Source organism: Phragmites australis, chromosome 23 (assembly GCF_958298935.1).
Source record: "Phragmites australis chromosome 23, lpPhrAust1.1, whole genome shotgun sequence".
Lineage (NCBI taxonomy): Eukaryota > Viridiplantae > Streptophyta > Magnoliopsida > Poales > Poaceae > Phragmites > Phragmites australis.
Genome location: NC_084943.1, coordinates 5,004,674 through 5,065,621, shown reverse-complemented (window position 1 = coordinate 5,065,621; position 60,948 = coordinate 5,004,674). Strand labels below are relative to the sequence as shown.

At 41.9% G+C, this 60,948-nt stretch overlaps 3 protein-coding genes, 1 long non-coding RNA gene and 1 pseudogene across 10 annotated transcripts; 2 read left to right on the top strand and 3 right to left on the bottom strand.

Moving 5' to 3' along the window:
* Nucleotides 1–797: 797 nt before the first annotated feature.
* LOC133906575 (adenylate kinase 4-like) lies at nucleotides 798–4,651 on the top strand. The gene is made up of 6 exons (XM_062348518.1): nucleotides 798–992; nucleotides 2,140–2,285; nucleotides 2,379–2,498; nucleotides 2,616–2,783; nucleotides 3,601–3,690; nucleotides 4,140–4,651. The coding sequence occupies exons 1-6, from the start codon at nucleotides 890–892 to the stop codon at nucleotides 4,236–4,238; spliced, it is 726 nt and encodes a 241-aa protein (XP_062204502.1). The 5' UTR covers nucleotides 798–889; the 3' UTR covers nucleotides 4,239–4,651.
* A 593-nt stretch (nucleotides 4,652–5,244) lies between these two features.
* Nucleotides 5,245–10,687, bottom strand: LOC133906623 (probable aspartyl aminopeptidase; annotated as a pseudogene).
* A 7,318-nt stretch (nucleotides 10,688–18,005) lies between these two features.
* LOC133905697 (uncharacterized) lies at nucleotides 18,006–20,435 on the bottom strand. The gene has a single exon (XM_062347458.1). It carries the CDS (start codon nucleotides 20,433–20,435, stop codon nucleotides 18,006–18,008), a length of 2,430 nt encoding a protein of 809 aa, XP_062203442.1.
* Nucleotides 20,436–21,853: 1,418 nt separating this feature from the next.
* Nucleotides 21,854–42,480, top strand: LOC133905945 (fructose-bisphosphate aldolase-lysine N-methyltransferase, chloroplastic-like). 7 transcript variants are annotated; one of them, XM_062347760.1, is made up of 13 exons: nucleotides 21,854–22,313; nucleotides 22,403–22,478; nucleotides 27,921–28,126; nucleotides 28,233–28,319; nucleotides 28,409–28,501; nucleotides 29,221–29,375; nucleotides 29,521–29,605; nucleotides 29,680–29,766; nucleotides 29,842–29,961; nucleotides 41,509–41,610; nucleotides 41,700–41,868; nucleotides 41,970–42,132; nucleotides 42,281–42,480. In XM_062347760.1, exons 1-11 carry the CDS (start codon nucleotides 21,951–21,953, stop codon nucleotides 41,865–41,867), a joined length of 1,542 nt encoding a protein of 513 aa, XP_062203744.1. In that variant the 5' UTR covers nucleotides 21,854–21,950; the 3' UTR covers nucleotide 41,868; nucleotides 41,970–42,132; nucleotides 42,281–42,480. The 7 variants fall into 7 exon arrangements, with proteins under 7 accessions (XP_062203744.1, XP_062203743.1, XP_062203746.1 ...); XM_062347759.1 differs by having other exon boundaries at nucleotides 41,950–42,132; XM_062347762.1 differs by lacking the exons at nucleotides 41,700–41,868; nucleotides 41,970–42,132; nucleotides 42,281–42,480 and adding exons at nucleotides 36,286–36,322; nucleotides 40,360–40,702.
* Nucleotides 42,481–48,326: 5,846 nt separating this feature from the next.
* Nucleotides 48,327–48,779, bottom strand: LOC133905795 (uncharacterized). Its single transcript, XR_009907695.1, has 3 exons — nucleotides 48,761–48,779; nucleotides 48,607–48,673; nucleotides 48,327–48,489 (listed from the first exon to the last, which is right to left on the bottom strand). It is a non-coding gene; the product is annotated as an uncharacterized LOC133905795 (long non-coding RNA).
* Between the last annotated feature and the right edge of the window lie 12,169 nt (nucleotides 48,780–60,948).

The following is a 60,948-nucleotide window of genomic DNA, read 5'->3' as shown; positions in this document are numbered from 1 at the left end:
ATAGAAATATGACAATTGACATAGAGTATAGTACGATGAAGCATCATAAACTCATCATAGCTTATCATGTTAAGGTGTGGTTTCCAAACCATATGTGACAATACATTAAACCTCGGCTAGCATGTCATACCAACAAACTTGGAGTTCTATTTTTCGGCTAAATTTGCCGCTTTTCTTTTGCGATAATGTTGTAACTCGAGTGTCTGACCTATCGGATGGCCCGCATATTTTTAACATCTGTGTCCTCGTATATCCAAAGTTTAATATTTCAGACATTATGAAAATTTATTATAATAGTTATTTTCATATGTTGCATCTCGAAATCTTTTGCGTACAGATCCGGATAAAAAAATATACATTTAAGTTACTTCCTATATTTTCGCATCTCTAATGTTTCAGATGTGCAAATTTAATATTCCAGACGTTATAGAAATTTATTACCATAGTTATTTTTATATGTTACACCAAATTCTATATCACATAGGTTTTGCATAAAATGCTGCGTGTAACATGACGTGATGTTGCGGTTGGAATTTTTCTCCCGAAATCGGATGCATATAACGAGCTATTTTGATGTTTTTTTTATGTTGCAAACATTTACTTCAGATATTGTAAACGTTATTTTGACAGAAATTTACCATTTTTGCATACAAATTGAACAAAAGAGAAACAAAAAGCGCATGGCAGAAATTTCTGCTCGTATCACAAAAGAAAAAAGAAATGAAGAAATTTGTGCTCGTCCGGTCGTCCCCACCTCACCAGAAAGGAAAACGAAAAGCCCAACAAAACGCCCGACCCGACCGAGCCGATGGAGCCAGCCATCAACAGACCGTGAGCCGCTGCTGCAACGCACGCAGGCGGGTTGAGCTTTCTCGTTGCGGCGGCGGAGATGGCGGCGAACCTGGAGGACGTGCCGTCGCTGGATCTGATGCACGAGCTGCTACGCCGCATGAAGTGCAGCTCCAAGCCCGACAAGCGCCTCATCCTCATCGGTACAACCCTCTCCCCCTACTACACCTCCTCCTCCTCCTCCGCGGGCGCTCATTGGATCCACGCCCACGCGCTTCCTGATGCCACCGGGAGGGAAAGGCCGCGCCTTGCTGGAGTTCTTGCTCGAGATCCGCAGAAAGTTGTCTCCTTACCCCATGAAATCTCGGTTCTTTTTACACTCCTGCGTCTGCCGCGAACAGATTGTGCTTCTTTATGTTGCTTGCGGTGAATGAATTGGTCGGGGATTCCTGAACGGACGGAAAGATGCTACTGATGGAATAGCAAAAGGAAATTAGTCAATTACGCGCCGGTCGAGTAGGGCGGGAATTTCAGGTGGCTGATGTCCTTTTGCTGTTCATTGTTGATGGTTGAAGGGTAGTATCCTTCGTATTTATGTGTTTCTTTTGCACAAAAATAGAGGTGTAGAATTTGTCATATACAAGAAAAGCCTTAATGATTAACAAAAGTAGAAAGAACATATTTGTCGTCAGTTTGGTCTGTTGTGGAAGCTTTTTGCTCATTTTGGGAAGATAAAGGGTGCAGCTTTGTGCATACGAGTAAAGATGGATTGTTTTAAAAAATGCTATTGGAACAGAAACATATGGATGATCTGGCCTTTTTTTTTGTTTGTTTCACTTTTCACCCAAGTTTTCCTGATATTGAACATCAGGTGAACGCTCTGATGTAATTGTATTTTAGTTTTGTTGCTAGCAATGTGCATTTGCATTTTGAAAAGTGATTGGCATTAATGAAATGGCCAAAATCTGTTTCAGTAAAGATGAGTAAATGAAATATAGACTATATCTGCGCTTAGGTGTCTAGCTTTAGATGGTGACCCTGTTTTGTTCCTTTCATGCATGTGGTACTGGTCTTGTTAGTAGTATTGCAACACTGTATTGTCTTGGTCTTTATAGCTATTAAGTGTTGTTTAATTTTGATATATTATTCTGGTAGTTGGAATGAAAGTGTGTATGATTGTGTAGGGAGAGATTTGGTCACAATGCTTTTGTGGAGAGCAAGAAACACAATATAATTCAATACATCTTTTGTTTTCTCATTCAATTCTTGAATTATAATTTCGACTATTTGTTTATATTCTAGAATCCTCCTGGTTTGGAGAATTTTACATTTCTGTTACAAATCTTGTAGGTCCACCTGGCTCTGGAAAGGGAACTCAGTCACCCCTTATTAAAGATGAATATTGCCTATGCCATTTAGCCACTGGTGATATGCTGAGGGCTGCTGTGGCTGCTAAGACTCCTCTAGGGATCAAGGCTAAAGAAGCTATGAATAAGGTAGCGTTTGAAGACAATAACAAAATAGAAAACTACTAACCAACAGAAAGGCGCTTCTTGACTCCCCTGTATGTTGACTTCCAATTTTTTTAGGGAGAGCTTGTTTCAGATGACTTAGTTGTGGGGATTATTGATGAAGCCATGAAAAAACCTTCATGCCAGAAAGGTTTCATTCTTGATGGCTTCCCTAGAATAGTTGCTCAAGCACAGAAGGTCAGATCCTTGATCAATATGCATCAGACTACCTATATTTGATGATTGATTGATTTTGTAGTTATAATTTAGGAGTGTAGTCTTTACCCCTCACTGATTGGTAAAAGTCCGGTGCAGCTTGACGAGATGCTGGCAAAGCAAGGTGCTAATGTTGACAAGGTGTTGAACTTTGCGATTGACGATGCTATATTGGAAGAACGGATTACTGGTCGTTGGATCCACCCAGCTAGCGGAAGGACTTACCATACGAAATTTGCACCTCCAAAGGCTCCAGGAGTAGATGATGTAAGTAAAGTACAGAGGACTTAGTTTGGCTGCTTATGTTATATTTGCGTAATCTTATTTGTACAGCATTCTTATTGTTTCTAGTGTGGAGCAGTTCGTTTTTTTTGCCGTATACCATTGTTCAGCTTGCTTTCCATCAGCTATGCTCTGTTGGTGTAACTTGCATGCTCTTTAAAGATTTAGATTGTTACAGATGAGTCCCAGTCTGTCAGGGTAAATTAGAATGATTGCATTGGTACAATTATGGTAGGCTTAATCTTTATGGCCTGATTTTGCTTGTGAATGCTGGTAATTTTGCTAGAATGATGGTTTTGGTTTGTTTAAACAGTTGAATGTGTCCTCGTATTGTTATAAATTTATGGATGCCAATTCTGTGCATGTAGTGTCTCTTTTCTACATCCTGTTTGTCACAATTTTGCTGTTTACGGATCACTTCTCTCCCTCATGGAAATTGCAATAATGCAAAATTCCTATATATATAGATAAATATCCATAGATATTGACATGTTTTTGCAGCAAGAAGACTATGCATTATTGCAAGCACTTCTAACTTTGGTAGTTTGATTGTATTCAAGGCATATGTTACACCTTTATTGGGCTAGAGTTTATATGATTTTCTAGAAGTAATTGTCATCTGATTGCTTTTTACTTGTTCTGATACCACATATCTTTTTCAATTTGCAATATGGAAATAATTGCCCAGTAAAATAGTTGTGCAGCTGTGATTTTGAATTCTTATACTGAATGTCTTTACAATTAACAATATCTGAGTAATTTTCGTCTGATTGCTTTTTTTTTTGCTTCTCTTGTCACTAAGGTCACCGGAGAGCCATTGATTCAAAGGAGAGATGACACAGCTGAGGTCTTGAAGTCAAGGCTTGAAGCCTTCCACAGACAAACTGAACCTGTACGTTGTTCCTTAAATGAGCTATCTCCCTGTATATTCTTCAGGAGATAATTGTTCAGAAAAAACTTATCTTCTATAGCTAATATAATTTTCTAAACAATGCTTTTATTGTCTAGGAGTAAAATATTTCAATCTCCCATTTCTTCACTGATATTTTTTCTCAATTACTGATATTGTAACTATTACTGCATAAAGCTCTTTTGATGATTTGGTAGGACCTGCAATTTCTTGCGTTTTTGGCTTTTTGCTAGTTTTGATGCTCCATCCATGTATATTTTGTCGCCACATATGCCTTCTGAGTTCTAATGAATTCAACTTCTCCACTTCTGTTCATAGTTCTGAATTTTTGTCATTGTGAGTAGATTGTTTGTTCTCTCGAACCAATAAAGGATGTTGGTGATCTATTAATCAATATTATTCCTAATGTTGGAACAATTGGCCTCCTCCAGGTGATTGACTACTACTCCAAGAAGGGCTTAGTGGCGAATTTACATGCGGAGAAACCACCAAAGGAAGTGACTGCTGAGGTGCAGAAAGCCCTCTCGTGATGAAGCTCCAGCTTAAGCAGGACGTGTACCAAAGTCCCTTGTGTGGGTTCCCTCTAAGTTTATACTGACGCTGACGTCCTGCGGTTTTCATCTTCAATTTTTCGTTTGTGCGAGTGCACCATTTTATCACAGCTTTAACAAGCTCGGGAACAGTCTGAATAATTTTTATTTTGGATGCAGAAAGTTGTTTTTTTGTGTACCAATACTGATGATCACAGCAATTCATCCTTAGCAAAATTCTCCTTGTTCCAGCTCTTACCTCAATGCTTAGGTTATTGAGGGTGACAATCGTTATGAATTTCCTAGTAAGGTCCATAGCTCTCTGCTTCACTAATTATTCTTGTTCTAATGAGCGGAAGCTGTATTTACTCGCCACAAATGAAGTCAAATTAATGTTTCAAGTTGTATGTTTACCCGCGATTATTGCTCGTTGAACTAGAGCTGCATCCATACTTTGTAATAACATACAAATGCATATTAGTTTATACCAATTCTACAGATATTTCATTTAAAATTTCTACACTCAAGATGACCAAATGCATTAAATGTAGTTCTCATAATTTGACTAAAATAATAGGGACCTCCAAAAAGTGTCACGTCATTTAATCGTTTCTCCACCATTTGACAAATAAGGGCCCATTTGGATTGTAAGAGTTTTGTATAAATTTAGAGAATTTAAATTCTTTGGGTTTTTTTCTTAACGATTGCTTGGAACATAGGAATGAACTAGCCAAATTCATATGCAATGTGATTATAAGCCCCCAATTCCATCCTCTGTTCCTACATTTTGAAATCCTGTATGATTCTATAGTACATGTCAACCCACTATGTCAATAATTCAATGATTAACTAGACTATAAATAAGAGCCCTACAACCATGTAAGATAATAGTCATATGGTAGATTCACTAATACAATAGAAAGCCACGAACGGAAAGAATTTCAAACATATGGGGTGAGATAGATAGATGAAATTTAGAACACGATATGGCCAAAATACACACAAATTACACATTCTCCAAAACTTGTTTCTCTTATTCATCAATTTTGTATCAGCTGGGCCTGGGCCATTAGTACGACGTGCAACAAAGCTAACCTATTACATTTCACCACCTTAGTAATCCACCTTGACCTTGCTATCCAATTCAGTGAATTCTTCAAAATAGGCCTTGAAATGCTCATATGAGTGGCTAATATCGTCAACTGCGCACATTTCTCTGATGCTGTGCATCGATAATTGCGGTGCTCCGATATCAACAGTACGAATACCAACACCACTTGCAAGTATTGGCCCAATTGTTGAACCACAAGCCATGTCATTGCGAACAACAAAATCCTGCAAAATTGATCAATGAAAAATATTTCACCAATGTATTAACTAAAAATAAGATTTGATGTATACATAAAGGCAATTAGGAATAATAAAAAATAGCTAAAAAGCAAAGAAAAAAAGATAAAACTTGAAACTTAGAGCATTTCTTAGTTCCACATTAGAAAAGATAATGTTGTGAAATAAATATTTAAAACTACTATATAGTGGTGCTTTCTGTATCAACTAACCTGGATCGGTAGTTGGTGCCTCTCAGCAATTTCTCGAAAAATAAATGCTGTCACAGCATTGGTAGCATATCGTTGATTAGCATTATGCTTAATCACAAGTCCTCTGTGCAATTTTGGTTGGTGGTTCTCCTCATGCTTGTCCTGGAAAAATAAATCACATATGATTCAGAGTTGTATTTAAATTTTGATGTATATATATAAATCATAGATAATTCTTACCATATAATTGGGATGTAAAGCATGTGCCATGTCAGCAGACACCAGAAAGCTCCTTTGAATAGCTTTCTCTAGCAACTACAAAATGAAAGCAGCTTGTCAATTTTTGTTAGAAATTTAGAAAACAATCTGCTACAAAAAATGCAAATAATGTGACATGAAAAGCTTAACTATAGCTTATATTTCCCATCAACATAATTTAAAGTATATCATAACAGAGATAGCTAAGACAATTATTTTAAGAGTAACAAGATCATTTAGATACAAATAGATTTAAAAGCATACTTATGTTATGAACCTAATTTAAAACAGGGTAGACATTCATCTGATATAGGTGCACAGGTAAACATCCATCAGAGATAGGTCGGACGGTGATGACTTGAAGTTAAATGGTGCTAGGCAAAAGAATGGCAATGATTTGAAAGGGTATAGGTCTAAGGCAACCAGCCAAAAAAGAAAAGAAAAAGAGCACGGGTACCCAAAAAAGTGCATGGTAGAACTGTCACTACCGGAGAGACCTTTTCCATTTCATATTTGCTTGATTATAAAAGATACAATGCTATTTCCTTACAAATAATTTGCAACTTAGGAAACAAACAACTGGAGATGACTAGCCATTGTCCAAACTAACCAAATATCCCAAACAAAGGAAACTAACGTACTAGTAGTGCATAACTTATCTGTCATGTAGAAAAAAATGGTTTAATGAAATAAGAAGCTGACAAACCAGATCCAGTGGCCCACTGAAATAAAGAATAACAGTTCTGGCAAGGCAAAAAAATTAGTTAGTACCTTGGAATTTGAAGAGTTTAAAGACCCTGTAATTCTTGATAAAGCATCCAACATGACAGTCGAACCGGCTCCCTGAGCCGAATCAGACCCAACTTCCTCATGATCAAATAGAGCTACCATTCTTACACCGGATTCATGATCAAGAGAGTGTTCAGCAGAAGTTGAGTCGATTAAGGCCTGAAAAGTATTGCAAGAATTAATATATGTAATTTTACTGCAAAAGAAGGCCTTGATTAGTAATTTATTATCAAAAAGAGAATGTTCTCAGCTTTATGGACTTAAAATAGGCTTTATATCAGAATCTTCAGGGTCATATAAGTGTTATGGAACAATTAGTATCATAGAGGCTCGAATGACGATGTCACTTAGTACGTAAGAGTATTGTAACCTTACAAAACCATGCTAGCCCATTCTATAATACTCACGGTTACTATTCTATATAGGTGGGGATTGTGTAGTCGAACCAGTTACAGATAACAGGTGAGAACTTTCTTTCAAAAAGAAAAAAAAAAGAATGAAAAGTGAGAATATGAGTAGATGTGGAAGCATGGTTTACAATCATTCAGATTCAACAATATCCAAGATATCATTCTTCTCCAGAATTTACCATGCTCTAAGTTTCACAAATTGTTGTTTGTTGGGTTCTTTGTGTTCTTTCCTTATTAAATAGAAAAAACTACATATTTTCTGCTTTATAAAAAAGAAACTTCAAAGATAGACTACCTTAAATTGCATAATACTATACGATGCATCTGAAAATTCTTACAAATGGTTATTTGACAAAGTCTAGCATGCAACTTATGTCTTCTTTCCTACATGCAAATCTTGACAGGCAAAATGAATTGCATAAATCGTATCAGAGTGTTGTAAGAAGCTAGCACTCAACTCGAATTTTACAAGATCAGAACAACAGTACTAAGAAGTCACACAAAAAGCACTTTAGTAGTTTCAAATAGTTGAATTCATAACTGGTAGCTGTAGGTAAATGAAATAGCAAGGCAAACCTTCAATGAGCAGAATGACATGCAAAGATTGTCAAGCCTTCCTGAAAAGATGAATTCTTTCATGGCACCCGCTACAATGCTTGGTTGAGTATCACACAGTTGCAATTCAAAGTCACATATCTCATCAGGCTCACAATTGGCCTCTTTAGCAATAAACTATAACAAAAATGACACCAGGAAAAAAAGAAAAAAGTACTTCAAAACCCAAGGGCTCTTGATATTTATTTAATATGTGGGAAAATTTTGGTTCATCAGAACTACAACACGCAAAAAGAAGTACCTGCAACAGTAACGGATGGTGCTTCGTGTTCTTATTATCAGATGACTCCTTTGGGCCATTTTCTCCCACTAATTTCTGCATTTCATTCTGCAAAAAAAGATGTTTTAAATTAAGACATACCTTTTTAAAAGAAAATAAAGCCCACAGATTCTCCATACTTCTATTTTGATATATATTAAGTGCCAATAATGATGTTCACTAATATGCCCAATTTTTGTAGATTATGTAGGTGAACTTTATTAATGATTTGTAGAAATTTATACTGTATATTTCCGCTTAAAACATCTGAACACAAATAATATACAGGAGGTACAAGCACACAGTGCTTCCTACATAGAAAATACAATATGATAACTTCAAAAGGTATACATAGAACTCAACTGATTTGTTGTATGTCAAATATTCAGGATCAGTTCAAGAGTTTATAAAACAAGTTTGTCTTTTCAACTGAAAACCCAAATTCCAGTGGAAACCAATCATGCGCTATTGGCAAACAAATATGCATACTGAAGGGGGGAAAAGGGGAAGATCAGTCAATGTATTCAAATCACCTTGATAGATGTAGCCAGCACTGGAACAATATGATTCTGATTGTTAACCTTGAGACCTTCTGAGGAGATAGTCCTGTACATGATGCAAAAAAGATGAATGCAAATTACTTAGCATTATTGTGAAAGACAACACCTTCAAAAGAAATACAGAGCTTAAATCCTGCAGCATGGGTTGTATCATCACAAGTGACTGCATAATGATACTACGGCTTTTCAGAAGCACTTGTTGGTGACATGGCATAATAAAATAATGAACTAATTAGTTATAGCAATACATATAATTTTGAGACTTCCTGTCACGTCAATATGCGAATGCTAGTTAATTTACAGGTTTTTACATAACAAATACATAAGGTGCAAAAAAAGTTGATGTTTTGTCTACTGCTAGCATTGTCTTTAAATGTAAATAGTTAACACTTATCTATGTCCCTATGTCACTTACAAAATACATAGAGTTAAAAGAACACTCAACAATAACATTAAAAATTGTCAGGTGCAGTATGTATGTCATGTCACAGCTATAGCAAGACCAAGATAATTTCCAAACAAAAGAAAAGACTGAAATATGGTTTCATCACCAGCTCAACACCCTAAATGGGCCCAACAGGCTCAGCAACCATGTTGGATGCCACAATCTGGACATGGACGTGCTACCTACTAGAAGTTGTAACTTATCAAAAGGCATGATAATGCATTCCCTGTTTCAGTTTAAGCAAGCAAATTGCAATTACTGGACTTTCCAGTTGCTAGATCGTGGTGTATTGATGTCTTTTCTTTTGAATGGTAACAAAATACATGAGTTACGGGAAGAAACTGAATTGACAGAGAAAAAAACAAAGTTGTCAAGGTCAGACCTACTTTATAAATTGTTCCCAATTTACCCATTACCACTATGAAGAGGATGGTACATGAAATTTATCACTGATTGATATGCTCTCAAAATATAACCACTGAAAACTCAACATAGGAGAAAACGAACATGGCTTAAAAATAATGAGATATATAACAAATAGAAATTTTCTGACACCAACCTGTCAAGGTGAATAGCCAAAGTAGGGATCCTCATGATCGGTTCTTGCACTCGTACAAGTTTATGTGCATAAGAGACCGTGCCTTCCCTCTTCTCCCGTACAATCACCCTGCCAGCAACAGTAAGGTCACGGTCTAACCATGTGTACCACAAGCCACTGCCATAGGTTTGGACTCCAACCTCAAGATAACCACCTTTGGTTACCTGCAAAACAAGAAGCAAGATTCTGTCACTATTTGATGAAAAAATTATCACATCAACTGCAGAATAATACATAATAACAAACTTATATACCCGAATTATAAATGAATCACTGGTTATACAGACGCATACTATCATATCCAAATTGCAAGACAGAGCGCAATTTACTCTGAAATCGATAAACAAGAGTGGAAAGATCAAACCTTGGAGACGGGCTTGAGTTTGAGGCATGGACTGTCAGTATGTGCACCGATGATGTGGAACCCATTACCCGCAACGTACCTGCAAAAAATCAACACATTAGCCAAGAATCCAAATGACAAAAAGCACTTGAACACATGTACATATAATGTTTTGGGTTTTAATTGAATGAAGTATATGGATTCAAGGACCCCAAAAACTAAAGGTCGGCGGGTGGATATAGCTGGCTCACTTGGCGCCGATGGCGAAGGCGACGATGGTGGAGTGGTTCCTGGTGAAGAAGTACTTGCGACCGGGCTCGAGCCCCGCCCACTCTTCCGCTCCGAGAGCTGCGCGAACCCCGCCGCCTTCAGCCGCCGCTTCGCCTCGTCTTCTCCCGCCGAAAGCAACAGGCAAGCGTTTTAGTCCAGTCCGCGTCGACCAAGGAAGAAAACAAAGAAAGGGAGGCAGAAGCGAAAGGGGCGCGTACCGACGGCGTGGAAGGCGGTGGGCGACGCGTTGAGGAAGTCGACGAGGTCGGAGACGACAGGGGTGACGGCGCCGGCGGAGGCCATGGGCGGCGGCGATGCAGCAAGGGGACTGCTAGAGACGGAAGTGTCGCAGCCGTGCAGTGCCGGATCCTTAAAAAAATTATAAGTGTGTCTATGCACTATATCGTAAGTCGAATAAAATTAAATTTTAAATTAAATAAAATGCAATACACATTATTTAAATAAAAGTACCAATTAATGTTATATTAATATAAATTACAAATCATCAAAAGTAAATTATAACTCAATTTCACACGGAATGGCTCATATTTTAGAAGTGCTTGGTTCTATCGTCAACGCTGACCTTTAAAAATATATTTCGTCTTATAAATACTACAAGACAATCATTTAATAGTTGATGACTCATATAATTTCTCAACTTATTCTTCACAAAATTTATAGTAGAAAATATTCTTTTGACTCTTGTTGTAGCAACTGGTAGGAGCAATACCAATTTAAGAAGCAAATATATCAAATTGTATATTAAATGATTTTGTGTTTGAACAAGCTTAATAGAGAGCTCACCAAAAGTCTTTAGATCATTAAACATACCATTACTTCTTATGTCAATAATAAAGTTATCACGATGGAAAGAAAAATCCTGTCAAATCTATATTTAAACACTCTTTGGGATAAAACTTGGTAAGGTTTATTAGTTACTCCTTATTATAGGAAGCAAATGAGTTAAGAGGATTTAAGGTTGAAATACAAATAAGCAATTGCACATTAATCTTGTCAAACATGTTGAATAAGATGTTAAGAGCAAATGAGTTAAGATGATTAAAAGAATTAAGAACGGAATTCAAACAAATAATTACATGTTAAACTTGTCAAACATGTTATCAAGCTCTTGATGAATAGTATCAATACACAAAAATATATTTCTCTTCTAAAATGATCATCATTTGTTTTGCTTTGAATAAAAACATTGAGATGTTCCAAAAGACTTATATCTACGATTGAGATTAGGAATTTTAATGTGGTACTTTATTCAAAATGATGTGACTTTTTTTAAGAAATTATTCCCATCCACCATCCCTCGTATGCTGCAATCTATTCTTAACCAAATGAACAAGTGACAGCATTAGTAATATCTCATTCCCTCCTTTGTAAAGTTCGACATAAGTCATATGTGTATCTAAGTAAGGCTAGCATTAAGTGTGCCTTGAAAATAAAATTAAATGACTCAATGCTCCACACACACAGTATGTATTTTTCCCTATCATCTTTGTGGGAGGAATTTTTTCCTAGTCCAATGAGTACTTTGCGGATTGTAGAATACAAAGTAATAATATGCAAAATAATTTTATAATGAGAATTCCAATGAGTGTTACTGTGAGGAACCGTCCAAATAATATTCTAATTAATCACCAAGAGGATCATTATTCATAATCAAAATCTCGATGATTAACCAGAATATCATCCTGGTAGTCCCGGCACGTGTTTTGTGTTCAAGATCAAAACACATGCCCTTCCAACATATACATCACAACAAAGGTACATCACAACAAAGCTTAAGAAAAAGCGAGTAATTAACATTATATTACAAGTTATTAAGCATGCAACAAATTATCATAATTTACAGCAAAAGAGAGCTAGAAGGAGACTAAAACCTGCTCAACTCATAACCAACAAAAGAACTAATCAGCGGAAGACTAAAAACTATACAACAAAAGGATATGGAGCCACATGCCCTTAGGCTCCATACCAAAACACTGAGTTCGGAGTAGAGTGTGCTACTCCTGCCCGTCACCCTGATCGGCAGACACAAAGTAGCCAAACACCGCCCCCTTCTCGCCGACCTGTGAAGCTGCATCAACTTAAGCGCAGCATCCTGAGTACGAAGGTACTCGCAAGTCTTACACAATATGGGTATATAATATCCCGACTCCAAAGATTATGCATTGAGCTGTTAGCAAGAATAGTCCATAAGGTTAAGTAAAATATATGCGGTAAGCAACTTAGACATATGTGTGAGTAACTAACTTAACCAACATATATAAAATTACCCTACAACTACCAACTGATCATATGAAATTGAAGCCTCATTAGTATCAATGTATAACAAGTGCCATCTCGACCACCTCCCACATATCCGAACCACAAACCATATATCTGAACCATACAACCGAGCCAACCACGAGAACTCTACGACCGGGTGCAAATAAAACAATAGCATGCTCATGATCGAGAGCGTGACAGTTCGAACTGTTTATACACCCTGCAGGGGGATACTCTTGGACCCACACGACTCGGGGATCATACGGCTTATGCCATCAGCTAAAGTGCACACAAAGGGGTACCCGTGTCAACCTTTCCCAACCAGCCCCAACCGTGTGCGGCATGCATCGCTTGACGCGACGGTACTAGAACTACTCCCAGAGCAAACTAGTACCACTTACAAGCCCGCCCGCTCACACCGTCGATGTTCAGGCCCCACAAAGCCACAGCTGCGAAGGTATTCAGCTTGCCTTACCATTAGATCGGCATGTAGTGAATAAGGTAAGTGCGAAGCCAACTACCCCGACGATCGGCCTTAAACGATGCAAGCGGTCTACAGTGTCCGGATTCCCTTCCAGAACTACCCCGGACTTTCCTTGAGGGCAGATGACACCCCTAAGACCGTCCACATCTCGTCTCATACTCACCACTCAACCAACCAACACCAACAATCCAACACGATAACCATTGTGAAAGTAATTTAACCTATAGCTTGCGAACGATGGGACGTTCCACTGCTCGACTTCTACCGAGGACCTATGCATTGCTAAGCATCTCGCATCACTTTTAAGTTAGACCTTATCCTGAATAAACCCAGGCTACAAGGATATAGATCAACAATAATTCAAGGTAGAGACAATACGATCAACATAGGTTCTACCCATAAAAGCCCGACATCGACTTCATATACATGCAAACCTATACATAAGCATAATTTATCAATATTTAGACTTTATTCAGTTCAACTAACAGGGTTCAATATGATAGATGCTTGCCTTGCTGTTTAGGTGGCTGTCCAAAATTTCCCTCGCTCTCCTGGATCACCGGCTCGACGTTCTCTAAAAAGAATAACGCGTGCAATGCCATGAGTATGGATGAAATGCAACAATGCATGACATAGGATGCACAAAACATGTTAAAAGTGCAAACATGCGAACTAGAACAAAATTAGGACTCAAACTAATTTGAAAAGTTGCTGAAAGTGCGGAACCTCTGGACATATGCGGACTATCCGCACAATTGTGCGGAACATCCGGACATTGCGCAACTTAGGCAAACTCCGGACTATCCGGAGAATTCTCCGGATACTCCGGACATGTGCGGACCCTCCGAACTTTGTCCGGACACTCCGGACATTGACAGGAAATATGTTTTCGCCGATTCGTTGATCGATTCAATTTGAACACTAGACACACTTTACCTAAACATGGTCATACACTATATAAGGGGTTTAGATCCAATTAATTACGCAATGTTAAAGATTGAAACCATTTCGATGACTCATTAAACCTTAACGCGTATTTCATTAACCAACAGGATTCAAACACTCATCTCATGGCTCGTAGTATTTTTAATGTGTAGGTCATGTTAATATAAGGCTAACAAAAGTGGTTTCATAATTTTAGGACATGGCAACAACTAACCGTGACCTAAACAAGCCGAAACACATTTAATTAACTCACTAATTCTCAAAAATATTTTCTGGAGTTTCAACATTTTTAACACGTAGTTCACACTCATACGAAGCTAACTCAACTGGTCTCACATCGTTTGGAGTTCGGATGAATTAATTATGAATTTTACAAGCCTCAATGCGCCTGATGAACAGTAACTAATGAACCCTCCGCACTTTTTTTGCGGCGGAACTTCCGTACAATTTTCCGGAGGTTCCGGACTTTCCAGAACTGCTCCTATTTGAGGGGAAACTTGGCCAAATCGATTTCGATCTTTTTCACTCTATAGGGGGATATGTTTGGGAGAGTTTAGAGAGTCTAGAACTCAACTAACCACCTAGCAACTCAATTTCTAAATCAAATCTCATTTAAATCCTCATTTTGGTCCAAAACCTTAAAAACTCATGAACTTTGCTAAAACTCGAAATCGACCAACCAAACTATGAATTCTTGCCATGGGGAGCCTAAGAGACTTACTCAAGATGCTTGTGGAGTTGGGTGACCACCGGGAAGTGAAGGAAATGGAGGGAAATCGAAGAACTCCGGTGTTTCTCGTGCTTCAACCATGAACACCAAAAGACATCAAATCTGGCTCGAATCTTTCGAGAAAACGAAAATGAATTGGATGAATGAGTAGCTTATGAGCTCTAGAATGCAATGATACCTCATGCATACCTCTAATCCTTCACTTGAGCTCGAATTTGAGAAGAAATAGAGAGAGGAAGTGAGAGCTTGAGTGGGGAGGGGAGAGGAGGAGGAGCAGCTCCTGCTGCACGGTGGGAGTGAGGGAGGAGAGAGAGGGAGCAGGTGGGGGCTGCCCACTTGAGTGGTTGGAGTGGGTGAGGTGTGGGGCCGGGTGGGTCCCACATGTTAGAGAGAAAGAGGTCCGTTTTCATTGCGATTTTAATTCTTTTCTCTCCTGAATTTCTTTCTCTCATCTAATTGATTTCAAACAAAGTGCTCTAGTGCGCCAAAATAATTTACCTCAAAAATAAATATGACGCTAATGATACATGATTAAGCTTAATCACGCGATTATGAAATTTGGGACATAACAGTTACCTAGCCTAGACAATCCTATTTCTTAATTCAACTCTTTTCCATTTTGAATATCACCCAATTCCAGTGCTTATAAATTTCTTGAGGTCTAACATTTCTAATCATTTCATGGTGCTTGCAAGAAACTCCAATAACATCTAGCAAATATGGCACTTGGTTAAAAAAAAAACACTCAAAATTTGCATTACCTCTTACAATGGCAACAAGAACTAGTTAGAGTTGATGTACAAAATAATAGATGTAATAAGTAAAAGGAGACTCATTGTCTTCTATTGCTCTTGCTTCTTGTGATTATACTATTGGCCCTTCGGCATTGTGCATGTTGTCGGTTCTTCAACACAGGAATTTCTTTGTGCTTTTGATTTCCCAAAGAATGATAAAATCTCTCCTTAACCACTTTCCTTATTGCTATTGCAAATTTACAAATATAATCACAAATAATTCAGTATGAACGAGAGGTATGAAACAAATCAACAATTCTGATGAGGAATAGGTAACTAAGTTCTTGTTAGATGGTTTGCAGTTCTGTTCGTCAATTTGCTGAAGTTGTATGTCCATTTTTAGAGTGTTTCAAGGCATACAAATTTGTTATTCGGAATTCTTATCAAGTCTACTTTCCAACAGATCAAACGACATATGATTTGAAGGTCCTACCAAGAATTATGGTGATTTCATTGGATATTAAGCAGGCTGTCATGGCAACGCGCGATGATTGCTAAACATGGAGAGTACAAGGCTTACAAGATATTATTAGAGGATATCCAGTTGTTCTATGAATTTTCAAATATTTAGGAGACTTTTCATTATTGATATGGATTGTTGTTTCCAATATGGAGTTTGAATATTAGGAATGCTTGAATTCAATTCAGATTGATCTCATCAAAGCTAGTAGACCTGGATTAGAAAGTACATATCTCTCACATACAGAGTTCGTTTTGGACGTACAAGTATCCGCTAGAAAGCTTATTTGATGGCCCATATAATGGATCTAGTCCCAACCTCTATTTTCTTTTGGTTGTACTATAATATAAAAGAGAAATCAATGACAGAAAGTTTAGGTTTTGTTACTTCGAGTCCAAGTTGTGTAATATGTTCTTTCCTATTTTAATTGTCTTAGGAGTTTATATAAGATAGATGTGTATTCATGTAATTTAGACTCGATATTATGAATACATTTTAGTTACAAGTTACTCCTATGATGAGGGTCTCATGCCTGTTGTTCCTATGATTAGGCGCAATCAACATAGAGGGAAATAAAGTGTTCCAATAAATATCGTGCTTGCTTTTTCATTGAAAAATGAGGGTTATATAGTTATATTCGAGCATGTGATTTGATGAATCTATAGAGACGCAAGCTCCTGCAATGGCAGTGGGTGAACATCTATGGATTTGACGAGTTCTACATTCTATCTATGGTGAGTTAAAGAGGCGCAAGTTTCTACAATGGTTGCGAGTGAACACCTACAATTCATTGTTGTTAATCTTCGGTGATCCTATGTCGAGAAGGTTGGCCCGTCCCCCATATCAAATTCAGTATCAAACAAATTCATTATGAACTATTCAAATAGATAAACAATATAAACCTCGATATAAATAGTACTATTATTTAGAAATTTGTGTTGGTAAGCATTTAAGATTGCTAAAATGTCACCTCCACGATTTCTTCCAAATCTCCACCACTACTTCTATGCAATTCAACAATTTTCTTAAGTTACTCACTCACCTCAGATACTTTAACCGTTAACATTTGGCTCATGAATTCATGAGAAATCTTGTAGTTCCATTTCTGTTTACATCGATTCACATATCAAATTCACAAAAGGGCCTAATGGTAAAATGCACAATAATTATCTTTTCTTTTGTTTCTTTTCAGATGCGTGCAGCAACTGCCCACAAATCCACAGCCGGGCTGCACAACCAGATGGGCAATGCGGGCACTGGGGCTGGACGGTAGTCTACTTAAATTAGAACGGAACTGATTAAACGAAATGGGGCGACACGATGGGGCTGGAGCACTGGAGGGCGGTAGCCGACAGGGTCCACGCATGGCGAGAGCCAAGAGCAGACCAGCACCCCATGCCCCGACGATCAGCAGTGGCAATGACGATGTGGGCAGTGAGGGCAAGCAGGGCATCGAGACTCAGACGACTATGCGTGGAGGATTAGCCGAGCTGAGCAAGTCCTCATGCTTGGAGTTGGGCTGGGCAAGGAGGATACATGGTATTTTAGGTAGTGTTTGGTTCGTCGGACGGGGTGGGACGGAGCAAATTTATTTCGTTTTTGAGCTGTTTATTTGGAATTCAGTGAGATAGGATGTTTCTGAATCAGGGAATATTCTTCAAAGATTCGAGACGGAGTCGTTCAAAAGAAAAGCCGAACGCAACCATCCCACTTCGATTGTGACGCTGACGGTGGGTCCAAGTATTAAAATGGATTCGTTCCATCCTACCTACCAAACAAGCATTTTATTCCGGATCATCCCATCCCATCCCTAGATACATGAAATGAATAGAATCATCTCATCCCACCTCGCTCTCAGGGCTGGTCCTGAGAATTTTTGGGCCCGGTGCGAAATTAAACATAGGGCCCTAAATATATTTGAGTTGTTACCAAAAAAAACTTAAATTGAATAAAAACAATATTTATATGGAATACTTCAAACATATTACCTTAAAAATTTCTTCGGATATTTCTAGATGCGAAGTCATTGATGATTGTATCAATATCAATCTCATCCAATAATTTCTTCTCAATGCATAAAGTTGCCAGACCGTTTAATCTTTCTTGTGACATTGTAGACCTCAAATGGTTCTTCAATAATTTCAACTTTGAAAAGCTTCTTTCGGCAGATGCCACAGTCACTGGTACAGTAAATAAGATCCGATAAGCAACAGAAATATTAGGATAATAATCTGCATTTCTGACAAACTCAAAAATCTCCATGGCAGACATTGGTCTATCTGGTAAAGTCAACTGCATAACACTTAACTCAGAAATGAGATCATTTAACTCAACATCAGATGAACCCTTTAGAGAGAAAGTTTCTGTAAATTTAGTGCAACGGTCTTTTAGTTCAATACCATCCAATGACTTCAAGATTGTTGAGCTCATTAAAAACCCAAATATACTTTTGAATTCTTGGAGTTCTTCAAATCTAGTTTTCAATGAAGTGATTACCACATCAACCATAACAAAAAAGTAATCAACTTCAAAAGCCCTCTCAGCTTGCAAATTTGCTTCATTATAATCAGTTTCATCAAACTGTTTCTTCCTAATAGAACGACGCTTTACTGGAAATGATGCCTCTACACCCATTTCAGATGCAATATCTTTGGCTATGATCAGACTAGAAGCAAATCCTTCATTTCTATAGCTGTGAAAGTAATTCATTATGCCTTCAATTTGCTGTAAGGTAGACTCAATGCACATGGACGGTGATTGCAACTTCTTACTCACAGTGTTAACAACAAATAAAATGTCATGCCAAATAATCATACCAAGTATAAATTCAAAGCTGCCAAGCACTTCAAATAAATTTTTTGCATCGCTCTTATCCTTGGGATCAGTATCATCAGCTTCCCTTAAATTTAACAAAGCTGACCTTAGCTCAGGAGCTTGATACCTAATTGGTTTTACACTTTTGATTCGACTCTCCCAACGAGTATTGCACAACGATTTCACAGTTAAACTTGGAATATGCTCGAGCAAAACTTTCCATCTTTTGGTAGAACCAGAAAATAATACATATATCCGTTGCACAATTCCAAAAAATGAAATAGCTTTAGCACATGATTTAGCCATGTCACAAAGAGTAAGATTAAGACTGTGGCAAGCACATGGCATATACAAAGCTCTTCGATTAATATCAAGCAATCGTCTTTGCACCCCCTTGTGTTTTCCTTTCATGTTAGAACCGTTATCATAACCTTGACCCCTAATATCATCAATATTAAGACCAAAAGACTTGATAGAATCAATCAATACATTGAAAAGTCCTGAACCAGATGTATCATCCACCATCAAGAAACCCAAAAAAAACTCCTCTAATTTTATTTTGCCATCGGACATATTAACACATCGAACCAACAAACTCATTTGCTCTTGATGACTCGCATCTAGTGTACAATCTAGGATAATGGAGAAATATTTTGCCTCTTTCACGATCTTTACGATAGAATTTGTAATATCAGAAGCCAAAAGAGAGACCAACTCATTCTGAATTTTATGACTAAGATAATGATAATGAATCTCATTATTTTGAATACGTCTAAGATGGTCTTGCATCACCAAGTCAAATTCTGCAACCATCTCAACACAAGCTAAGAAATTGCCATTATGATCATTATAGAGTTGCTCATTGGATCCTCTAAAAGCCAAATTACGTTTACCAAGAAATTTGACAATGGCAATTATTCTTAGTAAAACTTGTCTTATACGTTCTTTCTCCTTTGTGATTTGCTGTTGTAAATCTTTGTCAATTGTTTCACTTTTCCTCAATCTAGCTCTCAATTCATTCCAAGAGGTCATGTTGGTAATATGCTCGACACTAACTTCATGTTCTTTTAGCCTCTCACTAATATGCCTCCAATCTCTAAATCCATCACGCCCCAATGAACTCTTGCAATTTCTAGAATTGAAAATCTTACAACTAAAGCAAAACACTCTATCAACATGCTTCGAATACACTAACCATTTTCTGTCATGAACCTCCCCATTGCTCATTTTTCTAGAGAAATGAGTATACGAAAAATGTCTTGAGTTGTCATCTAAAGGGAATACAATATTTTCTTCTCTTATAGGCCCCTTCTCTACTAATATGTCCCTAGCTTTGTTATCAAGATTATCCCAATTTCTTGGATCATAAATATCCGTAGTAAAAACCGGCTGGTCATCAACACTAGCAGATTTTGTAGCAGATGAATTAAATATATTGTCATGACCACTTACATTATTATCATCCTCATTGATGTCAACATTGTCTTCTGTAGGGGTAGGACCTTGGTCGTCATCGTTCACATTAGTTTGTTCCTCCACAGCAACTATCGCCCACTCATCTGGGTTTCGTGAACTGCCCGTATTACTCCTTAAGAATTTGTCCATTGCCCCCTTCTGTGATTCTATTAACTCATCCACTTGTTTTCTCTTTTTCCTTTTTTCGCTACCCGATGCGTACTTTCTCAATGACATGATACCTAGGACGAACTGATAATTAAAAAAAGTAACATGTTAGTGGTTGAACTCATATAAATTACAAAGTTACAATACTAAAAAAATGAGTTTAATTGAAATTAACCTTAAATCTGCTGACGTGAGGAACGATTGAACCGAACGAAGTGGCTGTGGCTCTGTGGCTGCAGGCAGCAGGCCTGACCACCTGAGGGCTGAGGTCTGAGTGGCTGACTCCACCGACGGACCGACCACCGGCACTGCAAGTCTGCAATCTGCACTGCAATCTGGCACGCACCCGCACACGCAGGCCCGGGCGGACGGCGGACGGACCAGCCGAGTAGCCGACCAGGGCGCGGATCGCAGACCGTAGTCCGCAGACGGCAGTCGGCAGACGGTGGACGGCGGACGCCGCGGACTCAAGGGCATAGGCCACCGGGCGGACTTGGACAGTTGGACGGCGGACGGCGGACGGGGCCCGGGCGGACGGCGGACCAGAGGCCAGAGTGGGCTGTGGGCACCGGGCGGACGACGGACCGCGGACTCAGGCGATCCGTCCTTCTCCTTCGGCAGTTCGGCGCCTCAGCGGACTGCGGACGACGGTTCGGAATCGGGAATCGGGAATCTGGACTTCGGTCTTCGGGCGTTCGGCGGACTCACGGGCACCGGTGACCGGCCACCGGGCGGACGCGGACAGCGGACGGCGGACTCAGGCGGTCCTTCACTCCTTCTCCTTCGGCGCCTCGGCCTCGACGAGTCGGCGGACGACGGTTCGGGAATCGGGACTTCGATCTTTCTTCGGGCGTTCGGCGGCTTCGGCGGCTCGGTGTTGCGGCGTGACGCGTCGGCGGCTCGGCGCTATGGGATAATGGGATTTGCAGGCTGCAGTCGGGCCGTTGGGGGCCCCTGCGAGTTGGGGGCCCGGCGCGGCCGCACTGCCCGCCCCGCCCCCCAGGGCCGGCCCTGCTCGCTCTCCAACCAAATGTTACCCTAATTTTTTTTTGGGTGGAGTGACCCTGATCCGCCCCTGCAATCAAAATCGATGCGGATGTGAAATTTTGTTTGTGTCACGGTCCTCCATCTAGTGATTACACATCTGACTAATACGGTTACGAGTAAGGATCTGTGGCTGTGAGAGTGAATAATACCGTGCCATCTGATCTGATCATATGGATTAATCTGTAATAAAACTAGAACTAGTCAAATTTAGTCCAAATTCCCATCATGTTTTCTTGGGTCAGATTTCCCATTCGAATTGGTTTACTAGCCTCTTATGAGATTTGAAAAACTAAAAGGGCACGCTATATTCTTCCTTGGATACTTTGTATCCATATCATTTTGGGACACAAATCTTCTATCAATGACTGACCACACGCTCTTCCTTAAAATGTCCACAACGAAAAACTCGCCCCCGCCCGAATCCCTAGCGCCACCAACTCCCGCCCATCCATGGCCTCCGTCACCCAAGCCGCCGCCGCCGTCTCCGCCCCCCACAACAGCCGGCTCCTCCTCCCCTCCTCCCCGCGCCGCCTACCCCGGCCACGCCCCCGCCCGCGCGCACGCCTCCGCCTCGCCTCCTGCCACGCTGACACCCTCCTCCCCTCCTCCTCCTCATCAGGGGCCCGCACGCCGCCTACCCCCGCGGCTGGGCCCTCCACCGCCGCAGACTCCGCCACCGATGGGTTCTTTGACTGGCTGCGCGATCGCGGGCTGCCGCTGGGCAAGGTGGCCATCCGGGAGCGGCCCGTGTCCTTCACCCGCGAGGGCAAGGACCTACCGCTGCGCTACGTCGCCGCCGGCGAGGACCTCCAGGTTGGTAGCACGTGAGTTTGGGCTTGTGGTTTGATTCCGGCGGCAATGACGCGATCTTGACGCGGCTAGCTGGTTTGTTCGTTGCGCAGGCGGGGGATGTGGCGTTCGAGGTGCCCATGTCGCTCGTCGTCACGCTGGAGCGGGTGCTAGGCGACGAGTCTGTGGGTGAGATGTCCTCTTGAACTAGCAAATTCTGTACTATATATGATAATGTGTTGAGTTCTCTCGTGCCTGGGAAGTGGGGAATTTCATTTCTGGGATTGGATGCACGTTTTCTCAAATTCCATAGATTTAGCACCGCAGTAAATTATGTAATTGCTGCTAGACCATTTTCTGCAAATGGCAGGCTTATGCTATTAGATTATCTGTCCTAAACTCCTATCCATTACTGTTCTGAGTGGCAAGTAGATGTCCTGAACACGAGTCTGTTAGACTTTTAGAGGCATGTTTAGGATAATCAAGATACAGGTGGGACTGGTTTATGGCTTGTTATGTAAGCTGCTCGTCTCAATTTCATGTTTTGCATTACTGTTTCGGGCACTTGATTTTGCCTTGATGTCCTCTCTTATCAATATTTTTTCTCGAACGACGCATGAGAGCTACGTGTCATTTTATTTAAGAAGAAAGCGTACCAGAGAGAACAACACCACACACCAAACACACCCCAACACACCTCAACTCATTCACAAGTTTACATGCTCGCCACACATTTTAGACACAACCAAGAGCGAGGACAAGAAGTCCTAGGACAGGTTCATGAGGTCTCTAGCCCTGGCTGCACCAGTGTTACCTGGACACGGACACGGGTGTTGGAATCCGATTCAGACTCAGGTGTCCGATTCGGCAAAGAAAATTTGGACATGCGAAATACAACTCGGAATCCGACACGGGTGCCGGAATCCGACTCGGATTCGGGGTGTCCAATTCGGCAAATAAATTTGGACACGATGTTCAGGTGACACTGGGCTGCACACCATAAGGTGCCTTCCTCCTCTATGGACCTCACAACCAAGTTCGCATTTGGAGCAGCACCTTCGAAGACACAACCATTATGGTGTTTCCATAACTCCCAAGCCATTAAAATAATAAGAGAATTAAAGCCTTTTCAGCGTTGCTTGTCAACTTGCTTGGTTGCCCGACACCACCAATTTGAGAAGCGAACCGTGTCGGGCTGGGGAGCTAAAGCTTGGAGGCCAATCTTTTGGAATACAATAGACCATACCTCCCGCGCGATCACGCATGAGACTAGCAAATGTTGGATGGTTTCCGGAGCTTGATCACAAAGAGGGCAAGACGCAGGGTGTGGGTGCCCACGCTTGGCAAGTCTATTGGCTGTCCAACATCGATTAAGGATGGCGAGCCACAAAAAGAATTTGCATCGTAGTGGAGCCCAGGTTTTCCAGATGTGTTTCCAAGGTGCGAATCTAATGGTGCCCAAAAGCTTTCAAAGTGAAAACGGCGTTTGCCCCTAGTATTGACTTTGAGGCCCAATAACAGTGGGTAGTGATCCGAAACTGATGAGGCCGAGCTTTGGAGTAGAGAATCCAGAAAGATGTCTTCCCAATCCGAGGAGCAGAAGGCCCTGTCCAATCAAACAATGGTCGGTGATAACCGCTCATTCGACCAAGTATATTTTCGGCCCAAAAGGGAATCTCTTTGATCTCTATGTCATCTAATAATCGTCGGAAGCGACCCATCATGGCTCGATTAAGGTTCTCATTGTTTTTATCCGAAGCTTGATAAATGAGATTGAAATCCCCGACAACTAACCAAGGTCCTGCGCATAGAGCTCGAACATCACACAACTCTTGTAAGAACAGTAGCTTGGCACCATCGTCTTGCGGACCATAAACCCCTATGAACCACCATTTGTGACCTTCATGTTCAGCGTATTTGTCCACATGTGATCGAAGAGTCTGACAATCTAAGCTTTTCCAAGCGATCAGAATCCCTCCTCTCGTACCATCAGCCGGGAGAGCCGCATGCTGGTCATAATCAGCACCCAACATCGAGAGAAGTTGAAGAGAGATGGCTGCCACTTTGGTCTCCTGCAAACAAACAACGTCTGCCCTTGCAGTAGACACAACATCGCGGACAACATTGCGCCTGCCAACCTTGTTGAGACCCCTAGCATTCCAGATTAAGATGGATGTAGGATACATTGTAAAATTGTGAGAGGATGACAAAAAGTACAAATTCCACAATCAATTCAATGATGGCAATTCCTCTGCAGACTTGACATGATCAACCTCATCTGCCGACCAGCCAAACAAAGCCGCCAGAGCCATGTTGTGTGTGCGTGATAGCGCCTTGTTGAACAATTTCCATATTTGTCTTGAACTTGGTGATCAATCTGCCCTCGATCTAGAACAAGTCCTAGACTACAGATCACTCTCTTCAGGGCATCAGTGATAACAGGACCAGGAGATCAAGGACGAGCTCCGGCGACACGCCTGCTACGCCTCGGTAGAGTCCCAAGCGGTGGTCCTTTTTTCCTTCTTCTGAATGGGAGGTTGGGGTAGCAAGCCATCCACCGGTTTACAGACCTTGGCAATGAACGCCTGGGCGCCAGAAGCTGGAGGAGTATGTGAAGAAGAAGGCACATAATCCACGACCCGGTCAAGCACGGGGGCGTTCGATCTCCCAGTGCAACGCCGAAGTCTAGAGTACATGCGCAAAGATGGGGGATTGGTGCTCTCGTCGCTCCGAAATGGTGCCTCACGTCCACCAGGTGTGACTGTGCCAGCGGCCCTTGACACCATTGCCTCTAAAGTCATCGCAATCGACGTTGAAGGCCTAGTTGTGGGTGATGTCGAGCCCGACGCTAGCATGTGTCCAACTGGGGACGGTTCCACCTGAGCCACCTGACCCCAGGGCATTGGCTCGGAAGGTGCGGTCATGGGGTACGGTGAGCTTTCCTTCCATGGCGTTGTAAGAGATGGTACAAACGCATGGGACGATAGGCCCACTCCAGAACAGGGTTCAGATTGAGCAGCCGAGCGGGCTTCTGACGGAGCCATGGCCTCAACCAGAGGTGTACCTCTAGAGTGATACGGGCCATCAACAAGAGAAGGCCTATCAGAATGGGGAGCAAGCCCAGAAGAGGCACCAATGCTGCCATTTTTTGAAACGTTAGGTGTCGTTGGACTCGAGGGTGTAGCGGCTGCAGGTGTGTGCTGTGTGTTTTCAAGCGGTGAGGAAGTTGATTTTGGTGGCTCTAGAATCAGAGACGGTGGAGGTGCCACTGTGACTTTAGTGACAAATTCTTTTTAGTTCTCTTCCTCACTGTTAGCATGGCTAGCCAAACCCGACGTTGCGTTGACATCGAACTCTGCCGCCTTGCTCTGAGTGTCCCCCCGTGTGCCTTTGTCTTGTTGTTCAGCCTCGGCTGCAAGCCACTGTACATTGGCTTCCAGGGTTTGTATTGTTGTGAGGTGGAGCCCTGGCTCTCTGATTGGCTTAAGGGTCTGCAACGGTTGCATTATTGTTTACCTCAAAAAACATAGGGTCACAAAGGACCTCCAACATTTGGAGAACGTCAGGTGTACGATTCTCCTTGATGATGACTTCTGCGCTTTGGTCAAACATCTGTGCCTGCCTCATACCCTTGTGTTGCTCTATCTGCGTATTGTTGTTGATCTCTCTCTGCTTCTCAGCGTGTAAGCCGACGCCCTGCTGCCTCGGCAACAGGCTAGATTTGTGCTTGCTCGCGTTGTTTAACTTGATGTTGTTCTCCTCGTTCAGAGCCTCTGGCCCCCGCTCATCTCCCGCGCCTCATCACTATCGCCACCGGTGAGGCAAAGGTGACGCGCTTGCTTGTCTTTAGATTCTCCGTCAAATGCCTGCCTCTTTCAGTGGATTGTGGCGCATGGGTGTGAACCCACTTGCGCATCGGCGGGCTACTATGCGAGGATGGGCCAGAATGTGCTTGACGCCTTCCATGGTCCGGTGAACCGGCCTCCCCCGCCCCTCTTCGTGGTTCAGCGTACCTTGGGTCACGACGAGTGATACGCGACCAGGGTGTTGTGTACCTCGTGCATACCTCCTGTCATCATCTCTGTCCCAGCCTCGGCGTGTCTCCAGCTGTTTGCAGAAACGTTGGACAAGTGGCCTAGGTGCTTGGCCCCCGTCGTCCGGCACCCCGTATGCCCGACAAGCTCCCGATAAGGTTGCCGGCCCGGGTCAGCGCAGTCTCCCGTCCTGGACCGCCGCCAGATGAAGGAGGATGCGGTACATGTACTCGCTCGTGATGTTGATGGGCTGCTCATAGTGAATGTTGACCATGGGAAGAGGGATTGAGGTCGGTGGGAGTTCTGTGTTCGGCTCAGCAACTGATAGCCATACAACCTGTGGGATTTCGCTGGGGTTGATGGACCAGGCCCACAGATCGAACGTGCGTGTTCTCTCCCTCTTTCTTGAGTATTCTTCAGAGAAGTGAATGGCACATTTCATGCCAATGAGTTGAGCAACGATCTCATCGCTCCAACAGTGCACTGGTAGACCCTCAATACGTAGTCTGACACGGAACTCGAAGTTGACCACATCGGCTCCCCTCCTCTCCGTCCATTCGACGAAGCGGCAAACCCTTTCGCCGTAAAGCGCGTTACGACGCCTCACTACAACTTCCTTTTGCTACGAGTTTGAGAAGGTGCTAAGGAAATCTTCATGATGGTGCTTCACGATTTGGCACTCTGAGTTGTGGACTTCGAACTCCAAGTTCAGCATGTCATTATATGGTACTCCACAGTTTCCTGCTGGCGGTTTTCGGTGAGCCAACACATCACCGCCCTGCTCAGGAGGTGGTGCCTTTTGCGCTTGATGGTGCTCGTCGTGGAGATGGCACAGAAATCTTGCAACAGCCGCGCCGCGGGATCTCCCAGTAATGTCGGCGTTGTGCCTGTCTTCATGGTGTTTTGCTCTGGCCAGTAAGGACTTGAAGGTAGGATTTGTCTTGCAGTGTTGTTGCCGGGGGAAATGTTTACCGGGTGCAAACGCCCCCTGACCCCGGCTTTGGCGGGGACCTGACAGCGTATTGCAGAGCGCCAGAGCAGGTGAGGTCGCGGCGATGGTGGAGGGCTCAGGTGACGTGGTAGAGGGTATGGGGGCTGCGGCTGCGGAGCCGCGCGGGCGAGGCGGTGCGGTAGCGGAGGGCTCATGCGAGGCGGTGCGGTGGCAGTGGACGAGCGGAGGGTGTGAGCGAGGTGACGGACATGCGGAGGGCGCAGACGAGTCGGTGCCCTTGGGTGGTGGCGGTGGGGATTGGTTGGGCCATTTGTGGGAGAGGCTAGTGAAGGAATTGGTTGGGCTGTATTCGGGGCGTTCCTCACGGGTGCAGAATCTGCACTGGCCCGGACCCGACTCGGGTCATGGCCCCGACCCGATAGCCCAGTGAGGCCATTTTCCTACCCGAACCCACCCCCACCAGGTCTGAAACCCACGGGGACCCGACCTGACAGGGCAAACTGCCATGCTTAGTGACAAATCTAATGATGTTGTTTGCACTTTGCTTCACTACATATTTTAAAAATTATTGTTAGTCAAAATTTAAATAGTAAGTCAAAAGCGACAAGTATTCTGAAACGGAGGGAATATTTTTGTACCATGCAGCCGAGTTATTGACGACAAACAAGTTGTCTGAGCTGGCATGCTTGGCATTGTATCTCATGTATGAGAAAAAGCAAGGAAAGGATTCATTTTGGTACCCTTACATTAAGGAGCTTGACCGGCAGCGAGGAAGGGGGCAGCTAGCTGTTGAATCACCACTTTTATGGACTGAAAGTGAACTGGATTACCTTAATGGCAGCCCCATGAGGGTAAGTAGTTTACCTCTGTTATATCTCTATATAGCGTGACCATGTTTTGATGCAGATTATACTCGGTTAGAACATAGATATTCTAACTTAGATTTTAATTGTTCAGGAGGAAGTTGTTGCGAGGTATGAGGGAATAAGGAGAGAATATAACGAGCTTGACACATTGTGGTTCATGGCAGGTTCACTGTTTCAGGTCTTTCTTGATGTCCCAAACATATTAACTTTTCCATGAGAGACTATTGGATTCACTGTTCTTTATTCTTATCGATTGTTGTTATGCAGCAATATCCTTTTGACATACCTACCGAGGCTTTTCCATTTGAGATTTTCAAGCAGGCTTTTGTTGCAGTACAGTCTTGTGTGGTTCATTTGCAGGTAACGTGTCATGTGATGTATTTTGATTGTTACCTAAACAAATATCATTCTCCAACTTGTTACCAGTACACTTGCTTGATTTTCCTTCATTGTTGAACTCAAAGTTTACAATTTATCTGCAAGTAAGTATAGTAGTGTAGGATAATTTTATGAATATTAAGTATTTAATTCTAAACATCCTAGCCAGATCATGGTTTCTGAAAACCTTAATGTTTCTATACCCCAACAATAGTTCTAGATAAGCTTCTCACCTTCTCCAATTCTGTAGATTTATTCTATTCATGTATTTTGTTTACTCCTTCTGATTGCAAGCATAAATCTTTTTAGCTTTGTGCACGGGAATTATAGGCTGACATACAATGACATTATGACCTTGCTTCTCTTTGTTTACTTTCAAATTTTATCAAAATTCATCCGAAAAAAATTATCAAAATTAAGCTACTCTTAGATATGCATTGTAAGAAGAGTCTGGTAAAGATGCCTCATTTCTCGGAGAGTATAAATATCATTTTAGAAGGGCATGATAGCGAGAAGTGAATGATGTGCCAAAAATTCTAGAATGACCTATATGCAGACAAACAACTTATATTTGCAATATGAAGGAGTGTTATTATTTTTCTTAGTTGTGCGAGATCAATATTGCTTAGCTTGCAGAACCTTTTATTGTTGGATAAACCAAAATGTTCTCCATTAACTCGGTTGTACGTATTCAATAACAGAAAGTTAGTTTAGCTCGAAGATTCGTGCTAGTTCCCTTGGGCCCACCACTGTTGACCTACAAGAGCAACTGCAAAGCAATGCTGACAGCTGATGGTGATTCTGTTCGCTTGGTGGTGGATCGACCATATAAAGAAGGAGAACCATTAATCGTTTGGTATTATGTTTGCTTCAGTTGCACTAATGTTCTTATTCTTCCTCATCATATTGGCCATCTGAGATTCCGATTTATTTTGTAGACATATTTTGTTCGTTCTTGTTGTGCACGGGCGCAAGAATCTCAAATTTTGTAGACTATACAGGTGTGGACCACAACCAAACGCCAGGCTGCTTCTCAACTATGGTTTTGTAGATGAAGACAATCCCTACGATCGCATCATGATTGAGGTGCATAATTTTAATTGTTTGACAGTCTTCTTTATTAATTGGTTGGTGTGACTCTGCTTGAATAACTGTTACAGGCATCCCTAAATACAGAAGATCCTCAATACCAAGAAAAGAGAATGGTCGCTCAGAGAAATGGAAAGCTTGCTATCCAAAATTTTCATGTAAGAACTTCACTTCCACCTTCCTTTTGTAGCGAAAATCGAAGTGCTGTATATTGATATGCCTCAATGGACCAGGTCTACATAGGTAAAGAGAGAGAAACTGTTGCAGAAATGCTGCCATACCTTAGACTAGGATACATTTCAGATCCGGATGAGATGCAGTCCATACTTTCTTCTGAAGGTGATACATGTCCAGTAAGTGTGCTTACCTTTCCTTGATCTTGCTTCCTGTTGCTTTGGAAAATTATGTGATTTATAGATTTCGTTGGGTGCTACCAAAATATGCTTGACACATACAGAAGAGTGTATGGCATGTTATTTAATATGTTGTATTAAGATTGTGAGATAAAATAATATATTTGTCCATTTTATTTCATTGTAGTTACTAGTTAGGGCCTATGGAGTATTTGATCTAGTTTTTGTGCTTCTACAGTAGGCCAGGTTTTATGGTTTCTGCTCTTAGGCCTAAAAAAGCACCTTGTGCTGGCTTCAATTGGTATGGGGCTTCTATTTGGCTTTGGCAGTATGACTTCAGGCATTGAGCTTATTAAATAAACCTAAAAACCTAAAATAAAACATTTGAAGCTAAGTGCACATGCCCTTAATCTAGAGAATTGTTTAGTTATGCCGAAATTACCCTTCGCTTGAACTTGTCACAGAAAGGCATAATGGGGCTGTTTGGTTAGGGGCCAAAGGGAGCCAAGCTAAATTTTGGCCGTGCCTTAAAAATTTGGCCTCCGTTTGGTTTGAGACCAAAATTTGATCATGCCTCGAAAAAATTTGGCCGGCCATAATTTTTCTATAGCGTTTCTAGGCAAATCTCGAGCGGCCAAATCATCTGCCAAAATTTTTGGCTGGTCAAATTTTGGCTTGACCTCAAACCAAACGCTATTTTGGCGGCTAAAATTTGGCACTGCCCTGAGTTGACCTCTTTCCATCAAGAAGTTGTCAAAGGCACAGGTGCAACCAATTATTGATCGTGTTGCTGATCAGCTTCCTGGGTGGAAGGCTGATCTCATGACAAGGGCAGGTAGGCTTGTGCAGGTTAAGGTCGTCCTCACTTCGATGATTGTTTATCTTGCAATTGCCATTGATCTTCCACCTTGGGCTCTCAAAGCGATTGATAAAATTTGCCGGGGATTTTTATGGAGAGGAAGAAAAGAGGCCAATGGAGGACATTGTTTGATTGCGTGGCCCAAAGTTTGCCGTCCTAAGGAACTTTGAGGTCTTGGCATCCGTGATTTAAAGTCTCTTGGTTGGGCGCTAAGGATGAGATGGTTGTGGTTAAAGAAAACACAGCCAGATAAACCTTGGGCAATATTCTCAGTGTTGGTGCATACTAATGTCAAGGATTTGTTCTCAGTTGCATTAGTTACCAATGTTGGTAATGGATGTAACACCCTTTTTTGGATAGATCAATGGCTGCATGATAAGTCGATTGCTGATCTTGCACCCCATCTGTTCGCCCTTGTTCCTAAGCGACGGGCCAACAAACGTATTGTCCGGGATGCCTTGGATGAACACTGCTGGGCTCAAGATATTCGGGGGGCTTTATCTGTGGCTGCTCTATCGGAATATCTTGATCTGTGGGTCCTGCTATCCGAGGTTGTGCTTCAACCTGAGGTGCAGGATGAGCATCTTTGGAAACTTTCAGCTTCTGGCAATTACTCGGCACGATCAATATATGAGGCCTTTTTTGGTAGGTGCTATTTCTTTCGAGCCTTGGGAGCTGATTTGGAGATCTTGGGCGCTAAGTGTCAGTTTTCCCTTTGGCTTGCAGTGCATAATAGATGTTGGACAGTGGATACACTTGCTCGGAGAAACATGCCCCATCCGGAGCGATGCCCGCTGTGTGATCAAGAGGAGGAAACTATTCAACATATTCTTACCTCCTGTGTGTTTTCAAGACAGTTGTGGTATTCTTTGTTTCGACAATTTGGTACCCTGGACTTATGCCTAACACAGGAGGACATAGTGTTTAGTACTTGGTGGATCAAGATTACGGATTTGGTCGCCCAGCCATTAAAGAAGGGTCTGAACTCCCTAATCATACTTGGGGCTTGGTTGCTTTGGAAGCATCAAAATGATTGTGTTTTTAACGGTGCTTTGCCAAGTGTATAGCGGGTTTTGCATTTAGCCAGTGAGGAAGCGATTCTTTAAGGTTAGGCTGGTGCTAGGGATTTAGCACAGCTAGACAGAGGGTCAGTTTAGCGGTTTGTTTTTGTAGTTGGTTGTTTCTTTATTCTTTTTAAGGGCGCGTGTGTGCTTAGAGTGATGGTTGGGTGTGTGTGTGTTTGGGTTTGTGTATGTGGGATTTTCAAACTCTTTTTTCCTTCTTAATGCAATGATGCGCAGCTCTCCTGTGTATTTGAGGAAAAAAACCATAGACATACCGAACAATTTTTTTTGCAATCTTTCTCCTTGATGATGACCCTACAGCTCGTGATTTGTGTTGCTCGGCTGTTGGAGTATCATCAACAAAATCATCCTCCAAATGCTTTCAACGCAAGCCCTCGAGCTTCAAGCTTGATTCCTCCAAAGAAGTATTATCTGGATCTGCATCCCACTTGCAGTGAGGGCCTTCTTTGTAGGACTCTGTAAATCTTGATTGAAGCCGAATGTTGGAATGGATGTAAACCAATTTATCTGCTGTCTTTGAATTTAGACGATGCCTTTTGACATTATGGATGTACGAATATGTACTCCAATTTTTCTCAGCCGATGAGCTACTAATTGGCTGAGATAGAACCTTTTTTGTGCGACCTCCGCTAAATTCGGAGTCTCAGAGCCGTAGTTGGACCACCATTCGATGGCATCCATTGTGACTGCATCAGTTTTAACTGCCGGCAATGAAAACATTCCTTTCTTCATGTGGAAAGTAGCAACTTGCTCACTCAATATCTTTCGCTCATCTTCATCTTCTGCTATTTTTTCAAAGCCTTGGAAGACCCCTGTCATGACCTCAATATCTTTATTTGGTGCATTTCTTGGAATGCCTCCAGGAGCAGGCGCTGCAAGATACTCTTGGTCATAAAACTTGGGGCATAGTGCAAAAGCAAGACAGTGGAGTGGCACATTAATTTTCTCCCACCGATTAAGAATGATGTTATTAACTATAGGAAAATCATGCTTGTGTGGATTGCCTTGCTTAGTCATCACATCTTTTATCTCTCCCAGCATGTTATCCATCCTTTCATACACTTCACCCATCTTTGGGCCTTCTCCATCACTATATTTTACTAGAAGGAACAAGGGTTTTGTTAGAGAAAGTATGTGTTCAACCTCAGTCCAAAACTCTTCACTGTTGATTGTGTCAACTATAATCCTTGCATACTGATCACTGGTCTTCATGCAATCTTTCCACTGCTTTGTAACAACCGTGGTAGCAAGTGCTTTACGGTAGTCATTCAACCTTTTCAGTAGAATATAGTGCCAAGCGAATCGCGTCTTTGCCACCCTCAATAGGTCTAGTTTTGAATTTGCTCTAAACATAGCTAAAAAGTGTGCATGATTCAAAATAAATTTTACTACAGCTTTACCCGTTTTGTATGTGTCATTCATCCAGGGAAGCTCATTGGATAAGTCCTTAAATATTAGATTCAAGGTATGCACTGCACATGGAGACTAAGCTTAAAAGAAGAAATATTTAGAACTTGAGTTACAGAAAAAAATTGCAATAACAGAACAACAACTTAACTATCTGTCAGTCAGACATATTTCTCCCTTTTGTGAGAATAACACTGTTCATAATATGAAGTCTATAAATCCTACCGACATGGAGATTACTAAAGTTATTAAGATTCAAACAGAGCCAAAGATAAAAAGCCAAAACAGTCACGTCAAGGTCTACTTTCAACACAGCAAATATAAAGGTTGAATTGAAACTTCAAAATTTTAGATAGTACAAAGAAGGTAATATGGCACATTACATTCTCAATTTCCCGCCCAGCTGCTTTGCAATTTGCTGCATTGTCAGTCACTACTTGAAGAACATTTGAATATCCAATCTCATCAACAGCTTTCAGCAAAAACTGTGCTATTGCTTCACCAGTTTTCTCAACTCCAGAAAAATCTTCTGCATACAGGAACATCGAACCACGGCTATTTGATGCAATGGCATTACTTAGTGGCTTGTTTTTAATATTTGTCCACCCATCCGAAACAATTGAGGCACCTTGCGTGTACCTAATTAACAGAAATAAGAGAAATTGTATAACTACAAAAGAAAAGTTAATAATTTATTACTAGAAGCTTACTGCATAGTGCTTATTGCTTACCATGTGTCTTGGTGCCAAATCATTCTCCACATTTCTCTTGCATGCATCTAAAAGAGTGGTCCTTGCCTTCTCGCTGGAAGGAGCTTTGTAACCCTTAGGTGCTTTGTTGATGGCTGCTACCATCTGAGACCACTGAGGACTTCGCAACACATTGAAGGGAATACTATTAGCACACAAGCATCGCATTATTTATATATCTAATGCATCCCTTTCCATCATCCCAAAAGCATCTGGCAAAGAATTATACTTCTTGGTAGCTGCTGGATTCGAAGTTCCTTTTTGAATCTGTATGAAATGGAAGATTAATAGGTCATACACTCAAAGTACAGAGAAAAGGGTAGAAGACGACAAGGCTACTGAATATCGATGATTAATCAATGTACCTTATCCCATAATGTTTTATACTTGGTGCGATCGCTTTGTAGAGCAGAACAGCGCTGAATTTGTGCCTTCTTACCGTTCTGAGTACCAAAGAAATGCATGGGAATTCTTGTCGCGCTACTGTTGAATGTCTTTTTGCAGTGATTGTATTGCCAGTGCTTTGATCCACTAGGGTTCTTCCCTTTAGCAGCAGAAATTGTAGTTACCTCTTGAAGGAGAGGAATTCTAGTTACCTCTTGAAACCGGAAGAACTGAACTCCTGCAGTCCTGCTCCTGTGGCTCTTGCCTCCGGCACTTGCAGAACTGAGCTCCTGCTTCTGCGGCTCCTGAGCAGATGGTGATTGAGAGAAGAAATAGGCGATTGAGTGAATGACGGCAGAAGGACGCCTGGAGTCTGACCCGTTGGACTGGAGGTTAGGACTGAGGACGCCTCGTTTCCAGTAAGGAGTGAAGGACATTTCAATGGTTTTACACGGGTGCACCTCAAATTTCCTGCAGGTGATTTGTGGAAATTTGTCATAACATTTTTTTCTTTGCTATTTTTCTTTTAACAAACTATATCTCCTAATTCTTTGTACCGGCGAAATTTGTTAACATATCTCGTAAAGCCTAAACCCTAACATAAACATAAGCCTGGCACGCTACTTCTATGCTTCTCTTCACTTCAATCAGTGTATGCGGAGGGTATTTAGCAGTGTTCATGTAGACGATCGTCTAGCGCGCCTAGATTATGACTAGACGCTAGTCGAGGGCTTGGTGTCCAGTTCAGGGGTAGTCGCACCTCTAGAAGGCTAGACCGTTTAGACGGTCAACGTTGGTCAAAGACAGTCATTCCCCATCCACATCTCTCAATTAGTTGGCCGTCCCAGTGATGGAGCTTCGATTCGATTCATTCCCCATTCACATCTCTTGGTCTCTCCTCTCATCCTCTGTCTTCCATCGCCACCACTGCGCCGCTGATTGAAGGACCCCTCCCTCGCACTAGCGCCCACGCTATCGTATTCGTGCTCTGCTCCACTGCTCCTCTGTTGTGGACTCCTCCACACCTTCTCCATCTGTTGTGGCTCCTCCTCTTCGACAATCGACAGTGAACTCCTCCATCTAGTCCGTCATCTAGACAGCCTAGACGCTAGTCACAGGCAGTATTACCTGGATACCAGTGTCCAATTTTTTTTGCCAAATCGGACACCCAGATTCCGAGTCTTATTCCGACATCGGTGTCGGAATCCGAATTGTATTTCGCGTGTCTAAATTTTCTTTGCCGAATCGAACATCCAAATCCGAGTCGAATTCCAACACCCGTGTTCATGTCCAGGTAACACTGGTCACAGGGTGACTGTCTGTCTATGTCTAGCGTCTAGGTGAACATTGGTATTTAGCGGTATTGAAAGGTTAATAATCTATTTTACCCCTGATACATGTTTTTCCCTTTTGAGTACACAAATACTTCAGTTTTATCTATTTTTATCATTATTGAAAGGTTAATCATCAATTTTGCCCCGATACATATTTTTCCCTTTTGAGTACACAAATGCTTCAATTTTCTCTAATTTTATCATTATTGAAAGGTTAATCATCTATTTTGCCCGATACATATTTCTCCCTTTTGAGTACACAAATACTTCAGTTTTATCTATTTTTATCATTATTGAAAGGTTACAAGGATACAAGGATGGTCCAGGCCTCCGGTTGATAATTTGTTATATATCTATCCATATCGTTTTGAAATGTGATGCTACATTAATCAGCAGTAATAGCTGTCTAGCTCTACTATTGGTTGATAGAGTGTATTGCTTTCACATAGAAATAGTTTTGACTAGGAACAGCTTGATGAAAATTGTTTTGAATTTTCTGAATCCAGCTCTCTGAGCCAGCAGGACTTGTTGAAGTTGGAGACGGTAATTTTATTTTATCTTTTTCATTTTCATGTTACTAGAACTGTCACACAAACGATGAGAGTTAATAAAGCTCCATTTAAAAAAAAGAGCTGTCACACAAGTCAACTTAATATCTTGGCATAATGTTTTCCCTACATTTGATTTCCTGAATTTAGCAACTAAAATCCTCAACAGAATATCTTTTAGCCTGGAATCACCTGAACTTGCCTTTTACAATCAACTATTCGCACTCTATGAACTACCCTAAACTAAATTCAGAACTTCAGATCAATACTAGTGCATAAGCTGCTTTGCATTTATGATGAGCAAAAAGAAATAAAAAAAAGAAGGAAAACAGTAGGGGAGTTCCTTCCTGTGAATATGTATATTAATAGAACAGATAGAAAATGTACAGCAGGTCTGCAAGACAAAAAAAATACAGTACAAACTAGGTTTGGGTACTATTTAATGTGATATATGTTACATTAGATATATAAAAGTCAATGAGAACTTCTGTCACAGCGGTTTGGCTGCTGCCTATTGTGCACAAGGTTGTGTGTTCGACGGCTAGTACTCCACTTCTTGACAACTGCTCCCTTTTTTTTTTTTTACTTTTCTCCTATCGAGTACCTTCACCATACACCCGAGGAACCACGAAGCCATAAAATGCCACCTAACTACGCTACAAGAATGCCGGACTATAAAATTTTGGCAACATATACATTAGAAAAACAGAGCAATGCAGAAGCAATAATATAGAAGTATGTTAAGAACATGATATTATTCAAGCTGAACGATATGAACAAGTCAAATTAAGCAACTAAACCATAAGTTTAACATCACTAAGTTTACTTTTAAATAAGGAGCAAAAACCTTAGCCTCTATTATTTTATTACACATACTGAAGGTAATGGTGATGATAAAAGTGGGCAGGACGTGCCGCTAAACCCTACCCTCATGCTAGCTTCAAGAACAACCTTTGGGGGGGGGGGGGATGTAAGGGTGATATTGGAAAATCTCAGTAAGTGAACTACTTTAATAAAATATTTAAACCACATATATTAAAACATCAATTTAATACTTCAAGAATGTATAAAAGATGATACATGATATGATCATTTATTTAGCAGATTCATTATACTAAAAGTAAACACTCACTTCTTCATTCTTCAGATATATAAGCATTAGATGATCATAATAAAACAACTACAACTACAACATAAGATGCTAGCTAGAAGTACCACTTATCACATATGACATGGTATGAACAACATAAACGAAAATCCAACTCCAACGAAGACATCATGGATAAAATTGAAATCACATAGAACAATGTATATTAACTCCACTAAGATCATTCATTTATAACCACATACCATCTGCAAGTAATAATATTAATTTAGTAACTGTATGCGATCCATCACAACAAAAAATCTATGTAAAAATTTCTATGATGCAATATGCTGCATGTGAATGCTATGCAATGCAGATCCACATATAACTTCACGTTCTCTTCAAATCCACAAGTTACCACACTGCTTATGAACTTCTAAGAAGCATTACTTCTCATAATAACTCCCATGGCAGAACTTCAATATATAATACTTCCACATGAATGATCTTCAATGATTATAAATACAATGCAAATATATGCAGTGCAATGCATATGTCCACTGTCTTCATACCCAACAAGGTATGAAGCTGTATCGTATTACGGCAATATATGATGTACCAGTACGATCGCAATCATAAGATAGACCACGATATAACTTCAAGAGCACTCTGGAATAGTTATATAACTTTCTTACCGACCTGACTTATGCACTCCGGAATAATTATACGACTTTCTCACCGATCTGGCTTAAATGCAATGCAATAAAATGCTGCAGATGATATATTGCAATCGTAAGAAAGAGAAGCACATAGTTCAACATCCTCCATATATCAACATATAAGGCATACATAAAAGTAAATGATATAAGTTATGATCTTCCATATGTAGCAACATAGATATAGCATACTTCAAAATTGGCCAATAGACTACTTGACTGTAAGATCTCATATAAAAAAACTATTTCCATGCAAAACATTCAACAAGATAAGTTCTACACTTATGCTAACTTATGATTTATTATTTTCATCTTTTACATAACGTATAAAACAACAAGACTGTATTATCAATATTACTTATGAGCATACAAAACATCCCAAGTTATGAACTTCACTTAGACCCCTACCTTCATGCTAAAAGGCCATAGGCACAACCTTCATTTAGATATGAGTGAGACAACATGTCTATTTTATCTTCTATTTAGTATGGTTTTCCAACTTACTCCACTACCCTCATCAAAGATCATAGTATGACCGCTTCTGTAAGCTTCTATAACTTGCATCATTATCCTCATGTATTCTAGTCATTGAAACATATAAGATGTGGATAGCTAAAATGACTAAAACCCTCAAATAAGTATTATCACCACTGTATTAGATTACACCATCTATGTAACCAATAAGGATTATAACGTCATTTTTATAAGTAACATAAGTAGACTATATAAAAATAATCTACATATGCATATGCCATGTATGTGCGTTATAAAATCAACCACGATCTGAACTGCAAAAGCCCTCATAGAAAATAACCAAGTAGAACATACTCAACCGTCTTAACATAATTAAAACATCACTTAAAGTCATCTTTAATATTATTAGTCTAAACATATGTACTGCATTTATGAGTGGAGGTAGTAAAAATTAAAGTTGTAGCAACAATCATTACATTCGCTTGCCTCTACCAAAGATGAAGACAAGCTATGCATGCCTTGCGCAGTATCACCTGCTCAAGCACTCATACATCAGCACCACTACATACTAAAAGAACATACGAACAACAAGGAACACAGTCTTACGCCTGGCAACCCGTCAAACAAACAAAACAACTAACACCTTGTTCGTTTAACAACAGAAACACTGCTTGTCTTTTTCATATCTTTTAATCTACATAAGCTATGATAGCAAAATAAATACATTTCTACAAACTATAGAACGATACATACAACTTTCATGAAGATGCCATAATTTTATTATGTCATTAAAAGGGCGTAAATTACAATGGAAAACAGAGGACATAATCTACCTCTGAGTTCTGACCAGCGCACTTCTACAGATCACCACTAATAGTATGTCGCTCCAAAAATTATTAAATTTTACCAGAAGCTATATTACAACATTATCTACGACTTACATTATTATGAGAAAATTCACAAAAATCATTAAAGCCGCTGAATTTGCTAACAAACAGAAATTGAATTCTGAATCCAACTCTGCTACATAGCAGAATTCCAACCTCAATTTCACCCAATCGACTAGGCCCAAAATTCTCGAAACAACATAGAAACTAGGTCTGAGTCTTCTACATCTCTCATATTCATCAGTTTTGTAGGAAAAATCGTCTTTATTGCCTAAACCATCAAAACAACAGCACTGCCCGATCAGACTACGTGCAGAACACCAATTACATGCAAATCGATGGTTTCCCCTAGTTAAACCATCCACTAACGACGTGCTATGCACTAAAATATATCCAAAACAGAGGGGAAAGCCATGGATTTGTTACCTAGATCATCCACATGAAGAATCCCTTCTTCCCTCCTCTTCATTCCTCCTCCCCTTTCTCTCATTCTCTCTTCATGATGGTACTGTAGCACCAGAGTACTTTAGTGTATGGCTACTGTAGCAGGGGTGACACCAGGTGGGCAAGGTAGAGACAGCCAACCCTAGGGGGGAAAGAGGTCGGTTTGGGCCAGGGTGGTGCCTTGGGCCCAGTTAGGTCCAAGTGGGAAAAATGGGTAGGCTGCCCCCCAAAGCCAACCTAAACATTATTTCTTCCTATTTTAAACATTTTATCAAGGTATTTTCACTTTCCACGATTCGTTGGAAAAACCATAAAACGAAACTACAACCTAGAAAATGACTTTTTGACTTCTAAGGCATTACACACCAGTAGTGGACTCACGCTCGCATTCTCGTCTTCATCCCCATCTCATCCCATTCTCCAGCAGGCAAATACTCTCCACCGGATCTCCTCTCCTCATCTCCATCCTCCAGATCTGCATTAGAGGGGGACGCTGGGAGCATTTGATGAAGGTGTCGCGTACGATTCCGTCCATGGAGCCATCGGAGGTTGAATATCTGCTCATCTGCATCGAGATTGGGGGATGCAGGGGTGAGGGACCGACGATGAGGTTCCTCAATGGCGCTCCATGATGATGAGGTTCCTGGTGATGAGGTCCCTCAACGGCTCTCCGCCGTTGTGAAACTTGTCGACGCCGTGGAGGGCCGTGGCCGTCGCCACTCTGCTCGTCTGCGCCCCCATCTGCAACGTCTTCTCATCTGCGTCAGGTAAGTTGTCGTCCTTGCCTAGTCGCCTGTAAATCGTTCCGTAGCAGAGGGGAGCGGCTTCGGAGTGTGTATCATCCAAAATCGGGACGTCGACCTTGTTCGACCCCGACCCTCGAATTGGGTCAATGTCCCAGGGTTGGGGACCATGCCTACGACCCCGTACCCTGTGACTATGACCAAACCTAACATGGGATGAGTCTGTAAAGAGAGACTTAAAAGAATGGAATACCCCCAAAGAACTATCCATGGATAGAAGCTCGTGGAAGTTAGCAATCCACGTGGTAGAACCATAAATTATGCATTAGTCTCCTTGTACCAGTATTACTTTTTTTTTTTACTATTATTAGTATCTTTATTATCATTATTGTTTTTTCATCTTTTTTAGTTGGATCTTGTGGGTTTCATCTCTAGCCTACCCTAATTTGGTTGGGACAAAGGCTGTTGTTGTTGGTATCATGGCCAATAGCCAATCATATATTGTGGCAGTTTTTGTATAATAATATGATAGGTTCATGCTACTTAACATTAGGTTTTGTACTTGGTTGCATATAAAGATGGATGCTTAATGTCACTTGTTCAGAAATGGCCTGTGATCCAATTGAAATGATTTGTGGCTGAGTGCCTCCATTACTTGCTGTAGACATTACCTTGGATAAAACTTGAGACAGAAAAAACTGGGTATTCTACATGATTTTTCAACAAATGCAGAAAGCTGCCTATCTAAAACTTTTGTATTGTTGTATTATGGCACAGTAGTTTGTCTAGAATTCAACATGTTGCTTACATCTGCGATATTCATTCTCTAGGTTAGTCCATGTACAGAGCGGGCAGTACTTGATCAACTTGTTGGATACCTGAAATCTCGATTGGCTGGCTACCCCACTACTTTGGATGAGGATGAAGCTATGGTAATGAGCTGGGGAGGTTTACACATTGTTTCTCGACTCTCACTCTATAAAAATATTGAATTGCTGGTCATTGCTTTGGTTATCACCAGTTGGCAGATGGCAATTTGGAACCAAAGAAGGAAGTTGCTGCTAGGCTTGTCAGGATGGAGAAGAAAATGCTCCATGCCTGTTTTCAGGCTGCTATCGAGTTCATAAATGCCTTGCCTGACCATACAGTGTTGCCTTGCCCTGCTCCTTTTGCTCCTGAATTGAAATGAGGTACCACTGGCAGTGCTCTATGTATTGTCAGTTTTTCCAAGTAAGCTGTTGTAGGATGTAATTTCTTCATTTATCTTGCAGATTTGCCATTATTTTCACAGATGAAGGTAATATAATTGATCTCATGACTATGGCCAAGATTTAGTCAGTGTGTAGAGAAGCATGCAGCGAGCATCATCACTTGCAAGATGGATATACCACTTGAAAGAATCTGCCTCATGTTCCCTTTAGAGATTACAGCAATGTTAATTGCATCAATAGAAGGTAAATGAGATCTAATCAACCATTAGTTATTTCAAATACATTTAAGCTATACTTATTTGTAGCGTGGCAGAAGCATGCTGCTTCAGGTTATATGTGTCAGAAAATTCGGCAATGTATTCTGCTTATAGTTACAACTTGTGTGTTGCAGGGAATAATAAATCTGGGTGTTCAAGTCTAATAAGGATATCGCTGGTCTCGAGCAGATGTGGTGTGTATTCTTTAGTGGTAGCTGTATTTGCGTTGTAGATCCTGTTTGTCCATTAGGAGTGTCAATCATGTACATGACTGCTGACTCACATCTTTTTGTCCTGAGAAGAACGTATATGGGAAATTACATGGTTCAGTGAATCCCTGTTGTCATGGCTGGCTTGAGTTCAGGATTACTGAATTAGTAGATCTACAGCAGGTTATTGCAATGGAAGAACTGATAAGTTATTGGAAAATTATACCCCTGTTGCAGCCATGGCCATGCCGATGTCGGTGTGTGTGTGTGTGTTGGGTGGGGGATGAGAAAGTAGTTTCTTTTGGCTACTTCATTCTAGAGTGTAATGACATGGGTCATTCGATCCGGTTTTCATGGTTGAAGGAATTTTAATGGTATTGAAATTATGGGCGAATAATAGACTCCAAAAGATAGTTTTAGGACCAAATTTTGACATTTTCGTAAGTTTACAATGAATCTGGTGAGTGATGGGTGAACATAAGACTGGCGAAAGATTTGCATGCCAAATTCGGGTTTCTATTGGTAAGTGGGCGAAAAAAATCATTGTCGGACTAAAGTTTATTCCCTCCAATCACAGAAGTGTCACTTTTGCCATTAGTGTGGTTTCTAAAACACTTTTTAACGATCGACTAACACTCTAATACTTAGAACTAATGCCCAATGTCACCGCTGATTCCACCGCCTTCAGCGACCCTCTGGTCATGCTACACCGAGTGGTCATGCGACTTCCTCTACGACATGGAAACCTGCACAGAGTAGTGCCTTTCTGCTGCAGTGGCAATCGATGTTGAAGGTGGTGTAGGTTAGGATGGCAAGCGGAGGCGTTGGTTGACGGTGAACAACAAAAAATTTCTTTTCATTTAATTTGGAGTAGCCGCTGAACTTGAGCCGGCTCCATAATTTCTTTGTACAGATCCTCCTGGTTCAGTTGTACATCTTTGCTTGGAGAGGCTAAAAGAAACTTGGAGACCCTACTTTTCCCAACATTAGACGCGCCCTCAACAAAAAAGAAAAAAAAAATCCTATTCATCTTGCTTTAGCATTCAAGCAACCATAACACCTAACATTCTGACCCAAGCTGATCATCAATGTGGCACCTACCCTTCTTCAAGAGCTATGATTGTCTAAGATTTGTAAATGTAACTTTCTTTCTCTTTATAAAAACTTCTTACCTCCCGAATGCATACATCGAGGGGGGGGGGGGGGGGGGTGGCAAGAGTAGGAAAGATGGGAAACTTAAAAATCAATGTAACATTGGTTTAGCACCTGCGTGGAGTTGGGAGGCATCAGGATAAAATAGTTTATTGATACTCAACGATGTTTGTGAGGACTGACAAATGGATGAATGTAGGTCAAGATAAGCATGAATATGGAGTTCACCACAGTGGAAATAGATGGAGTACCAAACACTCAGCTTAAATGTTTCTATGCTTGTCCAACACCTTCATGGCTCCATAGAGTAGAGTTGGAGGCATGGGGAAAAAAGGAATCATTTATGTTGACTATCGTGGAAGGACGTCCATATGGGATGTATTACCACACGACTAGACATCTATTAAGGCACAAAAGGGCCAAAATTTTATCTTCAGCATACTGCATCCACAGTTCCACACAAGTGCAGAATTGTGCTTTATTTCTCTGTCCGTTTGAAATTTTTAGAGTACCTATTCCGGTTTAGATGTGGGGCGATGGAAATGGAGCATTGAATTTTCTCTCTAAATAAAAACAATTACACCTACAATTGAAGTAACCGTAATATTACCATCTTTGACATGTGCCGGATCTAAAAAAAAAAAACTCAAAAAAGAAGAAACCATTCAACTAGAAATGGCCATGCTTACCTAGTTTTTATAGCCCACTTAGGACATGTTTGATAAGGGAATTTATATTTAGACCCTTCGAATTCAAAACTAAATCCTAAAACTTACTATAGCATGAGCGATTGCTAGGAACTAAATTCTAGCAATTAAAAAAAAATCCAAACAGGACCTTAGTATAATGTGTGGACGAGCATGATTTATTCTTGTACATCAGATATTACGTTAAACCATACAATGCGAACCCACAATCCTTATTGTGAATGAGCCTAATCAGCTACAAAGGAAACACATATAACACCTTGGCTTTGGAACGAGTTTTCACCTTTTTTTTTTTTGCAAATAGTACTGAATTATATTAAACGTGGAAAAAAAATACATCCCCATATTTCATAGAGGTCCCTAAGAAATAAAAAAAATTCCCAAGTCAACACATCCAAACCCTCTTCTTTATCTCCGAAAACCTTTGCTGTTCTTCACCTCTCCCCATAGCACCTGAACGAAGCATATTGTCGAAACCAGAGTCAAAATCTTCTACCAAACCTGACGATGAACCCTAACCCTTGGATAGTCATAATAACCAACACCTATAATCCACTATCAAGACGCATTTGAAACTATGAACGAACATCGGTGGTGTCCTCAGCGGAAGATGTAAAAGATCAAAAGTGGCGCCACTTTCCTTCGATTCACGGGATCTAGTAGCCCAAAGACAATCCGTGGCTGACAGATGCAACCATCGACTCAAAACAACAACTTGCACAAGAGGACGGTGAAGTTCTCCAACCCTACTGCAAAGAGATGGAGAAAATCTAACCTCCCACATGATTCGTTGGAGTCCCCATCATCGGTGACATCACCACACTATTACAGAAAATGTCATCATTGCCGGTTTAAAAACTACATTACTACCAGTTTTTGAACAAGCAATGATTAAGTGGCAGTGATAATCCATGATTATCATTGCCGGTTATAGAACCGACAGTGATTGTACATATCATTGCCAGTTCATGTAACAAATTGGCAGTACTACAAACTATCACTACCAGTTCTTGAGCTTATTCTGTCAATTTATATACTTATCACTACTGATTCCAGCTATAAAACGACAATGATACACAATCCAGAGCCAATTTTTTTCAAAAAATTTAAACAGACATGCAATAATTTAACTGAGCTTTATAGTACTAATCTCTAGAATTAGAGTTTTTATATCACACTAATTTATAATTAAGTCACTAGATCCATCACTGCAAATAAAAAAATAAAAGACATGTATGGCCGCACGCAAAAAAACGCTAAACTAGCGTGCACAGAAAACCTAAATGTGCACGTTGCATCTATGAGCCGGCCACAACAACGAAGAAGAAGGATCGTTGCCGTTGTCGTTTTCCTCACCGTCATCGCCGTAGCGATCGCCATCGTCGTCCTCGCTGTCGTCAGTGGCCTCCTCCTCCTCCTCCTCCTATTCCGCCTCCTCATCCGAGCTCAGTCGGGGCCTCTTCTTCTTTGATTCATCGAGGAAGAAGTCTCACACGTTGTCGTCCTCGGAGGGGGACCTTGCCAAATCACCGAAGTCCAAGGTCTTTGCTTCGTTCGAGCTCGCTGGAGGGGCCTCGTCGTTGGATGACACTGTGGGTGTGGGTGGCATGTCCAAAGAAGGTGGTGGTGGAGTGGTCAGAGTGGGAGAAGAATCGTGTGGATCCATCACGCGTGGTGGTGTGGCCGGAGCGGCGGTGTCGGCAGTAGAAGGGAGAGGGAGATAGTGAGAGAGAGCGATTGAGTGAGAGTGAGCGAGAGCAATCGAGTGTGATTTTAAAGGCACTCGTGAGAATCCGAGCAGGCGAGCGCATGAATTCATACGGATTTTTAATATCACTGTTGATTCATAAATACAACTGACCGTGATAACCATTATCACTGCCAGTTATTAAAGACACACATTTTGATGAACTAATATCACCACCGGTTCTAGTGAAAACCAGTAGTGATAATTTTAATATCACTGTCGGTTCGTGTTATCAGCTAGCAATGATGTATCACTATCAGTTTTTGCTAGCTCGGTTTTTTATGTGTGTCTTGAGCTTATGAACCGGTAATAAAAGGGGAGCAGGGATGACTCTTTTTATAGTAGTGCTATCGCTAGAGAAGAGGAGGAACCAAACTCTACATGGTTGCCGCACCACTATAATCACCATGGAGAACTTTAGCAAATCATACTTTTATCGGAGAAAAAAATGAATCATACTTGTAGATCTATGAGGAGTGGGGGCCAAGGGTGTGGTGGCAGGAAAGCCCTAGGCCAAAGGAGGGTGGCACCGGCTTCCAATCCCCTAATACAGAATGGATGACTTTGATTTGGAATTTGGATTCTTGAAATGTGGAATGTGTTTTCACTTTGGCTTGAGCTTTCTTCAACAAGTCCTTTCCCGAACCGTATTTCATCAAACTATGAGGCGTTCACATTGTACACAACTATATGCGTTTCGGAGGCATTGCTAAATTGCATCTTCCATGGGACTAGTGCTGATCGGGGAAAATAAAATTCTCCTTCAGTTGTCGATTTTTGTTTCCCAGATGCAGAGTTTCCCTGGAGCACCATACAAAAAGACATTTCAACTGACCTATTGGTAATGCCAATCCAAGTGTTGGACCCATTCAATATTTTCGATTCAGTATGCATTTGTAGAGGATACAATTCCAACCTGGAATTGCTCAGTAGGTCCCCACTATCATTTTGCTCATTTATTTTGATGATATCCACCAAACCACTATAACTCATCTTCTATCATGAAATCATCGACCACCCTACTTCCGCTTTAAATTCTTTCCACCTACTTCCGCTTTGTACAGCCACCAGAATCCAGACAAGAGGAAGCATAGATATACAAGTTAGTACACAATGTTGGAATGACAGGAAATCATCTTTAGTTTGATAAGTTGTAAAAAAAGGAGACGTTTGACATGTCTGTCACTTGTAACAGTACGTTTAGGCTTGGGAGGCACAGGAAGATATTTTTCAGACATCAGACTGGACTTAGCCCCTGAATTTGACCACCGATCCATTCATCTCAACAAGACTGTTTTAGCAACTCCGGAGCACCACTCAACTAGACTCCGGTGACGATCCCATGGCGTGCCGCAAGTCGCATCCTCTCTCTGGTGGCAGCCGGCTTTTCTATTTGAAGTGCTTTCCAATACCCTTTACAATCATGTTATGTTCTCCAACCAAACACCACGTTATATCGTTCATGTACTCAGATTATACATAGTGTCTTGGTTAGTTACATTTCAACCCATCTCAACCCCACCATGTACAAGAGTTTTGTCACGGCTCTTTGAATACCAACTGCATTTTCTTTCGATTGTAAGTAGATTTTCGAGCATTTATCTGAAGGAAGGAAAAAATGAGGATAAGACAAATTTACTCTACGTTGGAACACAGGAATCTAAAAACACATGATTGGAACATGATGACTGCTTGACCTGCACATGAAATAGAACCAAACAAAAACTTCATCAATTAAGGCATATCTATAGCATTACATCATCACTACCGGATTTTGATATTTTGCCGTGTGCCCAGGGCACACGGCAAAGCGCTAAAAACACTCGGCAAAGTGTTTGCCGAGTGCAACACTCGGCATAACACTGTCGGCATACACAGTGCCGGCAAACAGCTGTTTGCCGAGTGTTTTATATCGCGCACTCGGCAAACATATTTGCCGAGAGCCAAATATGACACTCGGCCAAAAAAAGTGACCTAACGGCGCCAGGGCCTTAACGGCCTCTTTGCCGAGTGTCTAATGTATACACTCGGCAAACCCGAGGACACGTGGCGCTCGCGACTTTGCCGAGTGTCCGTGGAATACACTCGGCAAATCATATCACGTTTGCCGAGTGTATTGGAGGGTACTCGGTAAAGTGAGTACAGAATAGCGCCGAGATAGCACTCTTTGCCGAGTGTATACACTCGGCAAACTGGCATCCAAAATGCCAGATTAAACAGCCTTGCGACACGTGTCACGTTTGCCGAGTGTAACACTCGGCAAACTGTTCTATACCAGACGGCCAATTGATCCATACCAGATTCAAAACTGTCGCTGCAATTCAAAACAATTTATATATATCTCACAGATTACCACATTCACATAAACATCACATAAACCGTCGCATAAACATCACATAAACCGTCGCATAAACATCGCAAGTGACACAAACATCACAAATTGTCGCGACAAGATAGCAAAATATAGTCCAAACAAAAAGAAAATGTTGCAGGCCGTAACAGACTCCACACTTGATTACCACCTTAACCTGCATCAATCAAGGAGCAGAAACACTAAGTAAGAAGTATGCATTTGAAAGTAAACAGAAATGCTAAGTATGGATATGGGGTTACAAAAGTAAGTTTTCAAAGTGAGGAGAACAAACCAAAGTGAGGTGGAGTACCAATGTGCGAACCTCCAGCTCCAGGCGTATTCGATCCCTCTGATGGATACTGCACAAAGGAGGAGATAGTTAGCACAACACTCTATGGTTGTAGGAATGGCAATAATGGTGATTACAAGGTTATAAACTAACTCACAGGAGTGTGTGGAGCAAGTGGACGAGAAGGGGTTGGCATCGGTGGTGGAGTTTGGCCCATTGCAGCATAAAGGGGCGTCATCGTCGCATACCACTGGGATCGTTCTGCCGCCATCCTCTCCTCGAACGATCTCTCTAATTCGTGCCGGAGCCTCCTTTCTTCATCCAGCTGGGCCTATAGTGTGTCATCGCAATCTCATCATCGTTCCAATGCAAAGCATGTAAAGATCGTGGAGGATGAATGAAATAGAACTAACCTGGATTTTGTTCATCGCAATCCGTGTAGGCTCTGGGCGAGGACGTATACCCGGACCTGATCTTGTGCTCTGAGCTCTAAGCTGAGAGAGAGAGGGAGTGGTGGCCGTATCGAGTGTGCCGTCGCCAATCCAGAACCGGCCATGTTTCTTGCCTCCTCCCGCCCTCATAACCACTTCCCCATCAAGATCATGCTCGCTCGGATCAAAGTCTGGGCCGTGGACCTCCTTTGCCATCGATGTGTATCCATCCAGGCGAGCCTTGACATTCTCGTTGCTGTACGCTGAGGCCGGGTCATTCGGGTCATATGCAACCCCGTGCATCGCCTTTGACTTATGGGCCAAAGCATAAGCCTTGAACTGGGAGAGAGGCTGACCATCATTTTTTGCTGACTGCAACAGAAAAGCAATAACATTCATAAAGGGGATGCCCGCACAGAAATTAAGGTGAACTGAGCTTGGGAACAACAGATGCTATTGCATACCCATCTAGCCGCGAAACTAGTCAGGCTGAGGTTGCCTTGATGGTGTGGCGCACCAGGCATCAACAATCGCCTTTCCCGGCAAGCATTGTGACTCTCCTCCCACTCGGGAGCGCACCACTTCTCCACGATCACCGTCCAGCACGGAAGGTCTCCTGCGCACCACCCCGGAGGCACCTAAATAATCAAGTACATGATATATAAGAAGAAGAAATTAAGTGTTAGTAATCTAAGGAATAATAAGCTTTAATGTACTTTACCTGCAGGTACTGCTCCCGGGTCAGAGATATGGTCCTAGCGTCTTTTTTTGTCACCTTCGCTCCAAGGTGTTCCGAGTGAAATTTGATCACGGCCTGGACGCGCGCCTCGTAGTGCATATCCTTAACAAGCTTCTTGGCAGCTTTGTCGACGACAGCAGCTGCCCTAGCCTCTAAGCCCGGCTCGCATCTAAAAAAATCCTGCATATAGACGCGACGGATCCAGTCATTAGTTAAATAATTTCCATGCGATTAGTATTGACTAATGTAGTGCGAAAGAAACTTACCCACAGCTCGGCCTTCACCCACTCGGCTCTATTGGGAAACACCCTTCCCTCCCGGTCACGGGCGTCCGGCGCGGCTGCATAGTGGGCCCATGTGTATGCCGGCTCGGTTACTCCGCCCAAAGTAACCATACCAGGGAACTTCTCCTTGATCAAAAGTCCAAGGATGCCGTTTACATGGCGTGAGTGGTCACCCTCTCCAACCCTCAGCCAGTTCCTGCACAAGTGTAAAGGCAATTTATTAGTATGTGTTGAAATATTGAAGATACAAAGGCAAAAAAATATTGAGAGTAGAGAGAGCCATTTACTTCTCCCCATCTGGTCGAATGAGCGGGCGTCTAGCCATTGGCATCGGTCGCCTCGGGAGGCTAGAAGGACCACGCAGCCACACACGAGAAGAAGTAGAGCTAGAGCTACCCCCCTGGTCAACCTGCTCCTCCTCTACCTGCTCCTCCTCATCCCCAGACTGAGTCGCAGCCGTAGGTATAGGCGAGTCAGACTCAGACTCAGCCGCACCTAGAGGCGACTTAGTCTCCTCCTCAACAGCAGGTATAGAAGGACCTCCTCCACCCCTGCCTCCGCCTCTCGGCCTTCCTGGAGGTCTTCCCCGGGGTCTCTTTCCGAACCCGTCACCTGCATCCGTGGCTTTCCCCGTCGCCTTTTTGTATAGCGACGTCAATTTCCTCATACCGCCCACCATGCTTCAATCACTTCCTATGAGAACGAGTAAACCAATTAGTACGGATGTTACAACTTGATGTAAATAAATGAAGCATACTAAAAAAAAATGCTATGAGAAAGAATAAATCATACAGTTATTAGAAATAAACATACAGTTATTAGAAATAAACATACAATTATTAGAAATAATCATCATCATCGGGATCAGCTGGATCATAAGTCTCATCATCACTATCACGCGTGTTGAAATAATCATCCTGATGCTCGGGAGGAGGAATGCCGTCATCATTGTCATTGCCTAAATGTAACCGCTCAAGTAATTCCAAGTCCCTCGCATTCTCAACCTCGTCTTCTTCGTCCTCGTCAGCACCAGTTTCATTGTCTACTTCCATGCCCTGAGCTTCCGTCAAGTCGATCTCAAAATTCCCTGCAAGGCCATCTTCTTGAAAGAATTCTCCATCATATGTGTTGGGGTCTATGTTGTAATCTTCATTGTTTGGGACTGGTAGTTTACCGTGTGGTGGTACCTTGTACACAACATCCCAACCCTTAAGACACTGAACGGTTTTGCACGGGTACGAGAGATAATAAACTTGCATGGCCTGTTGAGCCACAATATAGACATTGTCTCCTGGTAAGACGGTTGATTGTCGAATTTTGACTAGCCCAAGATTAGGGGTCCGTCTCACAACTTCTGGATCGAACCAATGGCATTTGAATATGACGGGATTCAGAGGTTTGCTCCCATCAAAATTCAGTTCGTATATTTCTTCAATTCTTCCGTAGTACTCAGCCCCATCTAAGCCTGGAGTAAAAACTCCGGTATTTGTTGTTCTACGATTGGGCCGACTCTGCTCGTGGCTTGCTGTGTGGAAGCGATATCCATTCACGTCGTAAGCCTTAAATGACCTGACCCTATAGGCACAACCATCAGCAACTTGTCTCAAGTCGGCACTCATAGACTCGTCGGTTGTTCCCTACAAGTTTAAGCGGGATAGCTTGGTGTATTAGTCGCATGTAAGAAATGAAATTAAGTTAGAAATGAAATCAAGTTGGTGTAATAGCCAAGTTAGAAAGTACTTTCTGTTTGAACCAAGAAATGAAATCAGGCATGTCATTTCCCACACCATCTCTAAGAAGGGCCGAAGCTTCCTCGAGGGTAGGTTCCCTTGATTCATGCCAGAATTGCTCATTGAATTCCCTATAGCAATGAGAAGAAGCGGAGTTGGACACAAATTTGTGACTAGTTGAGAAATAATGTATTGAGCACTTACTGCATGTACGGCTCCACTTCGGATAGGTTGGTCAAGACATACAACATAATAGTGCGCCACTCTTCATGTTTCAAGGTCTTGTTAGTCGCACCACTTGCACTGCCAAGTTGCCCTCTAAAGATGCTAAGCTTTGATTCATCTTCGGGGTTGCCAGCATTGTAACGAGGGGGTGGATTATGCACACTCGAAAGATTGTTAGCATAGTATTTTATTGTGAAGTTTGACACCTCCTCCAGGATGTATGATTCGGCTATGGATGCTTCAATTTTGCATTTATTTTTACATTTATTTCGAAGAATCTTTTGCAATCTCTCAATTGAGTAGCACCAACGGCCCTGCACAGGCCCCCCCATTCGTGCCTCATATGGGAGGTGCAAAATCATATGTTGCATCGGATTAAAGAAGCCGGGTGGAAAGATCTTCTCCAACTTGCAGAGCAACACAGGCGCCAGTCTTTCCATGTCTGCTACCATGGTATGAGATAACTCTTTAGCACAAAGCTGGCGGAAGAAATTGCTCAACTCCGCAAGCACTAGCCAAACATCCTCGGGGACATAGCCTCGAATCATCACCGGCAGTAGCCGCTCAAGCCATATGTGATAGTCATGACTCTTGAGCTCGTTGATTCGCAAAGTAGCTAAATTCACTCCCCTCTTCAGATTCGCTGCATACCCATCAGGGAACATCAAGGTTTGGAACCACTCAAGTACTTCCCTCCTTTGGGCCCTTGTAAGAACGAAATTGGCCTTTGGCTTCGTCCACGATTTCTCGCCTCTGGGAGGGGCCATGTCTAGCTTTGGTCTATTGCATAATCTCGTTTGATCGACTCTAGCCTTAACGTTATCCTTCGTCTTCTCAGGAATGTCCATGATTGTTCCAAAAATGGCCTCAGCGACATTCTTTTCAGTGTGCATTACATCAATGTTATGTGGAAGAAGGAGATCATCGAAGTAGGGGAGATTCCACAAGCATGGCTTGTGAGTCCAGGCGTGTTGCTCACCATATCCCAGAAATCCATCTCCTTGGGCATTGGCCTCGAGAGCGTCTAACTGAGCACGAACCGCGGCACCGGTCATCTTAGGTGGTGCCGAGCCTTCGACAACTACATCTTTCGTAAAGTTCTGCACGTCTTGTCTGAATGGATGGTCAAGAGGAAGGAATTGTCGATGCTTGTCGAAGGAAGAATATTTGCCACCCTTTGTCAACCAAATGAACATCAGAGCCGCCCTGCATACTGGGCATGGGAACTTCCCATGCACACACCAGCCACAGAATATCCCATACGCCGGTAGGTCATGCAGGGAGTACTGGTACCAAACATGCATTTTGAAGTTTGTCTTTGTAGCTCGGTTGTATGTCCAGACCCCATCCTCCCAAGCACGGACCAAATCATCCATCAGCGGCTCCATGTACACACTCATATTCTTCCCCGGGTATTCAGGCCCTGGAATTATCAGCAACAGGAATATGTTCTGTCGTTGAAAGATGACGCCGGGGGGGGGGGGGGGGAGATTGAGGGGAATAACAAACATGGGCCAACAGCTGTATGAGGCACAAGTCATACCATATGGATTGAACCCATCAGTTGCGAGCGCAATTCGTACATTACGAGCCTCTAGAGCTTTTTCATGATGAATCAGATCGAACCTCTTCCATGCTTCACCATCCGATGGATGTACCAGCTTGTCAGGATTGTATCGACGCCCATCTTTGTGCCATGTCATCTGTTTAGCAGATTCCACAGTCATATACAGACGTTGGATTCTCGGTACGAATGGAAGATACCGAAAGATCTTCACGGGGATTGCGAGCTACCTCTTCTGACCATCACCAGAGTCTACCTCAAGATACCTAGAGGAATTGCACTTCACACAGTACTTTGCGTCCGCGTGTTCTTTCCTAACTAAGATGCATCCCTTTGGACAAGCATGTATCTGCTCATATGGCATCTTAAGTGCACGGAGGACTTTCTTCGACTCGTACATGCTCTTTGGCAGAATGTGACCTTCTGGGAGAAGGCTACCAACAACTGTCAGCATTGCGTCGAAGGTTTCTCGGCTGCAGCTAAACTGGGACTTGATAGCCATTAGGCGTCCGATGGCATCCAATTGAGAAACCTTGGAATGCCCGTGAAGGGGTTGCTGCGCCGTAGACAACATATCATAAAAGTCCTTTGCGGTTGACTCCGGCACTTCCTCCATACGTGCTTCATTAAAATGTGCGTCATGAAAGTCATCTAGCATGTCTCCGACCCCGACATCATAGTCGTTGGTGCGTTGACGCACCACCTCCTCTCTGGCACGTTCGGACTCACCATGGTAGGTCCACCGGGTATAGTGTGGCATAAACCCATTCTTACAAAGGTGTTGACCCATGACCTCCTTTGTTTGTTGACGCGCGTTTGCACAAATACTGCAGGGGCACCAAGTTCCACGAGGTCCCTTAGGCCTAGCAAATGCTAATTCCAAGAATGCATCGGTCTTCTGGATCCATTCATCGGTCAAAAAACCCTGACTAGAGCGGCCAGTGTACATCCACTCACGATCATCCATCCTCTAACATATTGGGAAACATACACATATAATATTTTTTATTCAGCAAGTAATATAAAAATCAATTTCATCTACCTATACAATTAATTATTTTCATCAAATATTTGTGTTTTACCATAAGAGGGAATCGGCATGCATCAAACTATCTAATAGGTAAAGATAGGTCCTAATCCCACCCGACGATGTGTACATTGGGCCGTTTCCATGCTCTACTCCGATCCAAGACAGAATTTCGGCAGCACCTCCCCGCTGTTCTCCAAATACACGTCTCGGCAACAAGCCAAGACAATGTGTATCCGGAGAACAACGGGGAGACGCTGCCGAAACTCTGTCTCGGATCGGAGTAGAGCATTGAAACGAACCCAATCTACACATCCTCGGGCTGTCCAAAAAATGTGGACAATTCAAAACAGTTACGGTTATAGATATGCAAAGACTTGCATATTTATAACCATAACTCTTTCAAACGGGAGACGCATAGGTTACGCGACATGCACATCCTAAACCCTAAATTAGCCAAAATTCAAAAAGAAGTACATTTTGACTAGATAAGTGGCTGTACTTCTCGCCGTACGTGCACAGGGATCTTCCAACCCCCCCCCCCCCTTGAGTAACACGCAGCAGATAATAATAATCAGTATTTTAGCTAATCCTCCCAAAAAGAACTCAATAGATCTTCACTAGATTTTGTGTTCATGATTTGAAAGTTGTTTGCTTCAGCAACATGGGGCACGCAACGCAAAGAAAGTTACGTCAAACCACCAATTAACGAAACTTCCTTCCTAGCTACCTCGGGCCCCCCTCAAATTTACAATACTAGTCAAACAGAAACATCGAGAGTGACATATCTTATTGAACTTTAGCTGAAAATTTATTTTATGTACTTGGCTAGGACTAAAATTTTAATTAAGTATACAAGTACATAAAACAATATATAGACTGCTCCAACTTAGTACTGTAGTTTAAGATTTGCATCACCCATCTGTTTTCTCAATCGTTGAAAGCACGTGCCCTTTAGTCCACCTCAAAATTACTATCTTGTTTGTATGCTTAATACAAACATGAGTCCAATCTTTTTAGTATATTATCTTATTTTCAATGATCACCTGATTAATTCGTACTCGAGCCCCTTTGCCACATCAGTCACGGCCATCAGCTAGCTACCTAATCAGAATATGATAGCTAATCGGATTGTTTATTTTCATCGTCATCATTCACACCCATTCTAACTCATGAGCATGCATGAACACACCCGTTGCAACACTGTTAATAGTTCTGGGTGAAGTGTGAGGAGATTAGATAATATGGAGCCACATTTAGCAAACAAAAAAGTTAAAGCAAATAATACAATGATAAGGTTCACGGCAAACAAAAAAGTTAAAGAAAATAATACAATGATATCTCGTGGTAGGCATGCATTGAGGATCAAGCACAAGACTGTAGTATATACATTGTTAATCACTTCTAAGAGTTGTCCTGTTCCATCAGAAATCCAATGGATGGAGTGCTCAGCGGATGGAAATTAGAGATAACTTATGACATTGTAGCAGCCCTATCATATTAAAGGGAGTCAACACACAACATTTTCAGAAACACTTGCATATAATATTATTCACTCACCCAAAAAAAAAAATCCCAATCCTAAAGTTCAGCTGCGAACAATAAGGGCATAGACCACCATTTCTGAAAGTGTGTATCAGAATGACAGAAACCAGAAAATCCTGAGAGTAGTGAGCTCATTTAAAACAAGCATTAGCACAATTCTTTGCAGAAAAAAGAACCCATGCAATAAAATCCAACACCGGTCACTTGCCTTTTTAATGCTACTACACGTTACTAGTCTCCTTTCTTTATTGATGGTTTTGGCTTCAGAATTACAGGGGTATTTCTCAGTTAATCTTTTTCTTTTCATGCTTTTATTTCTTGTGATGGGTCTAGTTTTTAATTAAGGGATCTTTGACCCTTTTATTTGAACTTTGTTCAGTGGCTAGTACGTTTGGTCGCTCTTACAAAACAATTCGCAGTTTTCAGCTCACAAGACAATTTTAGCAGAAAGGAAAATCCCCTACCAATTCTTATTTATATATTAACCAGACAAAATTTTACGAGGAATGACCTATTGGTGATGCTAGGGTACCGAAAGCATCTTTGAAGATGTCTCCCAGGGAACCATACATACATCACCAAAGGAGCCAATCACCAAACATTGACCAATTTTTTTTTAGAAAAATACAAAGAACCTAACTACATCTCTCTGTTGCCTCCTTAAGTCCCGTCTCTCCAAGCCAACAAACAAGAACGCACTCGGTCATCCGATTGGTGTGCATGGAGATTGAACAGACAATTGAACAATTGAACAAACAATTGGCAATTGAACAAACAAACAATTGAACAAACAATTGGCAATTGAACAAACAATTGGCAATTGAACAAACAATTGGTGTGCATGGAGAGGCCACATACCTTGCTGATTTGCAGGAGGTCGGAGGGGGGGGGGGGGGGGCGGCGCGGGCGGGGCGGCGCGAGGCAGCGTCGGGCGGCGGTGCGAGGTGGGGCAGCAGCGGAGGAGGGGGACCTGGCCGGCGCGGGTCGACGCGGGGCGGCGCTGGCCGGCGCGAGGCGGAGCGGCCGGCGCGGAGCGGCATCGGAGGGGGGCGGTGCGGGCAGGGCGGCGCGAGGCGGCGTCGGGCGGCGGCGGCGCGAGGCGGGGCGGCAGCAGCGGAGGGGGATCTGGGAGGAGGGGGAGGGCGGCGCTGGCGGCAGTGGCGGATTGGGGCGCGGGAGGCGGCGGCGGCGGCCGGGGAGAAAATAAAATCGGAGTAGATCTGTCCCCGCGCGCGGCCGGGGATGGGAAACCCTATATTCGTGAAATTGCCGAGTGTCTGTTTTTGCCGAGTGTCAAATCTAGAACACTCGGCAAAGCGATTGTTTGCCGAGTGTAAACGCAAGAACACTCGGCAAACACCTGAATTTTTTTTTTGCTACAAATGCACTTAATGAATTAAAAATAGCAAACGGACCCCAAAAAATACCAGATTTTAACATCGAATATGCTATGCTGTATGTTGAGTGTAGAAAAAGTTTCAAGGTCAAACGACAATTGAACCGTCACTTCGGCTCCAAACCTGATCCGTTCCCTCTCGAAACAACGATTCTTCCTCGGAGATGCTTCAGTTTCTAAGCATCGTACGTGATAACTTTTGCGAAACCTTCTCAAATTTTTATCACAGCCTCTACGTATCATATCATGACACTATGGCAAGTCTCATGTTTTTCAGACTTCGTTTGTTTTTTTTTAGAATTAGAAAACCAATAAGCTACATGTTGGTGGTCGAGTGTTGCCGCCCAGATGTTTCAAATTTCTTTTCATTTCTTGGGTAAGGCCTAAAAATAGACTCAACAACATGAATATGATTTTTCTACCCATTTTTGTTCATTATTTCATGTACTTGCAGATCAAATTTGACTTATATCCATTAAAAGCCAGGAAATGCACTTAATGAATTAAAAATAGTAAACGGACCCAGAAAAATGCCAAAGTTTAACATGGAATATTCTATGTTGTATGTTGAGTGTAGAAAAAGTTTCAAGGTCAAACGATGATTCAACCGTCACTTTGGCTTCAAACCTGATCCGTTCCCTCTCGAAATCACGATTCTTTTTCGGAGATGCTTCGGTTTCTAAGCATTGTACGTGACAGCTTTTGCTTCTTCCACTTGGCAAGCATTGAAAATTCCTTCTTTGTCTGGATGACAGCTGGAATGATAGTATATAGCAGATAAATTCCTTTTTTAAGGCAAGCAAGAAGAATTGACATTCTCCTTTGTTTGTGAGCTCAGCTTATCACACGGTAGCATCTTTGACACATGTTTAGAGCACAACTGATTCTAAGATCCGCTCCCAGGAGTCCACATCTGCTGCATCTCAATCTTGAAGCACGACTGAATTCTAACTCCAAGTTCATAACAATATCATCCTTAAACCATACTGCAGTAGTACCGGAATCGATGTGTGGCGGCCCTTGGTCGGTTGTTATTACGAGAAAGAAAAGAGAACAAAAGGAAACCAAAAAGAAAATAAAGAAAAAAAATAGTTTGCCGAGTGCCTAATATCGGGCACTCGGCAAACATACATGTTTACCGAGTGTCCGTTAGACGACACTCGGCAAAGGGGCGACTCGCCGTCAGCCGCCGAACAGAGGGACACGTGGCGTGTTGTTTGCCGAGTGCCCGAATTCGCCAAGTGTTTTTTCTTGTTTTGCCGAGTGCTATTGTTTGCCGAGTGTTTTTTTGATGAATTTACCGAGTGCCTAATTGTTTGCCGAGTGCTTTTGTTGGGAACTCGACGTAGGTTCTGTGTCTTAGATGCGTAGACTGGCATGCAGAACTGCATCTATCAGCATTTCATATGAAAAAAACTTCTTTATTTGGAAGAGTTTCCAGAAATGTAGCTGTTATTTATTCAAAGCTTTAAGATATCATGAATAATGAAGATACAACATGCACTACCGGAAACGAGGTCTATGCCGAGTGCCTAATTGTTTGCCGAGTGTTTTTGTTGGGAACTCGGCGTAGGTGGCTGTTTGCCGAGTACCCGATATAATGCACTCGGCATACACGCAGGCACTCGGTATAGACCTCGTTTCCGGTAGTGCATGTTGTATCTTCATTATTCATGATATCTTAAAGCTTTGAATAAATAACAGCTACATTTCTGGAAACTCTTCCAAATAAAGAAGTTTTTTTCATATGAAATGCTGATAGATGCAGTTCTGCATGCCAGTCTACGCATCTAAGACACAGAAAACAGCCCCGTCCCCTTCAATCGCAAGGGATGGTAAGGAAGTTCTAGGAACCGACTACCAATCAGATTAGAACTTATAGTCTCCCCTTATCCAGAAGTGTATTGAAACAAATTTGGATTTCATGCTGAGCCCCAGGTACTCGAAGACGTTTTAACCAGAAGAACTTCTTGCGCAGTTCGTGCGTTTCTGCTTTCTTTTCCTGAAATTGTTTCTTGACATGCATTGAAAGTTGTTCCCTGGACTTCTTATCAATATGAGGTGATTGTAACACAGTATATAAGGTTCGTGATTCGGGCAATCCAATCTTGTGTGTGTGTGGCATAAGCCCTGGAACTTGGTTACTTTGGCTCATAATTAAAGATTTCATGTATCTTGGCAGCCATGGCTCCACACCACGGCAATGAAGAACTGTTGTCACTGTATGCAGCCTGAAGATGGAAAAAATAATCTTTGTCATAAAAGCATGAAGCAATTTAGACAGGACAAAAAAGAAAGAATCTGAAGCAATTTAGAAAACTACCCTTGCTGAAATTTACAATGCTTTAGCATACATATTAATCTGAAATATGGAGCAGAAACAAAAGGAAATGAAACAGGCAGAGAACACTTTTAGTAAAAGGTACTCTGCTGGGATTGCAGCATACGCATTAATGTGCAATATGATGCTCAGTCACGCAATGTTAAACCGATTTCCCGGACATGGTTACCACAGAGCTGCTTGGCATCTGTTTTGCAGCCACTGTACTTGATGAAGTAATTGAAGCCATTACAAATTTTCTACTGTGCAAACTGAGAAAGACGATAAAATCAGAAAATATATAAAGATAAGAAGTTGAAATTCCCAGGCCGATCCATATATGCATGCCGACAAAGTAAGTAATGACCGTGATCAGAGTAACAAAGCTAGAACAACACACTTCTTTTCCAATTAGAGGAAGTAAATGAACAAAAGAGAGAAGATAATCCTCTGAAAGATTGATCTGTGGTGTAGCGATTAGTAAAAGAATCGAGCAGTTGTTGAGCTAGGCTTTGCATGCTCAGCAGTTGTTGCTGGTCTTAAAAATAGTTTTTTTTATGCAGCCTTTCCCGAACTAGTGTGTCTGTCGGGTGACATTGACTTAACATGCCGAATTCGGGTTTGTATTATTACGGGGCCAAAAAAGAGAGTAAATTTCGCAAAATTATATACAATTTGTCAAAATTATTATAAAACTTAGTCTAGTCCTATCACCGATCACATTCACCCTCAGGATACACCTGTATATGAACAAAACTAACAACAAATTATGATCATAAGTTCTCACAAACTTAACTCCAATCAATCTGCACAACACAACTCACACAAGTGTATTGTATATATCAAAACAATAAATATCATTATGCTACCACAAGTATATCCAAACAACGTATTAGCAACATAATATGAACAAGGGTTCCCGATCTTCCGAAAGGTTCTGGTAACTCTCGATTTGGTGGAAACGAGACACAAGTCGATCCGGCTTCCGAACAACACGATCCGAAACCCCGCAATCGCAGCACCACGTCTCCTCTGGTTATCAACCGGCGTTGCACGGTTGACCTCGCCAAGAAGGCTAAAATCC

Coding starts and splice junctions, on each gene's coding strand:
- LOC133905945 (XM_062347760.1), top strand. CDS start 21,951: ATGGCCTCCGTCACCCAAGCCGCCGCCGCCGTCTCCGCCCCCCACAAC. Junction 22,479..27,920: donor GCTAGGCGACGAGTCTGTGG/GTGAGATGTCCT, acceptor TGTACCATGCAG/CCGAGTTATTGACGACAAAC. Junction 28,127..28,232: donor TTAATGGCAGCCCCATGAGG/GTAAGTAGTTTA, acceptor TTAATTGTTCAG/GAGGAAGTTGTTGCGAGGTA.
- LOC133906575 (XM_062348518.1), top strand. CDS start 890: ATGGCGGCGAACCTGGAGGACGTGCCGTCGCTGGATCTGATGCACGAG. Junction 993..2,139: donor CAAGCGCCTCATCCTCATCG/GTACAACCCTCT, acceptor CAAATCTTGTAG/GTCCACCTGGCTCTGGAAAG. Junction 2,286..2,378: donor CTAAAGAAGCTATGAATAAG/GTAGCGTTTGAA, acceptor CAATTTTTTTAG/GGAGAGCTTGTTTCAGATGA.
- LOC133905697 (XM_062347458.1), bottom strand. CDS start 20,435: ATGGACAAATTCTTAAGGAGTAATACGGGCAGTTCACGAAACCCAGAT.